At 34.5% G+C, this 72,089-nt stretch overlaps 4 protein-coding genes across 8 annotated transcripts; 2 read left to right on the plus strand and 2 right to left on the minus strand.

Moving 5' to 3' along the window:
• Window positions 1-6,782: 6,782 nt before the first annotated feature.
• On the plus strand, window positions 6,783-15,038 carry LOC100780637 (uncharacterized). Of its 2 annotated transcripts, none has more exons than XM_006578258.4 (4): window positions 6,783-8,134; window positions 11,690-11,837; window positions 11,925-13,597; window positions 14,641-15,038. In XM_006578258.4, the coding sequence occupies exons 1-3, from the start codon at window positions 7,209-7,211 to the stop codon at window positions 13,440-13,442; spliced, it is 2,592 nt and encodes an 863-aa protein (XP_006578321.1). In that variant the 5' UTR covers window positions 6,783-7,208; the 3' UTR covers window positions 13,443-13,597; window positions 14,641-15,038. The 2 variants fall into 2 exon arrangements, with proteins under 2 accessions (XP_006578321.1, XP_006578322.1); XM_006578259.4 differs by having other exon boundaries at window positions 14,669-15,038.
• Window positions 15,039-19,980: 4,942 nt separating this feature from the next.
• On the plus strand, window positions 19,981-23,453 carry LOC100815032 (5'-adenylylsulfate reductase-like 4). Its single transcript, XM_041015135.1, has 5 exons — window positions 19,981-20,601; window positions 20,842-21,029; window positions 21,123-21,247; window positions 22,710-23,148; window positions 23,248-23,453. The coding sequence occupies exons 1-5, from the start codon at window positions 20,383-20,385 to the stop codon at window positions 23,303-23,305; spliced, it is 1,029 nt and encodes a 342-aa protein (XP_040871069.1). The 5' UTR covers window positions 19,981-20,382; the 3' UTR covers window positions 23,306-23,453.
• Window positions 23,454-24,748: 1,295 nt separating this feature from the next.
• Window positions 24,749-28,357, minus strand: LOC100815565 (probable protein phosphatase 2C 10). 3 transcript variants are annotated; one of them, XM_003522748.5, is made up of 6 exons: window positions 28,086-28,357; window positions 27,807-27,972; window positions 26,883-27,122; window positions 26,493-26,769; window positions 25,468-25,622; window positions 24,749-25,374 (listed from the first exon to the last, which is right to left on the minus strand). In XM_003522748.5, the coding sequence occupies exons 2-6, from the start codon at window positions 27,843-27,845 to the stop codon at window positions 25,234-25,236; spliced, it is 852 nt and encodes a 283-aa protein (XP_003522796.1). In that variant the 5' UTR covers window positions 27,846-27,972; window positions 28,086-28,357; the 3' UTR covers window positions 24,749-25,233. The 3 variants fall into 3 exon arrangements, with proteins under 3 accessions (XP_003522796.1, XP_040871070.1, XP_025983998.1); XM_041015136.1 differs by having other exon boundaries at window positions 26,883-27,972; window positions 28,086-28,346; XM_026128213.2 differs by lacking the exon at window positions 28,086-28,357 and having other exon boundaries at window positions 26,883-27,157; window positions 27,807-27,944.
• Window positions 28,358-35,983: 7,626 nt separating this feature from the next.
• CRY1a (cryptochrome 1) lies at window positions 35,984-40,140 on the minus strand. Of its 2 annotated transcripts, NM_001248276.1 has the most exons (5): window positions 39,301-39,639; window positions 38,629-38,847; window positions 37,474-38,180; window positions 36,254-37,056; window positions 35,984-36,054 (listed from the first exon to the last, which is right to left on the minus strand). In NM_001248276.1, exons 1-5 carry the CDS (start codon window positions 39,611-39,613, stop codon window positions 36,051-36,053), a joined length of 2,046 nt encoding a protein of 681 aa, NP_001235205.1. In that variant the 5' UTR covers window positions 39,614-39,639; the 3' UTR covers window positions 35,984-36,050. The 2 variants fall into 2 exon arrangements, with proteins under 2 accessions (NP_001235205.1, XP_025983854.1); XM_026128069.2 differs by lacking the exon at window positions 35,984-36,054 and having other exon boundaries at window positions 36,250-37,056; window positions 39,301-40,140.
• Window positions 40,141-72,089: the final 31,949 nt, after the last annotated feature.

Consider the following 72,089-nt stretch of genomic DNA (forward strand, 5'->3'; position numbering starts at 1 on the left):
ATAGTGACAACATTCGAACTTGTTAAATTTGTTATTCAATGCATTGCAGATAATACTATTCATGGCTTTGAAGGTTGCTTACAGTCAACTCTACCGCACTAGGATTGTTTGGTGTATGCCACCAGCCTTTGCGGTATACCATACTTTATATGGTTATTGAATACAATACAAAAGGGAATTAACCTTTTATAATTATTGTAATTCATTCCAAAAACTGTCATTTGAATATCATTACAGGTGGACGTCATTAATGGCACTCCAGTGGAAACTCTGATTCAACATTATGGAAAGGATTGGATGCCTCCATTTTCCAACTTGAACCTGGTAAGTAATGTTTGTAACGAATATCATGATTAACCTATACAAAATTTAAATAAATGGCTACAAATAGTTATAGGGTCAACATTTATTTAATTTCAATTTCTAATTTGATTTAATTTTTCAAATTTACATTCCGATTGTTCAAAATTCAGCTCATTGGTATCTCATGGTCATAAACATTAATGACAGAAAAATTTATCATCTAGATTGTGACCTCACAAGTGAAACCGCATATGAACGCAAAGATACCATTAAAATCATGGTTTATTTATATATTTTTAAATTTTTTTGTATCAGATCTGTCACATATTCTTATATAATCATTGAGTAACAATAATTATATAAACATATCAATGTCATGCTCAGTGTTCTAGAAATTGTGTTTCCAACACAAGAATTCGTTATTGGCTTTGATGGAATGGATTGTTGGGATATTGTGGAAGCCAGAGGAATCCCAAATTGTGGATCCAGGTGACTTTTAAATACATAACACAATGACTACAAATTAATGTTATTCTTGACAAATAATGAAACACAAAAAATGTTTATTCCTTAATTGTATTGAGAAATCATCATTATGGGTCCTTGAATGGATGCAAATAGAGGAGTCATTTGTCAGTCTCTTGTATGGAGTTGTAAGAATTACAAATGTTATTCGAATTTCTTAATTTTAATTTTATTTCATATGCGCTATGTCCATATTTCGGTTCATGTAGTCCATAATGTAAATGTCGGACTTTATGACATATAACTGCAGCTAGAAGAAAAGGTCGTCAGAATGAAGGTGGCAATGATCGTGCTGTTAGGGACACACAACCAGTGCAAGGGAGAGTTGATTAGAAATGCAGAGCGCAATTGGCATGATTGTATCCATGCCAAACGATGAGGATCCGTTCACTTTTGTTTTTTTTTCCATTATTTGTTCACCATGGGTATGTTTTTTTGACAATGATCATCACAAATGCTGGCTGCACCTGCGACCGTAACCATCGCGTCATACGAACAATTGCTTCTATTTTTTACTGCTGTTGCATAAATTAATTGCTTACACAGTCACCATACATATAATTTTTTTGGCGTCACGAGTGGTATATTTTGTTTACAATTTTTTCCTGCTGAACACCATGGCCAATCATTTTATATATGATACTTTAATATTGCATTGAAAGGCTTTTTTTGGATTGCTGCTATTTTCCCGTAATACTCATACAATACATCTTTTCAATTTGTTTACAATTATATGCCTCACTCCATATTAAATGTATAAAAATATATTTTATTTTTTACCAACCTCTACTTATTTCAAACACAACCCAAATAATATTTACAATTATTTAAAACATGTACATGAAAAAACAATTCATATTATAATTTATTAATTTTTTTACTGACGTACAAAAAAAAATGCATGGTCATTATTATTATTAGTAATATTACTTACGTATACTCTTGTCTTTACATTTTTTTCCTACTACTTATATATTAACGAAAAAAAAACACTTGCCCTGCCTGCAGCACCAGACGACGTCAATTCCCAGTTCTTTCGCATTCCCCGATTCATCATACAATACATCTTTGCACCAAATTCGTTATGACTCCCGCACTTCTCCTGACCATTCATCTTCTTTTACATCCACGTCCCATTCGTTACTCATTTCGTTACGGAAAAAAAAACTGAACCGTTAGGCGCCAGCCAACAACAGAAAACACTCGTCGTCCCACTCAACCGAGATTGAGACAACCATGAGTTCAGACTCACCGTCCCAATCAACCGACACAACCACCACTTCAGACTCATCATTTGCATCTGTTAAAAGCAAGGCAAGTGTAAAACGAATAACTGAGTTACCTTGTGGCTTTTGTTGGTACATGCTTACATTTTATTCATCTTCTATTAATCTGTTCTGTCTATGAATCACGAAAACTATGAGTGTCAACTATTTTCTTCGATTTCTTATCCTTTCACTACCACACACCACAATAAAACTATTGTTTCGGTGTTTGTTGTGTTCGTTGATATTAAAATCGCAATATTCCACTCATGCATGCTGATTAAATGTAAGGCAGTCCTGTTAGGTTCCCTATCATTAAATGTCCTCACATAGCATTCTGTTTTTTTATAATTTTTTGCTCACCCAGATTGAATGACTCATATAGCTTATATGTAAATTAACTAAACTTTATTTGAATATACACCAAATATGACTTTCATTTACCTGCACTTTTCTGTTCTTATTCTTCACTCTGAATTCCACTCGAATGTCATTATCGCAGTACCGTGTGTCCATTAAAATCTAAATTTCTTAACTGAACACATATTTGCTTTTACTCATTGCATGCTCATTAATTTTATTCTCTTATTTTCATTGTCCACATATTTTTGTGACATACTTCGTTTTAATTATTGCACTGTATGTCAGTGCAGATTTAATATCCAGTTAACCCACAACCCTTAATCTTGCAGTTCACAACACCATTCTACAATCATACGGTTATCTTATTTACCCATTTTTTTGGCTTCTTTTTTTCTTTCATTTTCATTGCCATATTCTGATTGTGTTTTTCTAACGATGGTTTTTGCAGGACACCATAGATGTGCCTTATTTTTACCACCAACAATGGCAAGTATACCCTCGCTTTGTCCGCTTGAGATATCTTGGAACAACATTTTATATCAGAGTTAGACAGCATCACAACAAAGTCTACTTTGCCGATGGACTAAACCACTTAAGAAAAGATTTGGCAATTTATGAATCTCTGACCATTACATTCCTGGCAATGGAAAACAAATACATTTTTGACATTTTTTTCACCCCCAATCTACAGCACCAGAGTAGGGGGAGACCACTCTTGTTCTCAAGAGAGTATGTTTGGACAATTCAAATTACACAGTCAATGCTTGGTGCACCGGGACCGCTGGTAACCATAACAACCTCTTCCAAGTTCCTTATACAAATTGCTGCTTATATATGACAGTGTTTTTTTTGCCATGCAGGGACTTCCAAATTGTGCCATGCCACATGTAAATGCCTGCGGTCAACACATGACCATCCTCAGAAAAGTTGGACCTCCATTACAGTGGAATGCTGAGGTCCTTCATGGAATGAACAAATATGTTATACAACCATGGTATCAATTCCTCAGGGATACTGATTTGTCACACAGTGATGAGCTCTCTTTCTATTGCAGGATCTACGACAAAATATGGGAAATTGTGATCCGCCGCAAAATCAATTGGGATCGTTAAATTCTTTTTATGTAATTTTAACTTGTCTATCTTTTTTAATTTTCTGAATGATTTCCATATTTGATGTTGAACACTACATATATTATGAATATTTGCTATTTGCAACTTCACTTTCTTTTGACGTATTGGGCCCATTGGCTTTCTTTGCATTCGTTGGGCCATAGTCAGCACTTTGCTATTTGCACTTTGCTATTTGCACATTGGGTTTCTTTTCATTCGTTGGGTCCATTGCCTTTCTTTGCATTCTTGGGCCCTACGCACCAGTTCAAATTTTGTTATATCAGCCATCTTATTAAACTTTTTTGAACTTCCCAATATTACCAACTTTCACAACTCTACAACACATAAATTTTTTTATGCTACCTCACTATCTAAATACCATATAAGCTTTTTATAATAATTATATACAAAAATGTCACAATTATAATGATTTCTTATTCATTATTGGTATAAGTAAACAATTTTACTATGTATAAAAATTCTAATTTAACAAAATATGTTTTTATTAAAAAATTCATTTCATTCATTACTATGTATAGATATTATGTATTATGCCAAATGGATAACTTCAGTTGTACATGCCTGAAGTGGTGTTCATAAAATGCTTAAGCTACAATTACACAATTCAACAATTTCACAATTACAGTGCACATTACAACAATTTGCATAATTCCACAACTTAAGCTACCAAAAACCATTTGTCTAATTACATTCCCCCCCCCTCCTACATTATCAAATTACACTCCTCTGCAACATAATAAACACAATAAGAAGCAAATACAGACCTAACAAACAACCAATACAATCCATAAACATTTTTCCTTCATCTTCATCTCACTAATCCTGGTTTGCAAACCCTTTTCCCTCAACTTCAATTCATCAACCTCCTTCATCAACCCTACAATGATTTTCTTTTGACGATTGTTGCCAACTGGATCATGCCACTGAAAAAAATTACACCTTTTCCTACCTGTATCCTACATGCCCAACATAACCAATAACAATCAACAATTAACACATAAATCAATCCCTACCGAATTCATTTTTTTTTCATATGCACCAAATTAATATTCCTTACCTTGTATAGACCACAACCATAAAAACGCCTCCCTGGATTTTCCTCAGTCCACGATGTCACTAGTGGAGCCTCTATGTTACACAGACAAAACACGTGACTTCGGGCCTCAGAGGTGTACGATGACGAACTCCTTCCATGGCACCACTACGCAGAGACACCGACAACTACACTAAATTGATAGATAACTCTTCATCCCATGAAAATATTCACATCTAACAACTTTATACAATTTTTCCTTCTATATTGTCCACAACAAATACTTGCATCTTCAAAACTACAACACATAATATAACAACAAAACTCAAAACGGTACAACATCCAGGCAACCCAAACTGCAAAAGAAACATGACTACAAAATAACAACCAAACAACAAAACGGACTACTCAACAGTTGTTTATCTAATATTTGCAGATATTTGTCTAATATTCACAGATCAATTTTTTGGCATCACAAACACAAAAACAAAATACCAAACTCATGTCTATCCCTATCTCCATGTTGCTCATTTTCCCAATTCATATTTTGGTTTTCTAAACTCTCAAGCCTCTCATAAATTCCCTCCGTATGCTTCCTCAAAACTTGGTTCATCCTTTGACTTAAGGCATCTAACAACATCCTATGATCTCTAGCAGGGGATGAAGGTCCCTTTCTCTCAACCATGAACATAATCTGAAATAAGAAAACCTCACCAAAGTGTTTCACTTAAGTGTTTCACACAATTAGGCTTTTCAGCAAATGTACTTTCTAGCCTTTTTCCACTCGTTCTATAACTTAAGGTTCTTACAACAATCAAAAATCTATGATCAACAATAACTTTCAAGAGTAACAATCACAAGGCTTGACACAAAATTTTGAACACCAACAAAAGGGAAGTAGCAAAGAACAATTTCACTACCTGTAAGAACAAATTATATGGAAAACAAGGATTAGAGAAGACACTTGACACTTAGGAATTTTATCAAATAAGTGGGGTGCAAGGAAATTTAATGACTACAGCTGCTGTACTCTGTGTTTTTTTTTCTACTGAATTTAATAAAGAACAGCCACAAGTTGTGCAATTTTTTTTTTGTTTTATAACACAAACTGCTTCTAATAATGAAATTTGTAACCTTGCAATCAAACTTTTAACTTGCAGCAACAGATTCACTAGATTACCATTCCCCACAACACAAGCTCATGTTTAACACTCAATAGAAATCAACACCAAGAACAAATATGCAGTAGAGTATGAAAACAACAACAAATTGAAGAAAGCAAACAACCTAATTGCACAACCCAAATTTTATCAAACACAAATTAGGGTTGTGTCAAAAGCAGAGTATGAACAAAATTGATTAATATAATGGAGAAAAAGGTAACTCAATTCCAACCCTAGAACTGAGCTCTGATACGAAATGATGAGAACCCAAGTGCTTTGGTTCAAAAATCAGATCTTCTAGGATGGAATTCGCACACCAAGAAGAGAAAACCAATTGTGGTTTTTCAAGAGGGGACTGTGGTTTTTCAATAGATTGTTTCCTTTGCTTTTGAAAAAACCTTTTGGGGAAAACAGAAAAGTAGTCGAGGGATGCTTTGCAACTTCAATCGCGTGTGGGGGGACAACAGACACAATTTGAGGCATCCATTTACTACCGGTAGCAAAGAAAAAATAAGGACCGTTAAATTAGCTTTTCACTAATCGAACGATTCGCATTGCTTACTTTTAAAAATGTAAAACTTTCGTATGGTGCGAAAGTAGTTTCACTTTTACACCCTAAACATCGTCCTTAAAGTAATACAAAGAGTCGTCAATGACCAACGGATACATATTATAATGAAATAATAATAATTGTAATACATAACTATGTTTTATAATGTGAGCACATCACAACCTATTATCTTAACTATTGCGTGTTTTATATACAAGCTAATGTAGTTATTTTAATAAAGGGTATATTTATAAAAAGTTCTTACGTATACAAGCATGAGAAACTTTAATTATCAGAAAATATATTATGACTACCAAATAATTTTAATTATTATCAATAATCATGATTCATGGGAATTAACTTTACCAAATCATGATTCTTGTTATGAAAAAACTTATCATCTATCAACACACATTCTAAGTATGTTAAACCACTTCCATGTAAATTTAGTTTTCAATAAAATTAGATTGGATTTGAAGTCATATTTAAAATACATTAATTAAAAAAAATGAATTTAAATGGATTAAAATTAACTTTCAAGTTCCAAAAAAAAAATAAAAAATTAACTCTCAAGACTTCGTTGTGGATCTTTATAGCTCCGAGCGATCTTGGGCCCTACAATTTCAATTTCCCCTGTCTCGGACATTCAGTCGATAAGCTCTGTGAAGGCTATTAATTATTCAAATCTCGAAGCATTGTAATTATCCGGAAAAAAAAAAAAAACAATGAAACCCTTATAAAGAAGAATAGTGAAAACGTACACAGACAGTTGAAAAATTGGAACTTGAAACAAAAGAGAGAGGCGTGCAAGATTTACACTAATTCCTTCGAATTCAGATTCACTCGCAACCACGGTGGCCATCGGCAACGCCCATGGCGACGCCGGAACCGCAACTGGAACCCACTTCTGACCACCGCGTCGACTCTCTTCCGCTCGTCGACCTCCGCCTCCTCTCTCAACCCGAACTCTACACCCTCTCCCTCTCCGGCGCCACTCACTGCCATCGCCGTAACAGCGACGACGACTCCGTGATTCCCAAAATCGACCGTTCCAATTTTAACGAATCCGCCGGCAGCCGCAAACAGACCTACTCCAAACTCCGCCTCAACAAGCGCAAACAAAATCCCGCGGTTCCCGCCTCCTCCTCCTTCCACATTCCGCTCCACATTTCGGAGCCCGAGGAGGAAGAAAACTCCCGAATTGTCGCTCTTCTGCAGCAACTCTTCGGCGTCGAGCCTCTCCGCAACGCCCCGCGCAACGATGCGGCGGAGCGCCGCCTCGTTCCCGTCCAGGTCGACTTCAAACAGCCGCCTCCGATGTTCGCGGCGTTCCAGAACGTTCCAATTGACGTAGTCGCAGACAGCAGTCAGAGGAAGCGGAAGCGCGGGCGGCCGCGGAAGGACGAGAATTCGGTGACGGTTTTCGTCGAGGAACCGAAGAAGGTTACCAAGGAGGAGAATTCTGTGACGGTTTTCGTTGAGGAACCGAAGAAGGTTAACGGTAACGGCGAGGTGAACGCGGCGGTGGCGACAACGACGACGACTGTTAACGAGACTGTTGGTTTGGATGAGGATCCGTTTGAGGTGGAGTTGAAGAGGAGGACACAAGGATTGGAGACGGAGCCACAAGTGGTGGAATTTTTGGAGACTTTGAATGGAGAATGGGCGAGTCAGAGGAAGAAGAGGAGGATTGTGCCGGCCAGTGAACTTGGTGACTTGTTGCCTGCGGGATGGAAGATCGTGATTATTACTATGAGGAGGGCAGGTCGTGCTTCCGCTGTTTGTCGCCGTTACGTAAGGTTTTTTCTGTTCCTTTTTCATACAGTCTCTAATTGCATGCAATAAGGCTTTCATTGGTGCTTCAATTCAATGACTCCATACTTTAATGTTTGAACTGTGATGCTTTCGTTTTCTGTCCCTGTCTGGCTTCTTTGTTTTTGTGTATGTTTGAAAACTGGTGAGGGTTGTGTAGTGCTTCCATGCAAGGTTTTAAATTACAATTGCTTGCGGTTGTGGTTTCATTGTTGTTTTCTTTGATATGTCGGGAAATTGAAGACAAATGCAGCTGATGCGGTCACAATGGCAGTCATGGAACCCTGAAAACCTTGACGACGTTGCGGTAGTCTAAATCACGGTTGTGGACTGTTTTTTCAAACCTTGCTACGTATTTTAAGGATGGGGATGAAGTAATGAGTTTCTGTACTTCATCTTTAACTTCATAAAATCTGTCGATTGATGCCTGCATCTGAGTTCAGGTGTTCCTACTAACTGAATTGTTTGCAGTTTTCCACTCAAATACCTTTAAATTTGGTTAGGTTTGCGAATGAAAGGGCGTGCAAATATCGGAAAATCTGAAGGCCTATTTCCTAAACCATTCCCAAATCGCGAATAACGTTTATGATCAATAATTAGAATACCATATAAAGGTATTGTAACATAAAAAACATTAAGATACATATTGGCCGCATTTTAAAGTCAAATAGTTCATTCCTCTTGTGTCAATTCAGTTGGTTAAGCTACAGACATGAATTATAAATGCACGACGGGTTTGATTCCTCGCAATGTGTTCTGCCCCTTTCCGTTACTTTATCCTTTCTCTACCTTCCACCTTTTGACACTTCCTTAGACCAAAAAAAAGTCAAATAGCATTATAGCTAATAGAGTGAAATATAAACTTTAATATAGACCAAGATTCAAGTCATAATGGTAGTGACAAAAATAAAAGAGTGAATGCACAAGTTATTTCTATAGTCCCTAAAAATGCAGCAAGTCGCTCGATGATCAATATGGATGGTTCAAGGTGCAATTTTGTGATTCAGACAATTCAAGGTGTGTATCAGCACAAAAAACTATTCTGGATGCATAGAAGTCAATAGCTTTGGTGTGGAGTGGAGTAGGCACCCCACCTCTCCTAGATGTTGCGCCATGGTGGCCGCGCTGCATTTTCAGTTGTTCCAAAAATCGTGAATGTTTCGTGAGTACAATTTGCAGTCGCGATTTGCATTGTAGGGTTGGGGGAAAGAGACAACCCAAACATTGTCATTTGTGGCCTTTTAGAGGTTTTTTAATGAAGGATAAAATTGTAAAAAGGGGTCTTACCATTTAACTCGCATTTTCACCCCTCCCCCTCATTCGTTTTGATCTTGCGTGAGCCCAACCCAAAACCCATTCGTGCTTGCGCAAACCCCAATCTCGTGAACCCTAACCCCATGCCTGTTCCTTGGCACTTCTAGCAGCGCTTCTGGCGATGCCTGCACCCCTGTTTCTTCCCTGTTCAGCTTTGTTTTTATTTTTCTGATTATCGTTTGCTGTTTTGGGCATAGTGCTTAGCTGTTATTTTTCTGTTTTTGACATACAATCAGGCTGTTATTTTGTGGTTTTGGACATAGAGATTTGATGTTACTTGCTGTTTTGGATTGGACCTATGTTGGTTATGAAGGTTAATCAGAATAAATTTTTAAATTTAGGTGTTTTAAATTTTTCAGCACACACACACACGTCATGTAATATAAATCTACTTAAGGATAAAAATAGCGGTCATCCCGCTATAACGATGCTGCTATAGTATTTTTTGGATGGCAGCCATTCCGCGCTGCTATCCACCATTGACTACTATGTGTGGATGTGGTGATATGTTGAATTACTGTATCTTAGAATCGAATTGCATGAGTCTTATCACCATTCATACTGATAGCAATATCTATGAATTTTTATGTAAAGCACTTTTCTTTGCACATATGCCACGAAAGCAGGAAAAAAATGGCAATAGGATAAAAATTCTTGTGAATTTTATGTAAAGCACTTTTCTTTGCACATATGCCATGAAAGTAGGAAAAAAATGGCAATAAGATAAAAATTCTTTCTGTTTCCTTTTTCTAGGTTACAAATAGATGCATGAACATGAGTCTAATTGATAAGAGGAATAGGTGGTTTCCAAAAGGATAGATTAATTTAAATCCCGTTGCCCTATCTCTTTGGACATTATTTGAGTTTATGACTGAATGCAAACTACTCATCTCCTTGTCACTAGTCCACCCTACTAATAGAGTTTCAAGATGTTAAATTAAATTCTAACTAAAAAGTGAAAAAAATTGAATATTGGATAAGAGGGCCTTTTTTCAAATCAATTGAAATTTGAAAAGTAAATCCACTGTGTTTGTTAAGTTTTTAAGTGGATTAGTACATTTGGACTGATCATCAGCTTGGGCTGGGGCATTGGATCATTGGTTCAACTAGTAAGCCACTTGCCGAACTGCATAAAATAAAATGAATATATAAATATTTAATTTAAATAAAGAATACATAACAGAATAAGACATTTCACTATTATTCTACCATGGTGGCACCATTTAACAACATTATTTCCAATTAGCTTTAATTCCGTCACAAATAAATACTCTATATGCCCACATGACCATGGTTATTTTCTGAATGTGCTGGTATGGATATGGAAATATTTCCTACCACTTAAATGCTCTATATGAACTTCATTGAGTAGCATTAATAACAAGTTCTCTGAACCTGAGCAACAATTGAAGGCATGATAGAAGATATAGAGATTAATTGTCATTTTTATTCCATGGTTCTCATTTAGAATACCATCTTAAAATCATCCATATTTAATATGAAGTTTGTATGTTTTGTGTGGTCTTTGTACTATTTCTCATCATATTATTGTACCTTTCAATTTTATATTTTCACTGTATTCAAGTTATGATGCGGATTTTTATACTTTTGGATCTCAGCCTGCTTATGATCTCTGAATTATATGGACTGCAGTGCTGTGGCATTTCAGTTTTCTATTCCTGCAGATATTGCAATGTATCTTAAAATACTTGTATTCTCCTATTTCTTAGTGATATTTAGAATAATGTCCATTTTTTATGTGTAACACACATCCTTTATCAATTTTGCCCCTTGGGAAATAATTTTATTTATTTATTCGCTCAAACACAAACATCAAATCCCCAGCAATCCAGTCATTGATCCTCCTCGTTTCACTGTAATTCTGTTAACAGAAAAAACTCATATGATACCATTTCTCCTCAAAATGCAGCATTTTTTTTGTTGTTAAAATGTTATAATGAAATGGATGGAGAGATGAAAAGTGAAAAACATTGGGGATTTGAAGTTTGACATTAAATTGATAAAATTAATCATTAAGAAATGAAATTTTAATTGTCTACTCTTTTACGTATTACTTGTGAAGGATGAGGATATTTACTTTGTTGCAGCTGTAACCTAAATTCTATTGGTTCTAATTGTAATACATATATTGACTATTGCTTTCTTGTGGTTATAACTGTTATTTACATTGGATTCTTATGCAATTTCCCTAATTTGATTCCATCCAGTCCTGATGGACACCAGTTTGAGTCGTGCAAAGAAGCTTCTGCATACTTGCTTTCTGTTTTTGGTGTTCAAGATAGAAGCCATTTAAAATCTAGTTATTCTGATGGTGCTCAGCAATTGTCCAGTAGTATGAACAGGGCATCTGAAAGTGTAAGCTAATATTTGTAATGTTGTATTTCTTTTTTTCTATTCCAATAACAAAAAGAACATGCTTAATTTTTTTAAATACATGTGCAGAGTGTTGGTCATGTCCCTACTGGAGACATGAAGACTGATGCCAGTGCAAGTTATTTGCCCTCAGCTGGTGCACCTATACACTCTAGTCATGAGAAACAGCCCCCCATATCATCATCAATTGGGAGTGAAAATTTCAATAGTGATCTGGCTTTGGGATGTAAATTAGGAGATGCTACTGGTGGAGCCTTTAGAGACTTTGACTTTCAAACTGAAGATAAAAAACTATCGAAGGCTGATAAGGATGATGGAAATTCAGTTCAGGAATGTTTTGTGGAGGATAGAGTTTGTAATGTACAGAGTGAGAAGTTGGTTGGTGCTGTCGAGTCTAGTGATGCTGCATGCAATCTTTATATTCCTTTGGTTTTCTCTACTCCTTTCTCCAATAATAATAGTGACAATGGTCAATTTTTAGATGAAATAAATGCTTCCAGATGCATGAAGGGTGGCATTAGTAATTTTGCTAGTCACGATATAGATACTGGATGCTGTGAAACTGTTTCTTGTGGAAATGAGCAAGCACATGTTGACAACAATGGACTTGGGCTTTCTGTGAAATTAGTGGAAGAGAACATTCAGAAACTAAGTTTTGAAAGCAGCATGCTGGCTCCAAATTCTGAGGGGAAAATACATGCTGGTAAAAATTTAGAGGATGGACATCTTATCAGTTCACTGGAAGATATGGAGATTAGAGATGGAAAGGCCATTATGAATGACAAACAACAAATTATTTGTAGCAGAGACCAGACTGAAATTAAAGATGTTTCTACTGATGTTAAACTGCATAGTAGTTCTGAGGGTTGTTCACTCGTCTCATCTCATCATGAACTTAATACATCTACAAGTAATATGGACAGGACACAGACTTCCGAGCTGAAGGACTCTGCTGAGGAAAATATTTTTGATAGTGATTTATTTAGCTCATCTATTGATGAAAGAACACGTGTTCACAGTGGCTACATTAGTAATGTTTCTTTTAGCTCTTGCACACAGGATGCATCCGAGTATGGTGGATTTGATTTTGCTTCTGATCTTAAATTAGATAAGGATGTTAGTGATAATCATATTCTTTCAAATGAGGAGGCTGTGACAAGGAGTTTACGGGAAAGGAGTTCCTTGAATGACCAAAATAGCATGATGGACAATCTGTTGCACAGAAGTTCTGAAAGTAACTTATTTGCTCTAACTGGTAATCAGCACTCTTGTGCGTTTCATGATAATGTAAATATCTCTGATGGAACCTTTGATGCACTCAAAGTTGTTGATGCTGGTTGCATGGAGCCTCAGTTGGGCATTGTTTCTTGCAGCAATATTGCTGTTGATGCATATACTACTGCTAGCATTATGCAGGGAAAACCACAAGGATGTGTATCTGTTCCTCTTGGTGGAAGTATATTAAACTTTGAGAAGCCAAGTGATGATGGTGTTAATAAAGCAAATAAATCCTGCTTACCAGAGACCGCTCAGAATGAAGTTGAAATGTTCCAAACTGACTCTATGGGTCTGCCCAAATTTCGGTAGCAGTTAGGTTCAGATGCAGATGTGGTGACCCATGCAGTGCAGGAAGCAATTTCTTAATAAAACTTGTATGATAGTTCTGCTGAGTGTGCTGGTAACCACAAGGCTCTGGTTGTATATTCTCAATTTCCTATTGAAGATGATAAGCTAAAAAAAAGGTAATGATTATATTTACAGTATGATAAATTTTTTTATGCTGAAGAACTGATTTGTTTTTAAGGATCCATTTATTCCTCTCTGGCCAGATTTTGAAATTCATGATGAAATTAAACTATGATAGTTATTTTTCTTTTAATCTAAATACTTGGAAAATTAATCTAAAAGTAGCTTAAGTCAACACCGAACATATTGTTGCCATTTACATGACTGACTCTTTAAAATGTTCCCATAAAATAGTAGGAATAAATATTTTAGACATGGATGAATTTTGTATATTTAAAAAGAAAAGATTGATTAAGTTTGTTTCCTTAGTTAATATCCTTGTGCTTATGAGTTATTGCCCTAGTCTTAATCCAAAATAATGAGGTTGAGTAAATGGTGTTCATATGCAGTTATATTTTTTTTTAAAAAAAGTTCTAGTTATTTTATTTATGCCTAACAAGTAACAAGAACTTTTCTTTTTAGAAGCTGTAGGATGTGTAATCTGTTAGAAATTTAGAATGCCATTTCTGTCTAGAAATACTTTTAGAATTTAACACTAGATTAGCAGCTAATCAATGGCAGAGGTTTGGTGACCTCTGCATTGAGAACATGGAAAGGCCATGCTCTAGCCAATTGCAAGAATAATCATAAATAATTTGTATTATGGCCACCTTTTGTTGCTTTTAGGTTTAGGTTTAATTATGTGTAATTTTGATCAGTTTCTTGCCTCTTTTATCCTGAGAATAGTGAAAACTGTTAATCCAAAGATTGAATTTTACTATCACCAGTTTCAATGTAAATGGGAGTAACATGTTAAAAGATCTTGAGTTGAAAATGGCTGTGCAAAAGTCATAATTATTTTGTATAGAGAAGTGCTAGGAACACACTCCTTCAAATAAACTTTCTATTTGGCTAAAATTTATTGAAAACTACAAAATCAGGTGAGAGAATAATTAAATATGATGTATAGATTTTTTCTTGTTCTCTGGTTACATGCTTTACCTATGCCGCTGATGACTTTCTAGGGTTTCTAATTTTCTTTTATTTTGGGACAAAACAGATAATTGCAAGCATTGTTTTGTTGATAGATTCAGCAGGTCGTGCTGGTGGCTTCTCCGTTCCAGAGGTTATTTAGCGGTTCTGGTGTGATGCTTTTGCTTGCTTCTTGCCAGAGCTCAGATACCATTTTTATTTTGCAAGGAACAAATTTTCCTTAGGTCCATTTTAGCTCAAAACATTTTTTTAAACATCTGGTAGACTGGTATACTGAAATCGAATTTTAGGTAGGCCCTCCTTCAAATGAAGGAACTAGATTTTCCCCTATTTTTTGGAAGAGAAATTACCAACATTGTCTGGTGATTTTCGTCTTTCACATGTGGATCGCTCTTTGCTTAACCATTATTGATACTGTTATGGGCTCCCTATCTAATGGATACTGCCCACTTTATTTTTCCTTTTCATTCCGTCTCGTGTGTGTTTTCTAGAATTTCCGTCCTATTACACCCTGCTCAATATAACCTTGCACTTAGAAGGAGGGTATTCTATTAGATTCTTGACATGACTAACCGGGAGTTCTTGTATTTGAACTTCATTTATAAAATGAGGCTTGCTAAACTATTTTATGGAAGCAATAACATGGTCCATGATGAACAGGTGAGCTTATATCCGTTAGATATATATTAGAAAATGTATGGGTGCTGAATGACGTTCTAACTGAATGATTGGTGATATTAGAGCATCTCCAATGGGGGTTTCTTAAATGAAGGAATTGTTTTTTACAGTTTTTTTTTTCATTTGAGCAAATCTAGGTGGCAGGTACAGTTTCTTGAAAATAAAAATTGTATCTTCTGCAAGAAATTGTTTCTTACCAATAAAAAGTAATATTTATCTAACAAAAACGGTACCAAATTGCAACAAACAAGAGGGAAAAAAAACCAAAATGAACATTGTGGGAAAGAAGATGAACAACATTACAACATTGTGGGAAGATAAAAAAAAAGCAGAACTGCAACACCTCCATGTTGCCATCGTAGCTCTGAAACTACCACGGTGCCACCATCACTTTGCCTTGTCGTCACGATTGTGACTCAGATCTGTACAGATCTTGGTTGAGTCGAAATCCATGCCACCTTTATTCCACCACAATACCTCTATGTCGTCGTCGTAGCCGTTGAAACCACCATGGTGCCACCACTACTCTGCCTTGCCGTGGTGGGTGGGCTGCAGATCTGAGTCGCGACGAAGTTCCCTCTCCTTGTGCCGTCGCGTCTCCTGCTTGGATCCGCAAAACTTGACCACTGTGGGCGTCAAAGGAGGAAATGCAGAGGCGGGGAAGGGAGCAAAGAGAGGCAGAGAGGAAGACAAAGAGATGCGGAGATAGAAGAGATGCTTGAGGAAGAAGACGCTTGAGTCGTTGCACACTGCACAATTAATATTATGATCGTTAATTATTTCTTTTATTGTGACATCATTTTTTGATCATTACCTTAAACTTAATATAAATATGGGTTCAATTGATATCATTTTACACACAATTTGTTCAACTTCTACTGTCTCTTGTTCTTATTAAGCCCTAATTTTCTTGTCTCTTGTTCTTATTAAGCCCTAATTTTCTTTATTATCTTTAAAATGAATTCCAATATCAATATTACTACAATATGTTGCAAAATCAACCACCCCTACTGGTGACAATTCTCAAAATTCTCAACATTATATGTATCCACCATTTTCAACAAATCCAAACATGTGTTATAGGCCTACTTCATTCAATGTGGAACCCCTTAACAGTGAGCCCGAATCACCAATCGGTCTAGACAGTATTCAACAAGTGAGTATCTCAAAAGGCTGTTACAAAACTAGTCATTGTAAAATTAGCTGTTATAAAATTAGTCGTAGTAAAATTAGTCGTTATAAAACTAGCCATTGTGAATGATGGTATATAATTTTGTAATCCTTTCTCATTCTTGCTTCTTCTCATAAAATTACACAATCTTCTTATCTAATTTTCAACTCGTAAGTTAGCCACATAATGGATTTGAACATTGATTTTGATACACTTTGAGATCTAATCATAAATGAAGAACTTGAAGACAACACCAACGAAGAAGTCATAAGATTGATACTTCAGAGCCAACAACAAGTTAACAACACTACTCGACGTAGACAAAGAAGAAAAATGGTGAATCAGAATCGTGAGGAAGGACATGATTGATTGTTCAATGACTATTTCTCATCAAATTCTGTATACATAGATACTCAATTATGAAGAAGGTTTCACATGCAAAGGCATGTGTTTCTTCAAGTTGTGGAGGCCCTCAACAATCATGACAAGTATTTTCAATGAGGGTAGATGTAATGTGTAGAAACGACTTATCATCATTGCAGAAGTGCATTACTGCTCTTCGTATATTGGCTAATGGCTCACTCGCTGATAGCGTGGACGAGTATATTTGAATTGTTGAAACCATTGCAGTGAAATGCTTATAGAGATTTGTATCAAGCATTTGTGCAATATTTAGGGATGAGTATCTACGAAGGCCAAATGACAAAGACACTAGAAGACTAGTACAAATGGGAGCGGCATGTGATTTTTCATGTATGTTAGGTTCCATTGATTGTATGCACTAGGAATTGAAAAATTATCCAATTGCGTGGAAAGGTCAATTTTGTTGTGGTGATCATGGTAATCCAACAATTATTCTTGGAGTCGTGGCATCACAAAACTTGTGGATTTGGAATGCATTTTTGGCACTTTGGGTTCAAATAATAACATTAGTGTGTTAAATGCATCTAATGTGTTTGATGAAGTTTTGTCAAGATGCGCGCCTGTGGTGTAATACATAGTGAATGGAACCCAGTATGACATGGGGTACTATCTAGCAGATGACATTTATCCAAAATTTGCTACATTTGTGAAGCCATCTCAATGCCACAAGGACAATAGAGAAAATTATTTGCAAAATGACAAGAATCAACAAGAAAGGATGTAGAACATGCGTTTGGAGTGCTTCAATCTCGATTTGCAATTATATGTGATCTCATACAATGAAGAATATAATTTATATATGTATCATATTGCATAACATGATCGTCGAGGACAAACGACACACGTATCAAATCAACATACCTCTAAAGGAGAACAAATGTTCATCATAGAGAAAAACACCATCAACTTCAAGTAGATTTGGTTGTACATATTGGAAACGTTTTAGAAAATAGAATAATGAAAATTAATTTTATGTAATGTTATATATTTTTCATCGTTATGTTTTTCTTTAATGCCATTGTGTTTAATTATTTAATAACTCAAAATTTGAATTAATTATTTTATTTCAACCATAATTAAGTGAAAAATAAAGAAAATATAAAAGTGTAAGTTTAATTATTTAATAATTCAAAATTTGAGTTAATCATTTTATTTCAACCATAATTAAGTGAAAATAAAGAAAATATAAAAGTGTAAGTTTAATTATTTAATAATTCAAAAAAAATACTTTGAGAAGCACAAAACATAACTTAAGAAATTCACAAATTGCCATTAAAGATGCTTTTAGTAATTACTAATTGTAAAACCTAAATAAATACGCAAATTTGGATGAGTTTGCTGGCATAATTGGAATTCAGAGACTCAACTGTCAGAGAAATCCTGACCCTGCTTACCAGTCTTTTGGTACAATCCTCATCAATGACAACGTCGCTGTCCTTGACTGTTTAAAGGCCATGACTTCATTACCTTTCATTGTGGATGCGCCCTCTTCACGCTTAAGGACCTATGCTAGCGCATCGATGGATGTGTTGCTCAACTTATCGTGTCCAAGATCGAGTCTTCCTTCAACATCGTATACATTTCCCAGCACAAAATAATGTGCCTCTGGTGAATAAGTTTTTCAGAAAGAATACGACCATTTTGTTTATTTGAAGGTTCCAGTTTGGAAAATGATGACCGGACACTCAATGTTGTTTGACACCTAAGATAAAAAGACAGAAGACAAAAATATAGTCATATAAGTATGATATGTGATATGATAGAAAGAGATATAAATAAAAAGATACATGTTAAAGTGTAGGTCATAACAAAGAGGTGTTCAAATATCAATATTCTTTCAGTTTATTGGCATAATATAGTGGCTCCTTATAATAATCTGTTAATTCTAGAGTGTACCTACACAAACATCTTTGGTTAAAGCTTAGACATATTCACAATAGCGTGATGAGATTTAAACAGGAAATGGAAACGACTTTTTTCCTAGAGTTACAGTGAGCTCCCCTCTCCCTTTTTCAAATCATAAACATTGTCCCTTACTAATCAAGCGATTTTAGGTATGAAACTTTCTCACATTTCCTCCTAATATCTTGGAACAACTTTCTTGAGTGGAATAATATCCACTTAATGCTCAGGAAAAGCTAAAGATATTTTAAAATTGTATTCTAATGAATAAATACTCATTTGTGGACTCAATAGGATATCTAAGAAATTTGCTAATGGTTCTAATAAATTTTTTCCAGAATTTTACATTTCTTTGTAGGAAGAATGTGAGAAAATCCTCTAAAGAGAGGAATTATTGTAGTTCCAAAAGTCAAGTGCAAGTGGCTTAAGCAAAGGGCCATAAATACAAAGTTTTTTTATGGAGTAACTATTGTTAAAAGATGAAATACTTAATGATGCTTTCCAAAATGAAAATGAATAGTGGGTAAATTCTCCTCGAGACCTTGATATCAAGAGAATTACTGGATAATGAGTAGTGAGCGCTATAGATATGACGCACAAGCTTAGTGAATTGCTGAAAACTTAATGATCTTTATCTTCTCCCACACTCTAGCTCTAATGGTGTATAAACCTTGTGTTTTTTGTAAAAATCTTTGGTATATACAGGAAGGCTTCAAAAGTGTTCGTTGTGACTCATGTTCAACTTTTTTGTTTGATTTCTTTATTGAGAGAAAACGATCGCTGAAGACATTAAATACAATATTAAATATCTTTTACCATTTTGACGTGATAAAACTTTAAGGGTCTTTAGGTTGATAAGTTTGTGCAACATATCTTGAAAAGTATTTTTTTAGTATGAATGAATTCAAGGCTCCAGGGTAAATGATATGTTAGCCACCTTCTACCCATGTTACAAGGAAATGTGAACCTTTTTATGCAAGTTAGCATGAAATTTATTTTAGGAAGCCTTTTACAATCATAATGCTCATCCTTAAAATGTAACTTGTTTACCAAAGAATTAATGTGAAAAAATTCAAATAAGTAATTAATATATCATTAAAGTCAAGAGAGTCTAGTTACTTCAGTTGAATAAACAAAATCAATATATCACACTATAAGATTAGAAAAGAAAAAACAGAAAAAGAAGTTTAACGTAGAAGTAGATAAAAATTAATGAGTTAATTTGGAGAGAATAAAAAAAAAAAGGGGGAAGTCAAAGACTGAAAACCAACCATAGTACTGTTAAACGCAAAGGCGATGAAACAACAGAAAGAAGAGGTAAGGTTGTATCGTATCATCATTCATTCATCCATCCATCTGTGTTCTGTGTGCCATTTCCATTGCCACCACCGATCACTCTCTCACCCACCAACTGATACCAGTAACTTCTTCACCTTCCTTTCCTTCCCCAATTAAAATTAAACAAAAAAAAAAACGAATAAACAAAAAAAACTGTCCACTAAGGTTGAGGCACGTGACCCATCCCGCCCTTCCTCTCGCTCATCTCAAATCCATGCTTCTGAATTAGGGTTTCCATTTGGATTTCGCAGTTCTGGTGCCCCCAATTGAGCGACGGAAAAGGAAAAGGGAAAAGGGATGAGGATGAGGGTTTGGGGATCCGAGATCGTGTTCGCCCTATTGCTATGTGGGACCCTCTCATGCACTGCTCAAGCTATTCATAATAGGGTTTCTCTCTCCACCACCACCACCACCACCACCATCTGTCCTGCTCGTTCCCTCCTCGATTTCATCTTAGGGTTTCCAGATTCCACCTGCCCTCTTCCCAATTCTCTTGGATCCATTGCCGTCACCGAGGTAACCCCTTTCTTTTTCTTCTCTCTCTATTATATAATTCTAATTTTCCCATTACAAATTTCAAATATTGTCACTTTGGATTAGAAGCCTCAAGAATTTGAAGTTGACTATGTTTGTCTCCGCATTTTGTAGCTCTTGTGGAGCTGAAGCGGTGTTTGTGCCAAATTTAGATTGTGTGATGTGGGATTGTGATAACTGTAATATGCTTTTTTATTGAAGCTGTGCATTGGTGATGTGCAGGGAGATGAGGTTTCTTTGCAGAAGGCGCTGAATATGGTTCACAAGAATAATCATGAATATGTGGCTGTGCTCTTCTATGCGTCCTGGTGCCCTTTCTCTCGGGTGTTTAGATCAGTTTTCTCTGTTCTCTCTGCGCTACACCCTTCCATTCCTCATTTTGCCATTGAAGAATCATTGGTTAGGCCAAGGTTTGTGTAATTTGTTTTCAGTTCTAAGTTATTTATTTATTTTGTTCTTTCTTTATGGATTCTTTTAAGTGAACGCCAATGTGATTCTTGCAGCATACTGTCCAAATATGGTGTCCATGGTTTCCCTACACTGTTCATTTTGAATTCTACGATGCGGGTTCGGTATCATGGGTCCCGGACCCTTGGCTCACTCATTGGTTTCTACAATGATGTTACTGGTAAGGCGTGCTTTTCTTTTTCCACTAATTATCCTTCCATTGGGATTTTGTGTTGTAATCTTGATTTTTTCTTCATGTAAATCAATTGTAGCTGCAACTTTTACTTCAGATTCTCGCAAGTAATTCATTCAGTTCATGATGGAGTTTAGATTTGAATCATAGTGCTCAATCAATTTGTAAAGCTTTCAAAACATAAACACAACAAATATGATTGATTACATTAAAATCTGATTACCAAACATGATCCCATGGAAGAAATGGATGGATTTATCTGACACAAAAGAGGATATGTTGTATTCATTTCAATTAGTTGATTCATCTAAATAGATTGATTTGGTTATTAATTAAGCTTAAGTTTTTATATTTGATTGTTGACATACTTTGGCTAGGCCTTATTTGTCCTGTACTTCAATCAAGTCATTACTCATTGCTACTGTGTCTTTCTCATTAAAAAGGGGAAACCGTTGTGGCTTGTGAGTGTGGGGGCATTAAACGTAAACATGCCATAAAAGAATGCATGAGCATGTTAAATGCAAGGGAATTTTAAATCCTACGTGGTTAAACCCACGGACCACAGTAAAAGTTTATCGTTGACAGACGTTGGTCATGCCTTATTTGTCCTGTAGTACGATCAAGTGATTACCATGTATTTCACATGAAAAGGGGAAACTGTTGTGACTTGGGAGTGTGGGGGAATAAAAAGTCCTGTAAGTACTGAATGGAGTATTTCAAAATTTAAGAGAATTTTTAATGCAAGCAAATTTTATATCCTATGTGGTTAAACCCACAAGTCACAGTATAGTCCCTGATTTATCTTCCTAATTTCAAAACCCTGCAAAATCCTCATTTTTGCACCTACATAATTTACTAAATTAGCCTGGGATACCATCATGCTACACCACCCATTTCCCCGCGACAGAACTTGGATTTTCTTGCTCAAAGAAGAATAAGATAAAAAAGAACAAGCACCGAAACAAAACATTATGATGGCACTCTTAACCCTGGTGATTCTGAAACTGAACCAACCTACAGAGGTCCTAAACTCATGGTGGTTGTGGAGGTTGGATAAGGTGTTGCTTGTATTCAGCAAGGAAGATGATATTTTGTGAAAATGTGCTGAGATACAACGCTAGAGTCTTAGTGAGAAGAAAGAGCATTATTTTTGAATTTGGAAGTCGGAAATGTATCATTAAGTTTGCTCTTTGGGAAGGGGGGGTGGGGGGTTGAATTTCAGATTCTCTGTTTTTGGCGAAAAATGAGCCCATGAAATTTCCTAGGATGTTCTAAATTCTTTTGTTTAATATCCAAGTGAAGCATAAATGATTTTAGTTGTCTCAATAAATACATGACCTCTTTTAAATTGTTTGACCAAACAAACTGAGAATTTTGTAATCTTGTTATGCAGTAGCACATGTTTTCCTTTTTTTCTTGTATTTAGTTCATTATTTGGCTGTCATTGTAGGGATTATGATTGATTCACTTGATCAGCTATCACTTGAGAAAATTGGTCGTTCATCTGCCGATGAGAGTCATGGTAACACCGAGCCAGAAAGTTGTCCATTTTCATGGGCTAGATCTCCAGAAAACTTACTACGTCAGGAAACTTATTTGGCTCTGGCCACTACATTTGTGGTTTTGAGATTACTATACTTGTTTTTCCCTACGCTGCTTATATGTATTCAATATACTTGGAGAAGGGTCATCCAAAATATTAGAATATGGAGCTTGCTTGAACATCCTTTGGTTTATTTGAAGCGCCTAACACAGTCATTTAACTGTTTGAAAGAGCCATGCAAGAGACGTAATCTGCAGGAAGGAGCAATGAATGCTAGAGCATGGGCTTCCAAGTCCCTTGCCACCGTTTCAATTGGAGAGGAAAGCAGCAGCCGTGGGATGCATCTGTGAGTTGACTGTACTGTGCAATTTTTCTTGAAATTGGAGATTAGAATATAACCTATAAAAGGCTTGGCTGCAAGTTATGCCATGTACTTTTGTTTCAGGATCATCTTCACACCCTCTGGCCTCGTGCTTAGTGGGGTCAATTATGTTACTGAATGATGTAAACGTCCCTTATATGTTCATATGATCAAGAAATACTTCATTCAGCGTTCTAGAAGATTGAGACTTCAATGTGTATAGTTTAAATGTAGCAAACTCGAGCTGAAATCTGCAATTCTTTGACTTGTACGTTTTCTTGAAGGTCAAATCATTTGATCGTCAGTTCTTAAATTTATTTTTGTTGGGAATGAAATGATTGTAAATCTCAAAAAAGTGATTGGATGCATTGTTGATGTACTCGGTGCGTGGTTATTTGTGGTTCAAAAATAATAAGATGGTGATAATCTGATCAAAATGATATAAGTAATTTATATCAAAATCTTTAGTAATCTGTTTTAATCTTTCTTCAGGAGATATTGTTGATCTTGAAAAACCCCGGTTTGTTACGGTGAATCCCTTTGCTAACCTCTAATAGTGAATTGGCTCCGTGTGCTGATATGAGAATTTGATCCTTCTAAACGTGCTTTAGAGACTAGGAATGCAGCATTAAATTAATCAGATGTATTGACAGCACATGGTTGACATTTTTGCATTTGCAATCTGATGAAATTAAACTAGCTTGCAATTATGATTATTTTTATACTGTATTGCATTTATTCTGATCATTTCTCGTCCGCAAGCAGAAAATATGGGTGAAAGTTTGGTTTCGTGCAATTTTAATTTTATGTATATTGATTGCTCTTCATAATATAAATGGGATTAAAGGGAAATCCTGATGAAATAAAATTTATCATGTTAAAATAAGTTTCTTTAATTTGATGTAAGAATTTGTCATTTTAATGCATGTGTTGCTTCTTTAAGATAAGTTTGTCTATCAATATTAGCTAGAAAACTAGCTCGAAGCTAAAAAGATAATTAACAGAAAGTAAAAATTATTTTATTAAATCATATTTGTCATTCATTAGAATTTACTGTATAATAATTTTTACATATTTTCATATAATGCTAACTATCTTAAAAGTCAGCCGAGATTATTTTTGATTAATTAATATAAATTCTTTTACATTCACATTGCACAACAATTAAACTCATTTTTTTAACCATTTTCCCTATCAAAACATTTTTATGGAAAGGGTAAGAATAAAATATTCCGACGAAGGTAGGTAAGTTTTAGGCTTACGAAATATTGTGCAACATTTCCAAAAAAAATTTAGGCATATCAAACACATGTGGAACACTTCTATTTCACGCTTACAGAAATATTAATGATTCTTAAGAAATATAATTTTCGGGAAAGATAAAAGATTATGCATACCAAACGTCATGAGTAAATAATCTCAGTTTTGGTGTTCAAGAATTGTGACAATAGAATGTCCTCATGTTTGGTAAAAAAACAAACAAGAAATTGTGCAACATATTTTAGTTTTATTGTGAACTAAGAATCAAAGAGGCTGTTGTTCATTTAATGAAATTATGTGAAAAATACATGTAACACTAATATACTTATGGTATCAAAAGCTTGTGTCACATGGAACCTCCTCTCATTTGGAAAATGGAACAAAGGAAAAGAGGGTCCACTTCTATCAAAGAATGTGGTATACAACCATGGATAGGACCTATCATCCTAGCACTCACTATACCCCAATCAATAACTACAAGCATATTCGTCTTTTACACAGCCGCTAGGTCTTTTATGAACAATAAAAAGACAATATACAACAGATTCTGAGTAGTCACACTTTTGCAGAAATAAATCAAACATTCTCAAACCACAAAATCTATTAAAAAAAACACGATTTAGTGCTTCACAAACCCTTCCTTTTTCTTTGGCAAATTACCTATTCAGAAAAATTCAGTCAGGACTAACCCAAACAAGTATGTAATATAAGTTGTTTGGTCCAGACCATAAGTTGACATGCTCCATAGACATGCACCTTTATTATTGTTATAAACTGCACCCCGGCACGCACATGGTTTGAAAGATACCATCATCTGAATTTAACCACAACACAAGATATATCATCTTTACTATCTCTTTTTAATGCTTCAGCTGTTAGTTGTTTAGCTGCTTTCTGCGGGTCTCTCGTTGTTCTTCTAGCGATATCCACTGCCTCTTGATTAGTCATTACCTGGTTTATCACATGCAGACGTTTTTTTTACTTCTTTTTATATTGACCTTTAAAAGCAAGGGCAATGAAAACAACAATACACTTCTATTTCACCTTCCAAATTCCATCACTTGCAAGGATTAGAATCTCAGTATCAACATCTACATCAGTATTCTGTACATCAGGGTCTGATCGCAAATGGGACTTGAGACTCTTGTCTCCAAATGCACGAGAAACAGCAAGTTTTCCATTTACTCTAGGCACATCACCTTGCATCATCAACATCATTAATGTTACTTAAAGTATGTATGTTATGGTGACTTTTTGCTGTCATAAATGTATCTATGTTGTTGTGATTTCACACTCAGGATTGTTGTTGCAATTCTTTGATATTAGCATATGAATACAGTTAAGTACTGTTAGAAAAAATCTGATGATTTTTGGAAATAGGGTTAGAGTATAATGAAGAAAACGAAATTTTCTAAGGAACCTTTCATGGATTGCTGACAAATTGTAATAAACACCTTTACTTGGATACTTTAGGAATTACTCCCATTACCCTCCCCACAGTCCCCTAAAAGGAAATAGTAGGTGAGATACATGGTACAAACTACAAAATTTCATGTTAAAAGAAAAAAAAACTCACCACTCATGATGTGCATAAGCAAAATTCTTTTTCCAAGAAAAACAGTCACAAAGCAGTATGTAATGTACTAAACAACATAAAAAAAATTCTACACTTGAATTTACTCATGAATCATAAAACAGAGTACATGAATTCATATAATTTCAAATTCATTCAATTACTGGATCTCAGAAAGAGAATCACAACTAAGGAGAGTATTTGTCCTGCAAGGTATAGTTGTATGAATGCATCATTACTTTGCTTTGTCTTATTTGGCATCAAAAGATATGAAGGCATCATTATGTTGCTTTGTCTTATTTGACATCAAAAGACAAATTCGAGCTGCTTCTCTAGAGAATTATAACAGTGCGATTCACTTAAACAAAATGAAAATATTCTCTTTCTACCAAATGGTAACTACAAATTAAACAAAAAGAGATCAATACAAGAAACAAGAATCAAAGGCACACAGACTACATAATTTTAAAATAGTGGAATGGAAGCTTAAGTGTACCTGGCAAGTTAGACACAAAACCACCTCTAGTCTCAATGCTGCCTCGTTCTGTGTTAGGCTCATGGTCTGTAGTCATTTGTACAGCTTGACCTTTTCTTGAAAGAACAGCTCGTGAGTCTCCAACATTAGCTATCCATAACCTTCGCCCATTGATCAATATAGCAGTTACTGCCGTTGATCCACCACGCCCAAGATCAGAACTATGTGATAGAATTTCCTGATCTGTGCTCTCATATGCTTTCGAGATAGAAAGAGTGGGGTCCTCCCAAAATTCCTCCTAGGATATTAAAAGAAGAAGAAGAATGTAGCATTTCCAATCTGAATTTTGATCACAATAGCATAGAAAATATATGATATGATTATTTTTCACAACACTCAGTTTCATCCTACCTCCCTCAAAATGTTGGTAAACAAATGTTTCTGTAAGTAGGCAGGCACACGGTCACCCACGTGACCATCATAAATTGCAAATAAACCCAATTCATTATCCTGTATCTGCGCAAACTTGGCAACATGATAATCCTCCATTGGGTGATTAGCTTTCCCTTTTACAAGGCTGAAACCATACTTTATTGAGCCTTCATGATTTTTCCCCTTACCAGTGCTGGACGAAGAACGTGCTGCTACAAGCTGTAAAGCAACCAACACAGAGAAATAGAATAGTCCTGCCAGTTTAGGTGGCATACATAGAAATGAGTATTTGATTGCACAACAAAGCCACATTCATTACATTAACAACCCCCTATCAAAATAGTAGACCCTTTCAGAGTTCTAGGAGCCATCTAATCTAATAGATGGTCAAGAATGCCTAAAAACAAAAAAGTTTTATTTAATGTATCTAAACCTAAAGTTAGGCTGCTAAAATGCAAACTTCTAGGTTAATTGTCTTATAGTAATTACTGAAGCAGTTTATTTCCCGGTCACCCCAAGAGACATATTTCTAATCCCAATAAAAATGAGGATGCAGACAAAACAAGTATTCTATAACAAATTAAAATCAAAATTAAAGTGTGATACACTAAAATTCAAGACTTAGACAGGGTAACGTGGCAGTAAAGAGTGAACCATGCCCCCTTCCAAAGATAACAATAATGGATTCGAAGATAATTATAAGGTACAATAATGAAGATTTCATAACAGTCAAATTGGTAATATATAGGAATATAAATCCCAGAAATGGAATTCAAGTTTTTCCCTAGAGTGGCCAACAAAAAGTGAAAACATGGGCATATAATTTCTATCAAACTCAATAAGCAACAGCTAATGTTTCATGCATATGCATGAGGCAACTAAGAGCACAAGTTACATTCTTACCTGAGAGTATGAATCCTTAAAACAGCATAACTTGTCCATGAATGAAAGGAAAAAAGTTTGAGCAGCTTCTTCAATATTTTCAACCAATTCTCAGCACAAACCACTAGGTTGACACCTTGAATTCAAATTTGAAAAGAAACCCACTTTCTGTGTCCAGAATCACAACCTGTGTGATAAAAAACACAAACACAATTGTCAAAAACAACCCCAAAACCCCAGAAAAGCCATTAAGTGACACAAGAAAATGCAAAAGTGAGGTATGAACGAATCTAAGCTCACCAGTCCAATCAAAATTGATAAAGGATTCAACTTGTACTTGGACTCGGATAGTCCATGCTGTTTCCCTTCGAAGTTCGCAAAAGCTAAAATTACAGAAGCGAGCTTGTGTTGTGTGTGAGACAGAAAGGAGTCGTAGGATGCCTATGTTTCTGTGTTATGGTATAATTATGTAACCGTTTCGGGAACCATAAGCTTTGCAAAGACAGGGGAAAAGAAAATTATAGTATTTCTCTGATGCCAAGGAAAAAGGGTACCCACAACAAAACATAGCAATGACTTCTTTCTTTTCTGTTGACTTTTCTAGTTTTCTACTGTATAAAATATCAAATAATAATATTTATTTCTTATTTAAAAAAGGTATTTATTTGCCTCTTGAGAAACGATCATGTTTGATTTAAAAATGAGTCAGATCCTAGAATGAATATTAGTATTTTACTATGGTAAAACATGTAATCCGAGTCTAACTATTTTTTCATATTTTTATAAATAAAAATAATAATAAAAGTTAGTGAATGATTTATAAAAATAACTATTATACAAATAAAATAATAATTTATGAATATAATTATAATCTTATAAAAATAAAATAATTATAAAAAAATATACACTAAAACATCATATTCTATCTATACAGAGTTATAGATAATAATCTTTACTCATCTAGTGATTTTATTAGCACTAAAGCGAGACTTACGCGGTTTTACACACTTTGTAATGTGTATTTATCATGCTCGTGTTAAATACACTTCTGTGTCACACACTTCTTGAACTCTTATATTGCATTTTATATTTATTTTTTAATGTTTAGACTTTAATATCAATAGTTAGAAATATTATAATGATAGAAAAATATTTTATGATATTTACAATGATTGTATTTCATATTTTTAACGCTAACTTCCCTTTTCTTATTTTAGCTTTATGTTTTACATTAATTTTTTATATTATAATATTACACTGGTGTAATGGTGTTGTGTGTCATAATTTTGTATTTGTTTATTTGTATCATTTCATATTCGTATCTCGCGTAGTATTCTCACTTTTGGCGTTTATATTATAATAAATTATAACCATTTTGTATTATTTCTATAGATAAGTGATAATTTTAACTTTTTTTAAAAAATATTTCCATAACTTTTTCCCAATTTAAAAAAAGTCAAATTCCCACTTCTCTGTGGAAATAATTTTATGGAAAAAAAAGGAAAAAATTGTGAAAAACAGTGATTACGAAAAATATTATTTCTTTCTGTTAAAAAAATATTACTATTTTTTAAATAATAAAGCGAACATAAGAATGATTTCTACTTTTCTACTGAACGTTCCCTAGGGGGTGATTTGTATTCTATAAGTTTGTATAAAATATTAAACTTCATTTACTTTGTTGAGTACTTGTCATTAGAGTCCAAAATATTTTACGAAGGTAAAGAATACAATATAACGCAATACAATACAATAATATTATATAAAGCCAATATTATTCCTGCAACTGCAAGTCATTTACGACGTGTTTGTTCCTTACTTGCAGTGAACGTTGGCAGTAAAGGCCAAGGACCTTCCATTTTTTAATTTTTTTTATGAAAGCCAAGGACCTTCTATTATTGCTGACTAATTATAATAAGCATTAAAGTTAATTTAATTGAAAATGAACCAATTTTCTTAGTGCCTTCATCAAGTAGTTGAAAGTTTTCATTGGTTGCAGTCATCAAAATTATAGGATCATTGACCAACGAATTGAATTGGTTCAAAATTTGACTACATGATTATATACTAACTTTTTACTCAAGAAAACGTAGTGAGTAGGATGTATCATGAATCAACTATTGAAGCAGATAAAATTATACTATAAGATTTAAAAGCTATCTGTCTAAATATTAAAAATATCACACACTTATTAAAGTTGAATATAATGTTATATATTTTATCCTATAAATACTTTCTATGTTATTTTAGACAATAAATTTCATCTATAATTTTTTTACTGTAAATTTAATCTATAATTGAATTCTTAAATTAATAGAATTTTATATTCAGCAAAGAAATAGAAAATACTTTGTGTCATAGTCGTTAATTTTCTGTACACACCTTTAATAAGCTTACATTTAAAAAAGTCATTTTCACAGTGGTCTGTGAATTTAGTAAAGCTTCCTTTTATTTTTATTTTTTAGAATAAGTAGTATATGCCCTAGTAATCTAAATGATTTTTAGATTGCTCTCTAATTAAAATTATTATATATAATATTTATACATTTTTATAATAATTATTTTAAATGTGATGTGTGTTTTCTTATTTGTGTATCTTACTTTAATAACATAACCAGTCCAAGCTCCAATAAAAGAAGAGGGGTTGTATTAGACCTTTGACGGTCAATGTAAAACTTGCTGAGATTACACATGGATCACTTACAATCATTTCTGGTAATTAAACTTTTTTTTTTTTTACTTTCAGTGTAAAAATTTGTTTTAAAATAATGCATCTTGTATTGGTTGTCCAAGAGGCTTATAGTTCCTTTTAATACATACATTTCATTAAAAAAACAAAATAATACATCAACCAAAAAATTAACACTAATATATCCAAATAATGTAATATAAGATAAAAAAAATATTGATTGATAGATCTCATTTTTATTTTATATATAAAGATATACTTTAAATAGTGGTTATATCATGCTGAGCATGTATTTATATGGATTTTATACGGATGCTTTCAACATTTCTACTAGCATTTTATAGTATATTTCTTTTATTTTTAAATTCTTATACTAATATAAATTAGAATACCACCATATAAATTAGATTAATTTTAGCATTTTAATGATTAACAAGAGTTATACATGCTTATTTTTTAACACATGATTTCCCCCCCTCAATTCAAAGTATTTTCATAATTAAAAGTTGAGTCTCAAAACATAAAGATCATCCAAATAAGTCTTTTAGAAAATTATGAATTATTTCTTGTACTTTAATTTTCTATTATATACCAACTTTAAATGTTATAATTGTAATCATGTTGTATCCTATAATTTAAAATTTATTATATCTATATCTTTATGTTTGTGTTATATTGTACCAATGTCACCACTAAGTGCAAAGTATCAAATGATGCAAGGTTGTTCTAATCAATTATGATCACATGCATATTTGTTTCTTTAGCAAAAAAATAAAGAAAAAACTTGTATTTTCTATTGGGAGCAATTGTTCAAGTAAGATGTAACACCCCAAACTAATTAGCTAAAATAAGAGGGATCCAGAGATTATGCAAGTATGAAATGGTACAGTTGAGAATAACTTAAAAGGAATAATTGATATTGCATATACCAACAAACTGCATTTACTTTTTGGTAACCATCACATAGAGCTCCACAATTAAGCGTGTTTGGCTTAAAACAATTATAATTATGAGATGAGTGATATCCTGAAAAATTTTCTAAAAAGCGTGTGAGTGAGAATAAAACATGCTAAAAAGTCTTGTGTTGATTTCCAGGATAAGTTAATGATCATAAAAAAAAATCGAACTGTGTCAGAATTGATTGCTGAGATCTTGAAAAGGGTTTCCTACAGAGGATTTTAACAAACAAAGATATTGAGTGAATTGTTTGTAAGAGCTCCTATGAAATCAACAATAAAAAATATTACATAAGATCACTATAAATAATAAAGCTTTTCCTTCAAATATTTAATATAATACATGTCCAACGTTTGAATTTAAGATTAGTGGTTAATTGAAACACCTCTACATCAATTTATTCAAGTGCTCAGTGATTATCTTTATTTTTGTATTGGTCACATCATATTTCTTATCATAATATATATATTCTCATTAGTGTGTTTGGATACGCGTTACAAATTCATGTAAGGCAAGATTTTCACGTAAAACATGAATAACAACCCAAAAGCTATCTATACGCAATAGTTTTGATTGAATGTGAAATTTATTTGTTTGAATGCTGATCCAAATATGTAATTTATCTTTTTAGGTGTCAAATAGCATGTCAATTCACTCATATTTTCCTTTTTTTATCCGGTCCTAATTATATATTAAATATAATTGAAAATATAAGATAAATTTGGTAATGAAAAAAGATAATAAAAGATGATAGAAATCGTAAATTTGAATCATCTACTAACCAAAACGAAAAACTAATAATTTTTTATAGAAAATTAAATATAATTGAAAAAATAGAGCCGTAGTCGGGAATAAGGCTATGCTTGTCCCCCTCCAACGTAAGTTGGTTCAAAAAAGATTTTTATGTGGTGCATTTTAATTTTTAGAGGACCACTTGAAGTATACTACCTGTCTGACAAATGGGCAAAAATCATGGAAATGAATCCTTTTCATTTTCTTTTTTCTCCATTTCTTTCATTTGTATAAGGTTTTAGAAAAATAAATCAAATATAGATGATGCGGGAAGTAACATTTATTTTCTCAAAAAACTTAATAAAAGCAATGGAGAGAAAAGAAATGAAGAGGATCCAAACCCAAAAACCATAGTCTTGTTCAAAAGATAACTGCTGGTTTTTTTACCTTTGGAAAGCTGGAATTGAAGAAGTCAAAGCAGGCCGTCTTTTGATTCTTTTATACCATTTTCTCTTTCTCTAATTTCATAGCGCCATTTTTGCAGGCTGCAAGTTTACTTTAATTTTATGGGGAGGTTTTCTTTCACATTCAAATTTCAAAGCCGTCCTTTTATTCCAAACATTTGCACTCCATTTGCTTAATTTTGATTGACATGGTCAAGTTGCTAATTTCATGTCACAAACACGCTCCATTCACCATACTATAATTAATGAGCTCTTTTTTTTATCAGCTGAAAAAATTATATTAGTGAGCTCTTTCAGTTAGTGCTGAAGTTTGCATCCAAAGCATCTTTGTGTATGATTTCTCTACCATTTTCAAAACGGTTAGTTGTGATTGTGAAGCACCTGATAACATTCATACTTTAATGTGAACTTCGCTTTCAGATTTCAAACCTTGATTTAATTAAGAAATTGCATAAATTCGCATATGTTCTTTTTGTTCTCATAATATACATTAAGATGAATTGAGGGACTCTAATTATGCAACCACTGTCTTAATGGTGGTTTAGTGGCAAGTAGAGGCTTTAACTAATTGGGGTTGACTTAATGTTACAGGACATGCATTACCCCTATAACACCTAAAGTGGAATACAATGCTTGGATTGGTAGGAAATTAAGAAGCGTAAAACAAAAGAGGAAATAATTCCTTCTAGGATTCTTAAAGAGACAAAGCACATTCCCAAAATAGTCCACTGGAGAGATATATAAACCAATGATTCATCATTCTTGAGTAGTGATAGGCTTTATGCCTGGATTTCTAGCTTCATTATCCCATGATTCTCATTCTCTTAAGGCACCAAGAATTAATAATTGTCCACTACACTCGTGGAGTATATGGGCACTTTTTGTGCTTCTAAAATCATTAAATATAGAAAGGGATTCAAGAAATGAAGAAACTAATGTCACGTTTATGAAGTCAAATAGCCAATAATAGCGGTGCATTACTATGATGCCCAAGTTAATTTTGACACTGATACAAATGCGTCCTTTCACGATTAATAAACTTCTAAGAAATAATTTGTAGTGTTTATACAAGAAAATGTCAACACCTCGCAAGTTGATGACTTTCTTTGTCTGCCTTTTTAGTTGCTTGGAAGGCCTTGCCGAATGGAATCAAACTTGTTTTTAGGACGAACCACGCCTATCAAGCACCCGTTACAATAGAAAACTCTTGTACCTCATCTCACGGAGCTTGCAAAAACTCTTTGAACTATAAAAATTGAAATAAAAATGTAACGTTAGGTTGCCATCCAACATATATTTTAAATAATATGGAATCCAATAAGATTGAAATAAAAATTAGAAGAAGAAAAATAATTTTAAGCTCTATTATTATAAGCTAACACTATGTTTGGAAGAGGTAAACAGGAGGAAGGAAGAGGCTAGGAAAAACACAAGAAAAAGATGAAAAATATGCTTCTTACTCTTGTTTGATTTCTCAATAAGATGGAAGAAAATAATAAAATCTATGTGGGATCCATGTTTTTTTCTCTCGCCAATTTTAGAGTGCTTTCACTTAAGGCAGATATATTTTAATTATGATCCGAGCTTTATTTACATTTGATGTGCTCTACATCTCTGTTGATCACTATAAAGTGCACCTCATCTTGTTGCTCTCATTTCTGAATTTCCTGCAGCATTCTACACTGCTAAAAGACTTCATCTTGTATTTTTTTTCCCAGCTATGATAACTGCTGTTACAGAATGTGGACTACTAGACTTCATAACTGCTAATTTTTAGAAACATTCATCTAATGATTTTTTCAAACAGAATTGTTAATTAAAATTTTAACTGTTGCTAAAAGAGCCCCCTCCTCCTTCCCTGGTGATGCTTTGAAGCACGGTCAGATTACTTATGTTTAGGTTTAGTAGAGATCCTAAAAGAGATTAATGGACGTTTTATCTTTTGATGGGTCACTAAGGTAAATCATAGAGCAGTCTCCAGCTTTATCTGTTTTGAGTACTTAAGTTTGTGAATTTGGCTCCTCTAAATTGCATACAAAGTGCAAATATAATGATCAATTACAAAAGTCAACTGAGATTGCCATAAAATATATGCACACTATAAATTGTGGGGTAAACTCCTTACAAGGTACGTGGAATGATTAAGAGCTTGCGACTGCGAAGCAGTGAGATTTGTTAAGGAAAATTATTTGCATTCTTAAATTGCACCTTGATATAAGCTTAGTTCTTTCCATTTGCTGTGTGGTAAGTGCTATGATGAAAATCATGATAAGATGACCGTGGAGTGGAGGGCACTTTATTTAACGAGCTATGATGACTTGAAATCGAACAAAAAAGTTCATTGCAGCTACAGTGAGGTCTTTGCCTTATATTTTTTCTATTAGTGAGGCTACTACCATTATAGTTCCCTTTTCACACAAAAAAGCATAAGGAAAAATGTCTAGGGGGTGGAATGCTTTCCCAAGTACAATTTGGAGAATAATGAGACTTTTTACTTTTCTCTACATCTTCAATATCTTTTTTTTTTCTTCCTGGATATATTTCACTCCTTACCTCCATATATAATAAAAAAAAAATTCCCTGTCAAACATTTTAAACTACTCTTTTTTTTAATCTGTATGGTTGATTTTTTTAATCCTTTATCTCTTTTAGTAGTTTTTTAAAAGAAATTCTTAATAGTTAAAAGTAACATTAGATTATAATTTCTCTTAAAAACATTATATTATAATTTAAATCATTCATTAAAATTTCAAAATATAAAATATGTTAAAATTATTATAAATTTTAATTATATAAAAACAAACATTTATCTTATAAATATGCTACTGGTGTGTATTTAACTTATTGCTCCGAAAGGCTTAATGTTATTTAATCGAGCTTAATCAGTCATTATCTTGCTTGGTATGCTTTAGGAAGGGAAGTAAAAAGAAAGTGAAGAAAGAATGAAGCAGGAAAGAAAAAGAATAGAAACTGAAATGATTATTTAGGTTGTTTAGTAAGAAAGAGAGTTATATTTTTACTTCCTTTTGTTTGGTTATATAGAAAGTGAAAGAAAAGAAAATGAATATAAATAAAATTATATAAATATACTTTGATAAAAATAAATAGTATTTTTTAGATGTAACATTTTAAATCTGAGTTTATTAGTAGACCAAAGATCCTATGGTGGCTCTTTCTCCCTCACTACACAAACTATACTATACAGCAAGTTGCAAATATTGTACAAGAAAGCAGAAGGGACTGCAGATGAACTGCCGTATGAATTGAAATTTCCATACACATTGGAGGTCAGGTGGTGGTAAAGGAGAAGGAAATTAACACATGTATGTTCAATGGGGCTTCAACACCTCACTTTCTCTCAACAGAAAAGTGGTAGTGTAATTTCCACCTCCTTGCTTCTAGTCTAATTGCTTTAGATATGAATTACCTGTGATCAAAATTTAACACTGATAAGATAACAAGGAGTCAACAAAAATTAAAAGGGATCACAATCTTTAAATTAAATATAGAACATAAACTTCAAGCAGAACTTTGACAATTGGTTTGATGTTCCTCAAATGTTCAGAACAGGCAGTATATATAAGACATCAATGCTTTCATAATTTCATTGGTTTGGGAAATCTTACCCAGTCTGAGGTAGCTGCCTCCAATTCAGCATTTGGTGAGACTGAGGATGCCTTTGCAAGAAAGATGAACTGTTTGTTATACCATTTTCCTCTCCTACAAATTGTTCTGAGTAACTAGAAGCTGGGGGAGACCATACTGGAACTACACCTCCATCCCTTTCTCTCCTGGTACCACTTGAAGATTCTACTGCTGAATCTTCAGCTACATTTCTCAGCTCCATTGTAGTATTGTATTGTGTTTGTGCATTCCTATTAGTGGTCTGCAGCATCCGTTCATTCAATGTAACTCCTACATTTTGTTGTGCATTTGCAGTTACTGGCACTTCAGCTCTGCTGCTCTCTTCTGCCGAGTGTCGAAGATCAGAAGAAGTTTCTTCCTCTTCCACTCTCAACAAGGAAGAAGTGATGCTTGGAACCATCTGATCCTGGTAGCGCCGAGCAACAGGAAGGGGATTGTTCCTAACAGGCTCATGAGTTTCCTCCATTTGCATGTCTTGAGGAAAAGCAGCAGGAACGGATTCAGAAGAGTCTCCAAGTCCTTCCTCAGTTCCATTCTCCATTGCAGCTCTTGAAGCTGCCTCTTGTTGCCACATTTCTGATAGCGCTTCTAGTAATCTGGTTTTTGCTGCATCTATTCCCACAATTGGAAGAGGATAGTTCGATCCTAACTCAATTCCAGCAGCTTGTAGCACTGACTCTGGTGCATTCCAAGGATGATGTATCCACTCGGTTGGTAATCTTGCAAGTTCTGGAAGCCAGCGTCGCACATATTCTCCATTAGGGTCGAATTTGTATCCCTCAAACTACAAAACCCAACAATTTAAATGAGTGTATCTATTACTAGAAAGTCTATCAGTTTTCAGCATTCAAATTGCTGATAGTAGGACATAACTCAACCTCAAAACCAATGTCAATAACCACAAACTCAAAATTCAATCCTATTGACTCTATAGTTGGAGGAACACAGACACGGGCAGGTAGTAATCTAAACAAAATTAAATTAAGAAGAAAAACTTGATAAATTTTGTATTAGTTATGATAGATCATATATCAGACCAAATTCACAAGTAAAAAGAGGGAATGAATATTTCAAGAGGAAGAAGTTGAGAGAAAAAACAAAAGAAGAGAGAGTGCATGCACATGCAATCAAATGATCATAAATCCAAAAGGTCAGCACAAAGATGAAATATGTAGCTTTTACACATAATAAGTAACAGCACCTGTGGATTATCTATTCGGTCAATTTCACGACCATCAGGGAGACTACCAGATATGTACTGCCAACCAAGAGCATCACTCTCAAGATCTGCATCCAAAAGGGTGTCCCAGAAATATTTCATTCCCCATCTCCATGGAAGCTGCAGAACCTTCACAAAGAAACTGGAAACTACAACACGTATTCGATCATGCAGCCAACCAGTGGCCCACAACTCCCTCATCCCAGCATCCACTAAAGGGTACCCAGTCCTGCCTTGTCTCCATGCCTTAAAATAGCCTTCGTTTACAACCCAAGGAAAGAACTTAAGGTGGCCTAGAAGAGGCCTTTCATGACTGTAGGGGTGGTTGAAACTAATGTACCTTGAATATTCTCTAAGACCTATAGATTTGAGGAACAAGTTCACGCTCTCTTCGCCGGCTTTGTTTCCTTCGTTGGCCCACAAAACTTGTTTGATGCGGACAAGATGGAAGACCTTCTTAACACTCAACTCACCAAAGTGCAAATGGGGGGACAGAAGTGAGGTAGTTGCACTGTCTGCTTTCCTGCGGTTTTTTGAGTACTCAATCAGTGGACCATTTATGAAGGTTGTCAATGCCTTGTTAGCATTGCTCCACCCAGGTGACCATGCTCGAGCAAGAAGTGCATTGCTTGCCTTCTCTAATTCATCTTCAAACAGCAATGTATCACTAGGACACCTGGATGCATCACCTGAAATAGGACAAGAGTTGTCAACAAGGGCAAATTGCAGTAAAGCCTGATTAGGACAAGGAAAATGAACAATGCCTCAGATGTTGCAGACTAGGGGAATTTTTTATATCAGAAGCAAAATTTGAACACTTCAAATGAGTTCTTGAATATGTATATCTGAACGCCTATTGGTAAATTATGCACATGTAACTATAAATTTGTTCATCTAAAATGAACTCCATATTGTTAAATATTATGCCTATAGTTTTCACCTTTCTGTTATGTTAAATAGCAACTTAGCAAGTGGCATTCAAAGAGTACATAGTTTTGTTTTTTCTCCAATTTAGATCATTGTTCAGTAACGAATAGGAAAGAACAAATTGAACATTATGTAATTGGCAACTAGTCTATATCAGGAATGAAATTAAGAGATAACTGAGGCAAAGGAAAGAAGTGAACAAAAATAGACCTGGAATTATCCTTTTAGGTGGGAGAAGAGGTGACTCAGGGTCATAAGGCATGCTAAGGCATCTTTCCCAAAAAGCAGCAAAAGTTGTGAATGGTCGGCCATGTGCATCATTCACTTCCCATGGTTCATATAATAAATCCGCATTGAAGGAACGTACTGTTATGCCCTGAGCAGTCAGAACCTCCTTTGCTCGGTGATCCCTGACAAGTGACAGGGGATCTGCAACATAGAAAATCACAAGTAACTTTCACAAACAAGAACTGAAACAAACGAAAATATCATGAAGTAGAACATGACCTTTTAACATTATTTTTAGATTGTCATGAAGCAAACTACAAAAGATGAATATAAATGGCAAAGTGAATTTGACGGAGGATCAATCAAAGACAACCATGTAAGTGGGGCCAAACAAATCAAGCTAAAAAAATGCTTGTGTCTTGATCCGTACAATGTCACCCCATAAAGAAATAATCCCAACTGATATAATATATAGAATCCTACAATCCAAAATGATGTTTACAGAATACAACTAAGCAATAAACTTCTCAAAATCAGGGCATCCAATTTGCAGCGTTGAAATTTTTTTTTGAAAAAAAGTAGAATTTTTTATCATAGGAAACAAAAAGTGGCAAATAAAATATTGAAAGTAGTAGTAGGGAAGAGAAAACTTACCATACAAATGATTAAAAAAAAGTTGAGTGGCTCCAGTGGACTTAACAACCTCAAGAAGAGAAGAAAGAGTGTCAGTGGATCGCTTAGTGATGAGAGGAGTGCCAAGATTCCTCAGAGAGGAATGAAGATGAGCCAAACTGTTCTTGAGCCACCATCTAGAGACCCTGCCAGGGTAGTATTGACCTTCTTCTTCAGGTGCCCATACGAAAACTGCAACCACAGCACCAGCTCTCACTCCTGCTGTCAGTGCTGGATTGTCTTCTATCCTCAGATCTCTTCTGAACCACACTATGCTGCCTCCACCACCTGACATCTCTATCTACAAAGCTAAAAAACTTCTTCAACCACCCCCACAACCTTAAACTACTTTCACACACATACACAAACTCTTTTAACAAGTTTTAACCATCTGATGTAACTTGTCTCTTTACTTCGTGTCTCCTGCGTGTTGAAGAAAACCAAACCAAAAAAACGTTAATTAGTCTTATCTTTTCTTTTCTTTTTTCAGTTCTCTCTCTCTCTCTTTCTGCTTCTCTCCCTTTTTTTCTTTTCTTGTCTTGGCTTTTCTTTCTAACTTGTTTAAAGGGAGATTTTAAGCCATAAATAGGTGTAAGCACAGTGTGATTATTGGGTTGATGACTTTTTAAGTTTTGGCACTTATTACGTTTTGCTTGTATTTTTTATCATAACATTTGTGCTTTTGGTGGAAATTATTAGTAGTATTTTCAACAAAAATTCGTATATTGTTGCTTTCACTACCTAGTTGTACGAAAAAGCCCAAAGGCTTTGACAGAATGGACACAGTGAGAAGGATAGATGGGAAGGGAGAGAGGAAGAGGAAGTGAATAGGATTAGTTAACTGAGTGGGGAAGATACAATGAATTGATAGGCAAATTGCAGCCACAACTTTTTTGTTCTCTAGATTTTTAGGTTTTTTCTCTTATCCTAAATGCACTATGCGATAAATAAAACAAATCCATCTTCCACGTCTCTCCTTTCTTTGCATTGCATTTCTACACAAGTTGTGTTGTGACTCACACGTGGGATAATCGGAAAAATCACACAACTCCCTAACCTTTAAGCTCTCTTGAATTTAATTTTCATGCGTTCTCCATTTCACAACACAGGACTCAGAAAGTCAGAACCTGTCAAACTCACGGTGATTCAGTAGGGATTAGGGAGCTATTTGCTTAAATTAAAGAGGCAGTATATTTAATTCGAAAGCTATTGCAATTGATTGCAAATATCATGACATTAAGCTACATATATTCAATTGTTGTATTTTGTTATATCTACCACAGAGAGTTCAAGACTAATAAAAAATCTATTTAAAAATTTGATTTTTTCTGATATTTTTTTGCGCATACATAAATATTCTAATCAATTTTTTTTTATCATGTAAACTTTTTCACACATCAATATGCAAATCCAATTTTTTTATCATGTAGTTAATGAACATGATCTTTCTTTGAACATGAAATAAAAAAAAACAATATAATTATGCGCTTAGTTTCCTTTTTTTTTTTCATATAAGATGAAGACACCTATTTTTTCCTTTTATGTCCCTAAAACAATAAAACGCACTGGCTAGTAGCTAGCTGTCCTCTTATGTAGTAGGGTGGACTCAAATCTACATGACTCGATGACTCAATCAATTTGAATCAAAGTAAAGAAAAAAAAATTGAGTGGATTTGAATCATCAATATAGTTCACATTTTAAAATTAAAAATTTGATGAAATTAATTTAAGTATCAGATTTGAACCAGTACAATCTAATATAATCAAAATCAATCTGAACCCATAATATTTTGAAAAAAAATATATTTTTAATGTTGTTTAATTCTATAATTTTATGAAATGATATGGGATAAGTTTTTATTGATTTATTTTAAAAAATAACTTTTCTGACTTTGACTACATCAAAATTCAGTCTTTTTTTGTTGTTGTATATAGTGAATGATGATTATTCCATTTGTGTGTACCATATTTGTGATTTAGCGTGATTATGATGATACCATTTGATATTATAATTAAAATATAACACATACACTCATACTTTCCCTTCTTGTTGGACTTGCGTCTTAAACTCGGATGTCATCTTCATCAACTCTTGAAGCACATTTTATGGGACTTTAGACTAAGAAGGCTTGGGTAGATCAGTTTGTATGTTGGAAATTTCGTGTAATATATTGTTTTTATTGATTGATTTTTAGTTGAAGATAATTTATATTTGTTTAATTGGTTTAGTTTATAAAGATTTTGATTAAAATGAGAATTTTAGGGAAATAATAGTGAAAGGACTTAATTTTATCAATTAAAAAACTTAAAAGCAAAATTCAAATAAAACATTATTAAAAATAAAAAATATTAACTATAATATAACAATTAAAAAAACAGATAAGCCTAAAATATTATTCTTCCAAACATTGGAAGGGTGTCAAGGATGAAGAAAACATGATAAGTGAAAATTACTTTTTATCATTTATAAAAAATATCGCTTATTATGACACGCCATATAATAATCCAAACCTAATAAAATACTAATTATAATCGTAAAAATATTTATAAAAATAATAGTATAAAAAATCCTTTTATATAATAAGTTTTCTGAATTTTAGACATAAATAATACAGAAAAATAAAATATTTATGTAAATAATACAAACAAAAAAAATATTTACGTAAATAATACAAATTATTATTTACGTCAAGAAATGGATTCTCCAGAACCGATTTCATAACGTGGTTTTTTTTTATTAGTTGTTTTTTAATTTATTTGTTTTTGTAAATTATTTTATTTTTTTCCTTTTTAATTAATTATATTTATATTTAAATTGTTTAAACTGAAAATAATTTTTAGTTTGAGAACACTCTTTATTATTTTTGTTATTTTTTAATTTTATTTGTTGTTTAAAATGAAATAAAGTTTATTTAAGAGAAAGTGTTCTTAAAAAAAATCTAAGATGATTCATTTATTATATTATTTTATTGTTTATTCCCATGTATTTTCATCTTTATCATATTTTGAGTAATGATAACTTTGATTTTTATAGGTTATAGTTTGTTTAACATAGATTTTTTTTCAATTATTTATGAGTCTATCGTCTAATATATAAAAAATTAAACTAATATAAAAAATTTAATATAAAATAGATTTATAAATAGATTAATAGACCAAATTAAACTTTTAAATAGATTAAATGAAACTTAAAAATAAAATCTATGACTGTTAATAAAACTTTTTAAAGTAATTTTTTGAATATTCATAATTTTAATGTACGCCTATCTCTTTTAAATCACATGTTTGTTTTTATTTTCATCTTTAAATTTATATAAAAAATTTAAGGTAGACATGGCCGAAGTGGGCTCTAGGATTTCACACATCAGTTTTGAGGGTGACCTTTATTGAAAGTACAGGAGGGGGGGATCTCCAAAACAAAGGACTTCGACGCTCAAGTAAAAATATGAGTTAGGAAATAAAGCAAGTATATGCTTAAATAAGGCTCGAGTGAGTGAGAGAGAGAGACACATGCTTGTTACTCATGTGTTGAAGTGTGTGAAGGATGTGCAGAGGGTTCGATGGAACCTAGTATCTATAAGAGTTAAGCGTAGCCGTGGGTTCTTATTTGTAGGGGTTGTTATAGCTTTTGTAGATAATTCTTGGCTTATAAATAATAGTCGAAAGCTTGTATATAATATTAGAAATAAATTTTAGCTCATAGATAAAAGCTAGAAGATAAATGTACCTTGTAGATAATGTGTGGCTTTATAGATAACTAACTACCTACCAATAGATAAATATATTCAAATATATTTGAATATTAATAGGTTATAGATAACCTGTTAGTTGGGGAGTCGACAACTAAGGGCCGAGTGTCTGTGCTCCTGTTGCAGGGCTGACGTGGAGGGTTGACATGTGTTTCAAAGTGCCATGTAGGATGCCACGTGTATTTTAGGACTCCTGGACAGTACATAAGCCCCCCAAGCTCTGAACCAACTTACGGGCAAAAGAAGTTATCCAATGTTGAAGGAGATTGTCCCGTGTCGAGAGAGTTTGTCTGATGTCTGAGGTAGAAGTCTTGACATGTAGAGGGTGACAAGTTTGTCGAGCCCCCAAGTGCGGACAAGTGTTGTCTATTGTCGGGTGTGGTAACCTCAACAAGTTGTGAGAGAATTGCAGGTCGATGTGGCTTGTTAAGCCCCCGAGCCTGGACAAGTGTTGTCCGGGATGCTTTTGTCAAGTTGTCTGTGATGGACATGTTAGGTAAGGTAAGTCCTCAGATTTGAAAACTCTGTCCTTTTCTGACCACTGGAGAATGCGTTGAAGACAAATATTATGTTCTGTCTGTTGCTACAGGCGTGTGCGGCGCATGCACAGTACTCTTACATATTTGTCACTCACGGAGTGGGCACATACTGAAGTCTCGGTTCGTGCGTGAGTGGGGGCACGTCATGGTGCAAAATTTTAAGGCACCACTTTAGCTCCCGCCAGTTACCAAAGAGTCTGTCTCCCTTTTAAATGGAGTAGACGTTTGATTTGAGGTCACTGTTCTTTGCTTTCTTGCTTCCATGCTTTCTTGGTTACGGTTTCCCTTTCTTCAACTTTTCAAGGTACTTCTGTCCTCCATAATGTCTTCATTCTTGTCTGATTCTTCAACATGGGTGGCAGTGATTCTGGGGGCTCGATTGAGCAACCCATAATGGACTAAGAGGTCATTTCCATTGGCAGTTCCTCGTCGGAGGGTACTCGCCGTGATGCTTCTAACAGCGAGTCCTCCTTTTCAGAGAGGGTGAGGGCCTTGCACCGTGTTGGTAGGGGCACTTCTCACTCTCACGGGAGGGCACAACTTTTCGTTGCTGTCGGGGAGCTTGTCATGGTTACTGTGATCCTCCCCCCTTATGCTTTTAGGGGTGTGAGGAGAGGTAGTGGTGGTGGAGATGTCAAGGCGTCTCCCCGCATGCGACGTAGCCATAGTGCTCGGTCGCTGTCGTCCACCCCTGCCGTCATTGGATATGAGGGGTGTGGGATGACATTCTGAAATACAAGTCCTCTCACCTTTGCGACGAGTGTCGCTGCGCTTCAGCGCCAGATGAAGTTGACGAGTCTTGAGGACTCCTGCAAGTTGGCCATTCAGGCTTGCGGGAGTGATGACTTCTCGTTCTTGAGGACGATGCCTAATTGAGCATTTGTAGTTTAATATTTTTCTTAGCCAATTGACCTCAAGGTTATCAAACTCGAGAGTTTAGTAGACTCGTGAGAGTTTCATAAACTTGACTCGTGGACTCAACTTGTAAACTCGTAAGACTCCATTTCATATTAAAATAATAACAAAATATATATACATAACATACCAATTAAAAATTTCAACGATATAATAAAGCAAAATAGTAAATCATAAATTTCATAATACTTAAATAACCAAGTCTAGTTATGCATCACTTTTAAATAATAACTTGTCGATGTTATAGTAGTGGTAGCGTATTCTTATCGAGGGTTTGATGTTATTAGAGGTGAGAATTTTTCAATTTGGGAACAATACACTAAATGAAGGTATGTTGAATACTAAACATACAAAAAACAACCCAAAATGACTTATGTTTTGGTTTAATTTTTTTAACTTGCTAACTCGTTGACTTAGTGGTAAACTCGAGAATCTATTGAGTTTACTTAGAGTTTATTGAGTCTACCCAGGGTTTACTAAAAAGAGAGTTTACACACGAGCCAACTCATAGAAAATAAGTGAACTCATAAACTCGTAAAATTTAGCGAGTTAATTTAAGAGTTTGATAACCATGATTGACATCCCTTTGACCCTTATTTTTTCACCTTAACTCAGTTTTGGTTTTAGGCAAATGATTGAGCTTAATTGAGAATTGTAGTTAATTTTCAGATTTTGTGCGTACTTGACCTATTTTCCTTGTACAGGGACTAGAGGACACTAAATAACTCCAAATGGAACGTGTGAGTAGTCCCTGGAAAGCTAAGAAAAGGTTCTTCAATGTTGTTAGAAATACGCTTTGTCCAATTCTGTCATCTCGAGGGTTAAATTGAGCTTGGAAGTCAGAACCTCTGCACTTGAAGAATTGGGCTTTTGTTTTGTGTAATTAATTTAGTTAGTTAGTTACTAGCACTCTACATATTAGTGTTAGATAGTTAGTTAAGAAGTGAACTTCATTTTGGTGAAAGAACTGTGAATGTATGGATACATGATTTTGATGATGCCAAAGAAGAATCAAGTAAGGTTGCTTTGAAGGATTAGTATAGCTTCAAGATTAACACAAGGTTGCTTCAACAAAACAAAGCATTTCTTCAAGATTAACTCAAGATCAAGCCTTTCCTCAAAACAAAGTTTTTACAAGACATCCAAGGCTTTGGAAATCGATTACCAGGCAATGTAATCGATAACCAGAAGATAGTTTTGAAAAAAGGCTTTTAAAAAAGGTTTTGAATTTGAATTTTGAACTTGTAATCGATTACCAGATGTTTGTAATCAATTACCAGCAATGGAAATCTTGAAATTCAAATTCAAAAGTCATGATCCTTCAAAATATAATTGTGTAATCGATTACCAGAAACCTGTAATCGATTACCAGTGAAAAAATTCTGAAAAAACTTTTTGAAAATACACATCTCTTCAAACCATTTTGAAAAGGCACAAAGGGCCTAGATATTTGTGTGTCTGATTTCAAAAAGCAAAAGAGAGATATTCCAATAGAACTTCATTGTCAAATGCTCTCTCAACAACTCTTGGGCAAACACTTACAAATTTATTGAGAGTTCATCCAGGAACTTCAAATTGTATTATCCACTCTAAAGGAGAGAAATCTTTCTGTTCTTTTCAGAAAGTCAATTGTAATCAAGAGACTGGTTGTCTCTTGAATTGTGAGTTCCCTAAACACAAGGGAAAGGAATTCCTTGGGTGTTCAGAAGTTGTAAAAAGGATTTTTTACAAAGTTAGTGAAAATCTCAAGTGGGTTGCTTGAGGACTGGACGTAGGCACGAGAAGTGGCCGAACCAGTATAAATCAAGTTTTCATTTCTCTCTTTCCTTATCTCATTTATTTTATTGCAATTAATTTTGTCTTGCATGTTTAAATAACATCGATTAAATTGATTGTTGTTTCTTCTTCTGCATTTTGAGCCTATCATTTAGAAGGGGGTTAAAAATTTGTTAGTGGGAATTTAGAAACTTAATTCACCCTCTCTCTTAAGTTATTGGGGCCACTTGTCCAACAAGAACTTCACTAGTTACTTCATTTTGTACAAAACTTGTTGTGCATGCTTTCTCTTTTCTCTCTTCTTTTCTCTTTTTCTATCAATTGTTCTTCATTCTTCTTCATCTTTTCACTTCTATTCCATCATTTTCTTACATAGATTTCGTGGTTTCTCTATTCGTGATGATCATGGAAGGATAAACAATTAATCAATCCAAGGATCTACTCCAAGCAAAGTTGAATTTGAGTCCTGGTTTGGTTTTTCTACTCTTTGTGAATGTTCTTCTTTCTCTTCAATCCTATTTTCGTTTTTCATGATTGTGATTATATTTAGGATTGAAAATGGATTAGGTTATGGATTCATTTCCTAATTTTGAAATTTAATCACGTATTTTTTGGATGATTGTCCACTCTAATTTGTGATTTCAAACAATTTAGAGATTGATTCAATTAAACTTTCTCTAATGCATTTGAGTGAACTTTCACGTTGAACATCCTTTGTAGTAAATATGATAATTCTATTTGCATTGTTTGGTGAATTGAATCGATGCTTTTCATCTTGAATTGTATTTTGTTCTTGTTCTGTTTTGTTCTTTCTTCAATTCTGTTTTGTGTGTTTTCATATTCTTTTAGAGTTGTTTACAAACTGTTTGACAAAAATCCCCCTTTCTGTTTGTAAGTGAATGAATGTAGGATCCATATTGATTCATACTTCTGAGTTCGACCTAGGTTAATCATGTGGTATAGAATTTCCTAGTTTTTTTTTTGTTTTCTAACGATTCAACAGTTGTTATCAAAATCAGCGTCGTTGCTGGGGAAATGACTCATTGTGTGCCAACCTTGATTCACTCATAACTGACATTAGCATAGTAGTATAGGTTTGCATTTGCAGCTATATATTGGAAAAAGAAAAAATAATACACATTGGTGCATGTTCTGTTCTACATGTTCTGCATTCAATAGCAAGGTTCTGATCACTTTGTGCACTTTTCATTCAATAACTGTTTGACATATTACATTGGTTTTGTTAGTGTTGTTATATAAAATAGGTGTAGTAGCATAGTATAGCAGCAAAAAACAGAGGAGTAGTGTAGAGAAAACAAAGGACTAGTGTAGAGAGCATTGTGTGCATTGTGTAGTGTATTTTGTGTCGCAAAAGTGACTGTTCTGTGGAGTTTGTTTGCACAACTTATAGTTCAAAGTTTATATCCCACCACCACACAAACCAAAACCACCTCCACACTCTACCCTCACTCATTTGCTCCACCCTCTTAGGTTAATGACCCAAACAAGCCCAACAAGCCCAACCCGCAAGCCCATGAAGCCCAATCGAGCCCTTATTCTTCATTCTCCAACATCGGCATGAAACTCATCGTCCCTCTCCAGGGCGTGGTGCAGGGCCACAGATAAGGTAGCAATATAAGTAATAGTCAATTATGAGGCAATGTGAAAATTATTATTAAACATGCCTACTAACCGCAACAAACAACAAATAATAAATTTTTCAGAAAATGAATGAATCTATAAGCCAATTAAATTGGAGCATATCTCCATGGATAAAGGAGAAGGCTCAAGTAGAAAGGTTTTTCACTTGCTATCCGCACAGATAAAATCCTGGGAATTGATTTTGTAAGGGTTCCCAAGAGGAACTTTGTGAATTTTTAAAGAATGTGTTCAAGTAATCAATTTCATTTCTTGAATTAAGGAAATGGGACAATTTATCGCAAGGCCGCAGAGGGCTTCTCCTCGGGACCCTCATCCCCTGCATGCTTTTCTACTTCCTCCAACTCTACCTCAAAACGACGTCATTCCAACTTCTCCCCTCCTTCCCCTTCTTCTTCTGAATCCACCCTCATCCCCTGCACGCTCTTCTACTTCCTCCAAGTCTTCATTTTTTTAACCTACATTCAGCTACATTAAAACGGTGTTGTTTTTTTTTTTTATATATATATAAAAAACAACATGTATAAACAATAACACCAAAGGTTACACGTGACACGATACATCACACTCTTACGTATCCAGTTAACGATTATAGACTAATGGCAAGGACCTAAGGATTTTTTTTGAAATATTAGGGACCCAAGCCGAAAGAAAAATTTATCAGAGACCAAACACAAAAAATGTGTATTTATAAGGGACCAAAACCATATTTAAGCCTAAAAAATACAGATTTTACAACTGTTGTTTTCTAATGTTTTGTTGAATTTAGGCACTTTCTCATGTTTTTCATAGGATTTCTAACTTGTATAAATTGTGATAGACGTATCATTTTTAGTTGAGAAGTTTCATGCTTGATTTGAACCATAGTTGCAATTGTGAAAGTGATAAGAAGGCTTGAAAATTTTGAGGTGGATCATGTGTGACAAAATTATGCCTTGTGAGTTTTGGGATTTTGTAGATTGATTGCATTATTCCATTCATGCTCTTTCATGTGTGATTTCACCCTTGTGCTAGATTACTCTAGGTTTTGTCTTGCTTCTCTTGTCATTCCTTGTTTCACATGCATTGATTGAGATGATTTAGGCCTTCTTTCTTTTAGTCACTAGCCAAATAAGCCTACCTTGCATTGATATCCATTGTCACCCTCTTTGAGCCTTTAACCCCTTTTTTCATTTTGTAGCTCATTACAAGCCAAAAAGTGGAAAACCATGTTGTCCTAAACTTTAGGGAGAAAAGGGGCCTTGGAATTTTTTTGGGAGTGGGTTTCAAACAAGTGTGGGGATCTTGTATTTTGTTTTATTAAAGTTCCTTTCATCATTTCATTTTCTTGCGACTTGTTAAAAAAAGAAAAAAAAAGAATACAAAAAGAAAAAAAGGAAAAATTGGAAACAATAAAAGAGAAAAATGGGTGTATAAAAAGCAAAAGTTCACAAAGAAAAAAATGGTACAAATAAAAAGAAGAAGAAAAACATGTGTTGTGGTTCATTTTCATTCTTGTAAGTTCTTGTTACTTTAATTTTGTTGTTCTTCACTTTGTTTCTTTGTTTCTAACTCTCTTTGTACTTGTTGACTTACTCCCCAGTGTCCCTTTTTTTTTTTTTTTTTAGTTTTAGCCTAAATATCCTTCTCATATCTACCCTTACCTAAGCCATACATTACAAGCTAATAAAAGTCCTTTTGATCTTTTGGTGCATGCCTATTTGAAGTTGAATGGATTAGAATCTTGTCAAAATTTGGATGTGCTAGTTACATGTGGTGTTTGAGTGTAAACACAAACCCATACACATTTGGTAAGGTTGAGTGTTGTTCATTGAGTGAGTTCTATCACCATGATACATTCTTAATTTTGACTTGACTACTTGTTCACTTTGCATTTTGTGATCATATGTTCATGGATTGCTTGTTACCTTGAGACAATTCTTCCATTTTCCATCTCTTTCATTTTTGTGAATTGTTAGGATCCATTCAAAGATATGCGTGCCTTTTTCATACCTTTCTTCTAGTGTGGTTATTTTCTTAGTTTGATTCCTTTTTCTTAATCTTTCTTTTAGTTTTGTAGGAGTGTGTACCAAGCGCAGACCTTGGGTTTTGGAGGAGTGTGCACCAAGGGCAAACCTTGGGTTTTTGATAGACTTGTATTCCTGCACAGATAAAAATTAGGATAGAAAAGATTATCAAGGGCAGACCTTGCGTACCTTGAGTTCTTGTGGAGATGGAACTTAGTAACAGAAAAGGCTCACTAAGGGTTTGTCAAGCCTTGGACCGGGGATGTGTTTGCCCTAGGTTTCGTCAAGCCTGCGGAGTTGTGTCAAGGCATACCAAGGACAAGATTTGGATTTTGTGAACCTGTGAGGATTATTAAGCAAGAAGCTTGGGTTTGTTGAGTCTTATGTGCAACATAAGTGTTATGCTCTTGCATATATGACACTCACCGTGGGTGGCATGTATTGGAGATGTAATGGCGTACTTTTGCATACGTGCCTCTTACAAAGTGGAAAGCACTGGAGACATGGTGGTGTGGATCAATAGGACTCACCTTGGGTTTTGCGAGCCCTTTGGAGGATTGACCAGTGAATTGTCTGACTTGGGTTTTGGGCACTGTGATTTTGCATACATGCCACTTTTCATGGGTGGCATGCATTGGAGACATGATAGTGTTGGACAAGTGGCCTCAGATATCTTAAGAAGGGGGGGTTGAATTAAGATATCACAACTTATTTCCCCAATTAAAAATTCTATTTATCTTTCTATTCCAGTTATAAATTCCCTTAATAATGAATTTCTTAAATATTGATTCAAATAGAACAGATTGAATATGAATATAAAACAATAATAAATAAAGGAGTTTAAGGGAAGAGAAAATGCAAACTCAGATTTATACTGGTTCGGCCACACCTTTGTGCCTACGTCCAGTCCCCAAGCAACCCGCTTGAGAGTTCCACTATCTTGTAAATTCCTTTTACAAGTTCTAAACACACAAGGACAACCCTTCCTTTGTGTTTAGAATTCTTTCACAACAAGAGACCCTCGGTCTCTTAATCCCTTTTCAGAATGAAGAAGAAGAAAAGAAGAAATCTCTCTTGAAAGAGATAGATTTAACAATTTGAGCACTCAAATAATTCCTTATTGAATCACAAGTAATTTGGCCAAGGAATTTTTAAGAGGATAAAACGATTTTGCTTTTTAAGAGGATAAGACCTTTTTGTTCTGGAAAACTCTTAGCAAATTCGTGTCTCAAGTCACATATATATAGGCCTATGATAGCCATTCAAGAACCACACAAAAAGATGTGACTGTTGAGAATGTTTTCTGAAAAACTCCTCTGGTAATCGATTACAGTATGTGTGTAATCGATTACAAGCTTTAAAATTTGAATTAAAACGTTCAGAAACTGCTGGTAATCGATTACCATATATGTGTAATCGATTACATAGTGCAAATTTTGAATTCAAATTTTAATAGCTGTTGTAAATCGTTTTTGGCCACTGGTAATCGATTACATCCTCTGGTAATCGATTACCAGAGAGTAAATCTGTTGAAAAAACCTTTTTAACTTAGATTTCTTGGCCAAACCTTTTGCGACTTCAATTGGAATTCCCTTCCTATTTAATATACCCTTCCTAAGACTCTAGAGACTGTCTTGATCATTTATCTTGAATATCTTTGTCTTGAATAAATCTTTGAGAAGCATGTGATTCATGTAATCCTTTGGCATCATCAAAACATTCAGCTTGATCCTTTGTCTACAGATAGTATACTCTTGCGTACATGTCACTCGTTGTGGGTGGCATATACTGGAGTCATAATGACGTGCTCTTGCAGTTGTGCCTCTTACAAAGTGGCACGTACTAGAGACATAGTGATATGCTCTTGTATATATATCACTCGTTGTGGGTGACATATACTGGAGTCATGGTGGTATCCTCTTGCATACATGCCTCTTACAAAGTGACACGTATTGGAGACATGGTAGTATGCTCGTGCGCACATGTCACTCGCTGTGGGTGGCATGTACTGGAGACTTAGTAGGGTGCTCGTGCGCACATGTCTCTCGTCATGGGTGACACATACTGGAGGCTTAGTAGGATGCTCGTGAACACATGTCACTCACTGTGGGTGACATGTATTGGAGGCTTAGTTGCATGCTCGTGCGCACATGTCACTCATTGTGGGTGACATGTAGTGGAGACGTAGTAGTATGCTCGTGCACATATGTCACTCGCTGTGGGTGACATGTACTGGAGACGTAGTGGTATGCTCGTGCGCATATGTCACTCATCGTGGGTTAAATGTACTGAAGACATAGTGGCGTAATCTACAAAGTGGCACGTATTGTAGACTTAATGCTAGAACAAGGGCGGACCTTGGGTTTTAAGAGCCTCAAAGCTACGACTATGGATGCTCTTGTCTTGATAAGAGGAATATGAAAAGGAAGGGATGTAGAATTTTTATTGAATGTATTTGAGTACAAATTCCCTTTGTTATCCCATATGTGCCTTGTGAAAACCCCCCAAGCCAAAACCTTTGTATTGTATCTCCTCATTGCGTGGAGTTTGGCAGCTTTTCCCCTAATCCTTGCCATTTCTTGGACTTCTTAGGTGGTTTCAAGTTCCACCCTCATATTTTCTTCATTTTGTTGTTGCTGGAACAGTAGTCTCCTTGTCAATGGTTCCCCAACTTCAATAAGGATCATGACATTTGTGTCATATGTGATTCGGTAAGGAGTTTCATTGGTTGTTGTCTGGGGTGCACAGTGGTACGCCCAGAGGATTCTAGAGAACTCCTCTTTCCATAGACCCTTATACTTGTTGAGTCTAGTACGTAGGGCCTTGAGGATGACTCTGTTAGCTACCTCTGCCTGATCGTTGGTCTAAGGATGTTTGACAGAGGCGACTAGGTGCTTGATGCCTAGCCTTGTCAGGAAGTCTTCATAAGTCTGAGCTTTGAATTGAGTGTCATTGTCTATGAAAATGGCGTATGAGAGGTCGTACCTGCACATGAGGTGTGAATTTCTCCACCTCATTGGTTGTAATTTCCCACAGTGGTCTTGCTTCTATCCACTTAGTGAGGTAGTCGATGGCAACCAATATGTATTTGACTATTCCTGGGGCCTTTGGCAGTGGTCCCAATATGTCCATTCCCCACATGGCGAAGGGCCAAGGGGAGCTCAGACTGTGAAGATTGCCAGGAGTGTGTGGCACGTCTGCAAACTCTTGGCATCGTTTCACCTCCTGGTAAAGTTGAGGGTGTCTTCCCTAAGTGTTGGCCATTAGTAGCTGGCTCACACCACTTTGGTGGCTAGGGAGCATCCTCCGGTGTGGAGACCGCAAATCCCTCTTTGAAGTTCTCTCATGACGTAGTTTGCTTGTTGGCTGTTTAGGCATTTGAGTAAGGATGTTGTCAACCCTCTTTTGAATAGCTTGCCATTAAGGATGACATAGTAGTTGGCCTTCCATTTGAGGCGTCGGGCTTCGTCCTCGTTTGGTGGTAGTTCCCCTTGAATTAGGAAGTTCTTGTAGGGGGTCATCTAGTTTGGTTCCTCCTTTTCTTCGACCATAATTTCCTTAACATCTATGGTGGGAGTTTGGAGCATCTCCTGGATGATAGTCTTGAAGTGCCCAACCTTCTTAGTGTTGGCCAGCTTGGAGAGTAGATCTACTCTGGTATTGTTTTCCCTGTGGATGTAGTACATTTTGAAACATTTGAAATTGTCAATGAGAGTCTTCGCAATGTGATAGTACTTGAGAAACACCATTTTCTTGGTCTGGTATGTGTGGGCAACCTGTCCTTGGACAAGCTGCGAGTTTGTGTAGCATCGCAACTTCTTAGCTCCAACTTCTCTTGCTAGCTTCAGACCTGCAATGAACGCCTCGTACTATGCCTGGTTGTTTGAGGCTCTGAATTTGAACTTGAGGGCTTGCTCTAGGGTGATATTGTTAGGGCCTTCAAGGATGATCCCTATCTTTTTTCCTTTTACGTTGGATGCACTGTCAATGTAAAGGGTCCACCAATCTGGGGTGGTTGTGTCATTTCTGGTCAATTCTGCTAGAAAGTCAACCATGAATTGTGTCTTCATGGAGCCGCGAGGTTCGTACTGAATGTCGAACTCTAAGAGTTCTACAGACCAGACCACCATCCTTCTTGCGAGTTCAAGCTTTCTCAGAACCTGCTTGATAGGGTAGTTCATCTTGACTACCACTTTATGACTCTGGAAGTAGGGGCTAAGTCGCCAGGCCGAGGTGATATGTACTAGCGCCACCTTTTCGATCATTTGGTAGTGCTTCTTGGTGTCATATAGTATGCGGCTAGTGAAGTAGATAGGAAGTCGGTGCTTCCCTTCCTCTTGTATGAGGGTTGAGTTAACGGCTTCGTCAACTACTGAGAGATATAGGGGTAAGGGTGTCAACTCAAAACTGGCAGTGTGACAATGGTTTTCTTTAAAGCTAGGAAAGCTTGTTCACAAGTCTCGTCCCATAGGAAGGGCTTAATTTTCTTGAGCAGTTTGTAAAATGGCTTTGCCTTTTTGGCAAGCTTCGGGAGGAACCTGGACAAGGATGCTAGCCTATCATTCAGCTTCTAAACTTCTTGGACGTTGGTGGGGATGTGCATCTCTAGTATGAAAGTGCATTTGTCGGGGTTTGCTTCAATCCTCTGGTGAGTAATCATGAAGCTGAGGAACTTGCCTCAGCCTACCCCGAAAGTGCATTTTTCGGGGTTGCGGCGCATGTCATATTTACGGAGTTCCCCAAAGACTTCTTCCAGGCCCGTCACATGTCGGGCTATGCTTTGAGACTTGACAACTATGTCGTCCACATATACCTCAATGTTTTGTCTAATTTGATGTTTAAAGACTCGTTGCATTAGTCGTTGGTATGTAGCGCCTGTGTTTTTTAGGTCGAATGACATGACCCTACAACAAAAGTTGGCATCTTTACTGATAAATGTCATTTTCTCCTCGTATGAAGGATGCATCCTGATCTAGTTGTATCCAGAGTATATGACCAGGAAACTTAGCACCTGGAACCCGGACACTCCATCAACTAGCCTGCTAATGCTAAGCCGAGGGTATGCGTCTTTGGGGCACACCCTGTTCAGATCAATGTAGTTGATGCACATTTTCCATTTGCCGTTGGCCTTTTTGACCATGACAACATTGGCGAGCCAGGTAGAAAACCTGACTTCTCTGATGAAGTTTGCATTCAGGAGTTTGTCGACTTCTTCTTTGACGGCTTTACGTTGTTCTTCTCCTATCTTCCTTTTCCTCTGTGATATTGGTTTGGCCTTGGGACATATAGCTAGCTTGTGGTAGATTATGCTGGGATGGATTCCCGACATGTCATACAGCTGCCAAGAAAATAAATATATGTTTCTGTGTAGCACGTTGGCGATGTGCCGGTGCTCATAACTGGTGAGGTCCCTACTGAGCCACGTGCATTGTCCGGGTTTAGGTCTGAGTTGCAGCTTGACAAGCCCTTCGATGGGTTTCGGGCCTCTTTTGGAAGTGTCATCTCACGGATCTATGTCAAATCCATCGCCCAGGCTTGCTTGGTAGACGGTCAGGGCTTGGATTTGAGACCCTTCGTCCATGCTTATGACTTGAGTGCCTTTAGCCGTTGTGGGGTGAGGCATGGTAGGCTCCTTGGTTGGAGAATATGGTGCTACCGTCAGGCTTTCTATGTAGCATTGTCGTGCTAGCTTTTGGTCAGCCTTGACGATTACGATTTCCCTTATCAAGGTAGGGAATTTCATTTTCAAATGGGGTGTGTTGACTATGGCTCCAAGCTCGTTAAGTGTCTGTATGTCGATTAAAGCAAAGTACAATGTGTCTACGTCAACTAGTAGATATCTTATGGTGAAGCTCCTGGAGAGCTTGCCTTAACTGAAGGTGGTCATCAAGTCCACAAGCCTCTGGTCTCTACTTTCTCCCCTGCAAAGTCGAGGAGTGGACTGGCGTGAGGATGAACAATGTCAGGGGAGACCTCAAGTCTCTGGAAATTTTTCCAATACAGGATATCAATGGAACTGTCTTGGTCGATAAGGACCCTGAACACCATGAAGTTTGCAATAATGATGGAGACGACCACGAGGCCGTCTTGGTTGACGGGGTTGATGCCCTTGAAGTCCCTATCCGTAAAGGTGATAAGAGGGAGACTTAGTTGTAGTGGTCTGTTGAAAACATTAATGTCGATGTCTTGGATGGCGTAGAGATGACATCTTCAAGACTGGTTGGACTGTCCTCCATAGGAAAATCCGCCCGCAATGGTGTTGATTACACCTTTAATGTGCTGGGCGGGTTCATGTTCTTATGGAGGTTGTCACTCGGACTGTTGTTACTGGTGTCTTTGTCTACCTTGGTCTTCCGCTCTTCTTTTGTCTGCTCCGTGGTTCCTATGTTTCTCCTCTTGGTGTCCTCCAGGTTTTGTTCCTGCTTGGTGGTTGTCTGGTCTCTTAACAAACTGAGCTAAGTACCCAGCCTGTATAAGTTCTTCTATCTTGTCTTTTAAGGCCCAACAGTCTTCTATGTTATGACCAATACTGCGATGATACCTACAATATTTGGTTGTGTTTGATCCTGGCCTGGGAGGTTTCGTTGGGGGTAGCGAGATGGGTACCTCTAGATTGAAAGCTTCATCTAGAATTGTAGTGTGATTGACCGTTAGGGGTGTGTAACGCTCGTACCTGACCCTTTTTGGGAGAGGCTGGTGCTTGTTTGGCTTGTGCCTCTTATGTGACTTGTGTAAGTTGGTCTTGGTGCTTCCTTTGCGCTTGTCGTGCTTCTATCCAGCTTATTAGACTTCATTCCTGAATCTAGACATTTCTTTCATCTAGATGTTGTCCTTGGCTCGTTCGCGCAACTCGTCCATGCTACCGAGGGGTTTTTTGCACAGACTATCCGCGAACTTGTTGGGGATTAAGGCGAGGAGCATGGAATGCAATGCTACCTTGGGGTTAAGATTTCAGATTTGGACGGCAGTGCGCCCAAATCTATCCATGAATTTTTTGAGGAACCCGTTGTCTACTTGTGGCAGACTGGCCAAGGTGGCCGAGGTCATATAGTGAGACCTGCTGGTGGCGTATTACGGACTAAATCATTCGATGAGGGTGTCAAAGCTATCTATGGTCCTAGGTGGGAGTTCAACGTACCAGGTCAATGTCTCCCCCTTGAGAGACATTGGAAATACACAAAATAGAATTGTGTCGTTATTAGTGTAGAGGGTCACCCAAGTCAGGAAGGCGTCCAGATGCTCGTCTAGATTTGTTGTCCCATTTGTACCACTCGAGGTTGAGTGGTTTCCACCCCAAGGGTATGTCTGTCTTCGTAATTAGTCCGCCCTGTTGGACGGTGCATGTAGGGAGACTTAAGTCATCTGCATTGTTGACTTTGCGTCGGGGGGTGTGATTCCCCTTAGGTGCGCTCAAGCAATGTGTGAGCGGAGTGCTCGTCACCCTAGGGACGTCTAACACTATAGAAGCATACTTAATATGAAGTTTTGATGATGCCATAAGACAAGCACTTCTCAAGTTTCATCTAAGTCAAGGACTCAAAAATTCAAGATAAATGATGAAGTTAGTCCTTAGAGTCTTAGATAACATTCTTTACTTGATGATGCAAAAGGTTTGGCCAAAGGAAATTTTCCAAAAAGTTTTATGAAATTTCAAAAATATAGTATTTACTCTCTGATAATCGATTACTAGTGGCAAAAGTAGTTTCTGAAATGCTCTTAAAATTTTGAATTTGATTTTAAAAGCCTGTAATTGATTACACAAGGCTTGTAATCGATTACCAGAAGTTTTAAACGTTTAATAAAAGTCTTTAGAAATTTGAATTTAAATTCAAAGCCTATAATTGATTACAGCTTGTGTGTAATCGATTACCAGAACTTAAAATTCAAATTTCATGTCTGAAGAGTCACAACTCTTCAGAAAAATAACTGTGTAATCAATTATGTCATTTTGGTAATTGATTACCAGTAAGGAATTTTCAAAAAATAACTCCCAACAGTCACATCTATTCAAATGTTTTTGAATGGCCATCAAAGGCCTATATATAGGTGACTAGGGACACGAAATTTCTTAGAGATTTTGCTACACAAAAAGTCTCATCCTCTCAAAAAGTAAATTGTCTTATCCTCTAAAATATTCCTTGGCCAAGCACTTGTAAATTCAATAAGGAATCTTGAGTGATCTTCAATTGTTATATTTTTCTCTTAAAAGAGAGAATTCTTCTTCTTCCTCTTCTTATTCGAAGAGATTCATTAAGGGACCAAGAGTCTCTTAAATTATAAGGAATTCTGAACATAGGGGAAGGGTTGTCCCTGTGTGGTTCAGACTTTGTAAAAGACATTTTACAAGATGATGGAAATCTCAAGTGGGTTGCTTGGGGACTGGACGTAGGCACAGGGCGTGGCCGAACCAGTATAAAAACTGAGTTTGCATTCTCTCTTCCCTTAAACTTCTTTTATTTATTGTCATTTATCTTTTGCTTTAAAGAAGTTTACTTTGAATTATCTTTTGAGTAATTCATATTAAGGGTAAATTATTAATTCAAGTAGAGAGTTAAAATTTTAATTAGGGAATAGTCTTTGATATCTTAATTCAACCTCCCCTTCTTAAAGATATTTGAGGTCACTTGTCTAACAAACATGAGCCTCCAGCTGATCATGGTCAGCCTTTAGCTTTCTTAGTTCTTCCTTATGGCGTCGCTCCATCTCCACAATGCGGGTTTGGAGTTATTGTAGAGTATTTGTGTCTGTCATAGCTGCTGGATGAAAATATGAGTCTTCAAGAGGGATCTTACGTTTGAGGCGAGACCGAGTGCTAACCACGGATGAAAAAGAGAGAGTTGATGAGAAACCACGGGGTATGTTTTACTACAGCCCCGCAGTGGGCACCAAATATACTTACCAAAATCCGAAGCTAGGGCACGTCAGGGTGGATGTGGCCAAAGTAGGCTCTAGGACTTTACATGTCGGCTTTGAGGATGGCCTTTGTTGAGCGGACAAGAGGAGGGACTTGCAAAACAAAGGACTCTGACGCTCAAGTAAGAATATTAGTTAGGAGATAAAGTAAGTATATGCTTAAATAAGGCTCGAGTGAGCGAGAAAGAGAGAGAGAGGCACATGCTTGTTGCTCGTGTGTTGAAGTGTGTAAAAGATGTGTACAGGGTTTGATGGAACCTGGTATCTATAGGAGTGGAGCGTAGCTGCGGATCCTTAATTGTAGGTGCTATTATAGCCTTTGCAGATAATTCCTAGCTTATAGATAATAGTCAGGAGCTTGTAGATAATGTTAGAGATAAATTGTAGCTTATAGATAAAAGTTAGAAGATAAATGTACCTTGTAGATAATGTGTGGCTTTGTAGATAATTAACTACCTACCAATAAATAAACATATTCAAATATATTTTGATTATTAATAGGTTAGAGATAACATGTTAGTTGGGGAGCCCAGCTGCTAAAAGCCGAGTGTCTGCACTCCTGTTGTAGGGCTGGCGTGGAGGGTTGACATGTGCCTTAAAGTGCCATGTAGGACGCCATGTGTATTTTGTGGGTTCTAGACATTACAATTATAAAATAAAAATATAATTTATATATTTAAATATAAGTTGAAGTGAATTTTTCCAAAAGTTTTTTGGCTCAGTTTACCCGGGAATCCCTTGGTTTGCAAAGGCTGGGAGGTATGTTCAATCAATGTAGGGGACACTAACAGGTTCACTAATACAAGTTTGCACGCACATGCTAGCATGTGTGATGGGAGTGGACAGGTGGAGCGTTTCTAGATTTTATTATTCTCATAAGTCCATAGGCATTAGCTAGTTTCATTGGAATTGAAGGTTGGTAATAGTAGGTTGGCCTTTTTCCTCCATAAAGCACGTAGCAATAACTCTACAACTAAACTACAAGTCAAATAAGGATTACGGGAGAATTTCTCCCTCAACACAACACACTGAACACAAGAGTGTTTTTATTCCCTTGTATTTTCATTTTATTTGATTATTAAAAAAAAATTTGAAATTAAAAAAAACATATGTAACCAATGACATACAAAATATTTTACAATTACCAACAACGGAACAAAATATATAAATTTGAATTAAGACCACAAAATTTTACAAATACAAACAATATGACATACATTCAACATTGTTGGCTTGAACCTACACAGTGAAGATAATTTTTCTTTGAATGACCTACTATGTGACATATAAATTTGAATATCCATTTTGGTGTGGATATGAGTGGAGACAAGACTACGCTTAATACTTCTTTTCTTTCATGGGTTGGGGGAGATCATTGGCTCGTGACACGATGACCAATAGGTTTCGCTGCGTAATTCTCCAAACAATGTTTTGTATATGTTGCAGACACTTTCCAACCTATACATAGGATGTATGTAGTTATTGTGCCCATGATGAGTATGCTTACAAGTAGCAACAACATGAGAACAAGGCATGTGCAACTTCTGAAATTTGTCACAGTCACACCACCTTTCATCCAACTTGACCTTGAAATCTCCAGTGAGCCGAACCTCTCTAAGGTTTGTTGTCTCTTGGACCAAGAATCGTGTGTTGTGTAAATCAAACTCAATAAAATTGTGAGTGTTTTCCTTTCTAAGTGCGTCTTCGATGATCTTGTTTTGTACTTCCTTATAAACTTGGCCAGATGCAAGGATTGTTGTGACTTCTCGCCCTTTTTTGTTAAACAATGCATTACACCTTACAAATGTAGGTTTTACCAGTGCACCTATTAGCATATTTCTTGATTTCTTGAGTACCAAATTAATTGACTCAATAAGATTGGTGGTCATGTGCCCCTACCATCGGTCACCATCCCATGCAAGAGTCTATTTTTCTCGTAAAATCTCACTAAGCCATTAGTTGCTCGATCAACATTTGCGTCCATCTTTGCATATGCTGAGTAGTTATCAACATACTATTTCATTATTGTGAATAATACAAAATGAAGTGATATTTACTATGAAGAGAAAGAAGTTTGGCACTCACCCATATTGATAATTAATTTTTGGTGGGTTGCTCTTGTACCTTCTCATGTAATTTTGTGCAATGTGTCGAACACAGAACATATGCACAGGATTCTTTGTCGTCCATCCACTATCACATTTTGAGTATACACTTTTGATTGACTTATGCTTGTCTGAAATCAAACACAGACCATGTTATGGGGTGATATGCCTTTTTAGATTTCGGAGGAAGAACAATCATGTTCCCGCTTATTCACTCTCAACAACAGCAAAGGCTATCAAAAAGATTTTGTTGTTGTCATCTTGTGCAACTGCCACAAGGAGGGTCCCCTTGTACTTACTGTACAACAATATTGAAATCCACCGATACATGGTCTGAAACTCCAAAAAAGATGATGGAACATGACGAAACCCTTTACTGGTTGACCTCTTTGTGGTGGCATTGCAGTGTTTCCCTTCTTCACCACCATACCAAGAAGAAATTGATGCATAACTTGCAGCAATCTCGGTAGATCGTGGTACGATCTTTCTCAATTGTTGTAGATATCTTTAATAGCCTTTTTCTTTGCCAACCATGCTTTGCGGTACGTGGTGGTGTATCCTTCAGTGCTTTTGATGTGTGCTATCAAGGTTGGCACTAAAGTTGATGGATTGTTTTCGATCAAGCTATGGATGCTTTTACTAATCAGCAAATATGATAGCTTTGCATGATCTTGTGAAATTGAAGGACTTGAACATGTGTGGGGTTCATGGAGCTTTCTTATTTCCCACTACTTGGAGGCAAGGATGTATGATGCTCTACACCTCCAAGCCTAACTATTGTCATTACAAATGACAATTACCTTTTTTGGGTTTGATAGTTGTGTCTTGTAGTTAGTCCATTTGCTCACATGATACTGCAACAAAGCATTTTGTACATCTTGTTTTTTCAGGAAACACATCCTTTTGAAGAGAGTCCCCACTGGATGTTGGACTTCTTTACAATCCAAGCTATGCTCGTATTCAAAATCTTGAAAATAGGATTCTTCAAAATTTTGCATAAGGGGTGATATGTAGTATGGTGGTACGATTGTGATTGGTGAAACAGACTGAGCTTCTTCCTCATCATCTTTCTCTTGGGGTTGATTGTGAAGAACTTCATCTTCATCCTCACTAAAGGGACTGAGTTCTCCATTAGGTAAGTTTGGCTTTGTTGTGAAGTTAGGCTCGTTTGGTCGAGTTGATGAGGAAGACTCTAATGTAGGGGTACTGATGTTCAGGTGAAGATGATCTTCAGTAGCATCAAATGGTTGTGACTCAAAAAAATTGGTGGAAAATGGTGCAAAAAAAAAAAATCAGTAAAAGAAGATGTGGTTGGTTCAAATATGTTTTGTTTTGGTTGGGTTAAAGTAAAAGTGTCTGAGGTTGCATTAGATAATTGTGAATAATGGGACTAGGAATAATATTGTGGTTGATAAGGTACTGGTTCAAGGTTTGGGATAGGAACTATATTGCACTCAATGTTTGCATACAATTCATAGCATTGAAAAATCTAAGTTTGATGAATAACTGAAATCATACCTTTCATGTCTTTGTTGTCAACAAGTTGGGCTGATGTAAACTTTAGCATTCGGCGTCCCACTACTTGTGGGCATCAGAATGAAATATTGCATAATTGATCCAATGTTCGTTGTCAATTTTCCCTTATTGATTGAATGAATAGTAAACAACATCAATTGACCGAGCACTGTATTTTTTTTATATGAATTGTCTGAATATTTATTTCTTATTTCTTCGAGATGATTTGATCTCACGTTATTAGTATCGAGACAATGAGATTACACAATGCTTTGTAAACGATAATTTCACTACACACAAATTTTTTTGAATAACGCAAACCAAACATAATAAATTAAGATTTAATCTAAACCATTTATATAACTTTTTTTATGCATCTTCTTCAAACTAGATAAATTTAATTTCGTTTAAGAATTAATTATTTTAAAAAAAATACTATTTAAGTGATAATAGTTTTACATGAATTAATGCTTACTATTAAAATTGAACGGGTTCTATTTATTTAATTTGTTTAGGTAAAATAATTAAATCACTTAAATATATGTATTGTTAATAAATATTTAACTAAATTGTATTTATATTGAGTATTCAAATATATGCATTTTTCTATATAATAAAGTCATTTAAAAAAAAACATTGTGAAATAAAAAAAATTAACACAGGTGAGAAATTGATTTGGAAAAACCGATTTCTCACCTTGTATAATGACGTTGTGAAATAATTTTTTATCCTTCCTTTTATTTTGGCAAAACAATATAAATGATCATTCCACTTTTCACTAATTTCTTTTTCCCTTTGCATCTAATCTCTTTCTTATTGCTTTCCTCCATGACCATATATAATCCACAAACCATAAATAATTATCTTTCATTCCCTTCTACTGTAATTTATGCAATCCGAACCATAGAATTTGTTAAAATTGTATTTCATTAATTCCACATTCTATCAACCCAAACAAAAAAGAAAAAAAAACCATATTAATGGGTCCAACGCAGAATAGGGCCCCATCTCTAGGTACGAAAGCAAGTAAGCAACAAAGACGACATTGACAATTTATTAGTTTCATCAGAACTGAGAGTGGAAGAAGGTAAACCTTGCCTCTGTTGCATTAATACGTCTCCCACGATTTATTAGTCACCGATTTTGGTACAAAGTACAACATTTATTTAAAAGAAATTTGGACCTTATAGTAAAATTGAAACTTCACATCCTTTTAGATGTTTCTCTTTTTGGTGGACCTTACAGTAAAATTGAAACATGCAGATACAGGTTTTTGTACCTTGAAAGTTGAATCCCTCTGCTCAATTACTCTATTAGCAAAGAATGTTTTAACCTGTGGATTGAAATAGGATATAAGAAAATGAGTGAATGTAAAGTTGATAAGTACAGATACTTGGCTTCTTTTTTATTTGTGATAATTTATTTTGCAGAATCTTCAATCTTCAAACACTGAGGAAGAAAGCCTGAGAAGAGAGTTGTCACAGACCAAGGAAAAGAAAGAAGCTTCAGATCGAGATAAGACTTAGGATTTCGTTTTGATTTTTAACCAGTATCGTAATAGAGTTTAATAGCTATGGATTATGTAGTGAAAATTTAAAGTCATTTTACATTATTTAATCACATATTATCTTTAATACGATTTTCATGTGATAATTATAAAATTTAACAAATTTATTTAATCTTTTTTCTCATTTTTAATGAGGTAACTTTCATATTCTATTAATATTTTTAATAAAATTAGTATAAAGATTATGCATTTTAAAATTTATATAAAAATATTCAAAAGATAAGAAAATATTTTAATTTATTATTTATTTTTTTATTATAAATTAAAATAAAAAATTTACGTGAATAGTGTTATATAAGAAGAAATTTAAACTTGTGTTAAGAGTTGTTTTAATTATTATAATATTTTTTAATTAAATATTATATACATAACATTAGATGAGAATAACATTAAATTTTTGTATTGATAAGAGACTTTTTAATATATTAATATTTTTTCTATAATTTTATAATTTGAAATAAAATCACATAAAACTATAGAAGTAAAGAGAGTGGGAAAATAGTTAGTTCTAGTAATTCTATCTCAGTATAAATTATAATAATTATCTACGATAGTTTTTTGGACATTATTTTTCTATAAGAGTGTTTTTAAGTTATTTTTATATTTTTCAAACTATTATTTTTATATTTATTTTTAAATTAAATTTTAATATTTTAAAAATGAAAAATAATTAAAAATAACCTTGTATCATATATAATTTTTTAATCATACATCTAAAATATAATTTATATATTCAAAAAATGTATATTTATTTGTTTTAAATTTTAATTATGTTATGATTTATATATTAAAAGTATTTATTTATTATAAATTTTAATTTTTTAAAATAAAAATTTATCTTTTTATTTATTGGCTTTTTTTGTAGAGTTTTTTTATTGTATAGATTTTATAGGCTAAATACTGGTTATGAATGAAACCCCCATACTATAAAGAAAGAAAATAAAGAATGAACTAATTGAGTAAATCGGAAAAGTAAAAGTCTCGCTACTCTTTAACTGGAAGTTTTTTTTTTTAAGATTTTAATTATTTTTCTCATTAAATATTTTAATAACATTAATGTAGTATTTTTATTGCAGTAAAACTTTTTTTCTTGATTACAAAATGTTAGATATGTTCTCACCTCCTCGTGAGAACAATTTTGTGGTAAGTATTTATTTGAATGAGTTTTTAAATAATATTTCTTGAGAATGTTTTTTTTAAATAACAAACCAAAGATAAAAAAAAAAGAAAAATTTCAAATTTCTAAGATTTTTTTTTTTTTTACCAAATGCCTCTTAGTTTGTCACCTATTAAAAATTTAAAATTATTATAAGTATAACTTTAAAATTAATTATTATATTATCTAAAAAAATTATTATAATTTTCTTAGTACATTAAAATTCAATAATTTTATCACATGTAATAATTTTAAGCATATAGTTTAGTATAAAAATTATAATAAATAAATATTTTAATATAATTAAAATTATAATAACTAACAATTTTAACATATAAAATATTTTAGATTTATAATAAATAACTTAAATTATAATATAAGTTTACTTTTAACTATTGATTTAAAAAAAATATTTAGATTTAAGTTATAAATAAAGATAAAAGAGGATAGATTGAAAGTGATAAGAAAAATAATAAGGTTAAGTATATAAACAAAAATAAAATAAAACAATATAAATTGATATGATTGGGATATTTTTTATGGTTGTAGTGTGTATCAAAGAAGAGAAGAGTGAGAATATTGAAAGAGTGAAAATAATAAGAATCTTACTTTTCAAGTTGTGCATTTTAATTTATAATATATATATATATATATATATATATATATAAGATTTGTTAATTAATTTTTTTTAGAAGAAATACGTTAGTAGTCAATATCTTAGTATTTTAATAAAATCAAAGTTATAATTTTTAAAGTACTTATTTTAAAGTGGTGTATGTCAACAAATTATACAAACATTTGTTGATATATACTCACTTGTTTTTAGAAGAAATAAGTAAGTAAGCTACAATTAATCATTGGATGCATTTTAAAATAATTATAGCTATATCTCGCTAATGTATTCTTTTTTTTTTAAAAAAAAAAAGTGGATCTATCATACTAAATTCACACTTAATAAGATAAACATGAAACCTAATTAAGTAACATATTTTAGGATATAGTAAATGTAATATTTTTAGGATAGTAATTCTCACACTTTTCTGTTATGTAAGCTAAATAATTTCCATGTTTATTTTTATTAAAAGGTAGTTTTCAATTTAGAATTGTCAGCAAAAAATTGAAGAGGATTTGTGAAATTTGAAAGACACCAAATACAGAGTTTGGTAGTGACATATTTGTGTGTGTGTGCGTGTGAATGGAATCTGAGTTAAGAGGAATAAAGGGCCACCAGAAAGGAGTAAAAGCCTAAACCGAGTAGTCGGCGCTTATCCACATCTGATAAGTGATATCTCTGAGGCTTGTCGACTTGTTCTGTTGTTCCTTCCAAACACCCTTGGCCCTAGCTAGCTAGCTTTATATTCAACTATCAACTTGAGCTATAAATGAAAAACTCCACCATTCATTAAAATGGAAGTGAAAATTAAGAAAAAGACCTCAACTAGAAAAATGGAAAATGACCTTAGAATCAGATACGACTAATGATTGATAATGATCAAAACATATATTTAATGATATCTAACCGGAAACATGAATCAACGCGCTGGACTGTCAAACTATGGCTTAATTTCATCCAGGAAAGTTGTCTTAATGGTGGGATTACACTAGTATGTACGAGATTATAGTTGTTTTTTTTTTTTTTTTTTTTTTTAATAAAATGTAAGTTTTTTTTTTATGAAAGACAATCTTATTCGAACTAAATAATAATTTAAATTAAAATAATTTTATATCAAATTATACATGTGCTCCATTATTAAGATTGTAGATTTTATCCTTATTATCATTATTATAAAAAAAAATACTGGTTAAATTTGTGGTGCAGTAGTGATTGAATCAAACCATATACAAATTAAAAATATAATTGATTAGTTCGATTTGTCGATTTTTTTAAAAACAATATTTCTTCAACGTGAAAGATACTTCAATTTGATATAACATGAAGATTTAATCAAACATGGAAAACAAATTTAAAATTAAATCTAAATTGAAGTTGAAATTAAGCAATAGTATTAAAAAGATTTTATTTTTTAAATAGGCAAAGAAAGCTTGATTAATGAAAACTAGCCTAAAAAACACAAGCTGATTTCCAATTATTTTTTTTTATCATTTTGGATATTTTTTGACAAACAATTATAAAAAATGAGTTGATAAACAAATTATTTATCTATCATGATTTTTGTCACGTAGGATCAAAGAGGCGTTAGTCAAAGTGATACCTCCTTATCAATGTTTGTCCTTATCGAAGATGCCCTATTTTGTAGTGTGACACCGGTGTGGTGTCAGAATAAGAAGCGCTAGTGAGACCTACTTCTCCCTTTTATCATTTTTGCGGCTCATTTTACACGGATTTTAATAGTAATTGAGGACGCGTGAATGATAACAGTAGATAGACCAATATGAATACTAATTGCATAAACATCATTTCATATACTCATAACGCATTTAAGTGACTAAAATTGAGGTTAAGGTTTTTTTTTTTTTGCCCCCCTAAAAGCGAATCTATTATTTTCAAATTTGTCAAATCCATCGACGTATATTATGTACTAGATACTACTGCTACGAGTGCTGTGTATGGCCATTAATATAGAAGCTATCATGCATATATGATTTGTCTACAAATAAGCTGATCCTCCATATTATGCAACGTGTCTGTAAGAAAAAGCCATGATGGAGGGGGCCTCTTGCCCTCTAGCGTGGTTGTAAAAGGATTTTTTTTTTTTGGATAAAATTATACAAGGAAAATTCATTTCGAAAGAAACGAATAGTAAAATACTACTACATTAATGTTATAAAAGGAAATTTTGAATTCACATCTTGTTGGAGTAAGTAAATAGACATAAGAAAGATGGAAATAAAAGATAGAAGAAAAGAAAAAAATATAGTTATATATAGATATAATATCTAAAATAAATAATTTTCAAAAATAATATCTATTATAAATAATGTGATAAGAAATAAGGAGAAATAAAAAAAATGAAGTAAAAGTAGATTAACAAATAACCATTGTAAAATATATACGGTTGATTGAAGACGTAGGGAAGTACGTACAAATGTGAGACGGCATCTTCTCTCCGTAACACATGACATGCAGAGAAGAAATGAATATATAAGTATTGCAATCAATAATGAGATGATGACTGCTGACTGGTTTTGTATATGTGATTTGATTCAATACCAGAGAGAGCGACAACGACGCGGCAGGCGAAGTATTTGTTATCTAGGAAGGAAACCATAGTTTCAACAACATTAACATTTAGCTTGAAGTTGTTCCTGTACTCTATCCAATATGATATACTACTAATATTACACACTATGAGAAGTCAAGTCCAAATCCCTCAAATATAAATCACCTAGCTAGCTTTATTTAGCGTTTTTTTTTTATTTTTTTTTAAAAAGGCCAACAAAGATGTACTTAAGTGTGTTTGTTTTTTCATTGAAGACCTGTCAACGAATGTTTATGGAGAAATAATAATTGGTTGCTTTTCAAAAAAGGATGCATCGGAATTAATTCATGCCCACGGAATGATAAAACAAACACATTGTTAGTAGTTCAGTGGGGATTAACCCCCTCTCCCATATGTAGGCCTGCCTATATCAAATGCTATGAAATTTCAACAAGACGACATGTTTTATTAGTCTAGCAAAATGCTCGCCCTAGGCTCCTAGCTAGTATATGCGTAGCTTTAGCTAGTTAGAAAGATAGTTCCTAGCTATCTATAACCATGACTAATTAACCTTAGCATATTAGCTTTCCTTGTGTATTTTAATTAATCAAGTTTTATTCCTGCTTTGAAGCCTATCAGGTGGGGTTAATGGAAAAGTTTAGGCCACTGTAACAGTTGCTCCATAGTCCATATTCGTTCTTAGGCAATTCGGAGATGCACACTTTTAGATTAATTAATCAACTAGTATAATTAAAGAAAGGACCAATAATGAACCATTAAATTTTCCTAGCTAATAACTCTAAGATAGTAATTAAGATGTATAGAAAGCTATGTCGAGGCTTTACTCAAAATTATTGATATAATAACGATCGCGCGCTTAGAGTTTTCTTTAATTCGATCCCATGAGCAACATAGGTTTCAAGTGTGAAAGTGTAACCATAATAAATTAAATATCCTGCAACATTGCAGACAGCGCGCAATCCTTTATAATTAATAGTGCCATGGCGGATGAACATCTCGGTTGATTTGCTACTTGACGCATACTCAAGGGTAACGAACCTTTAAGAGGGGGAAAAACCAATTCTAATAATACAGTTTTTAACACAAGATCTATTAATCTTAATAAAAACATGACAACAGAAGTTTGTATAGATATTAACGAATACCCACATGAAAGTTATGGCCATGAATAAAATATAGAATATAAAAGAGATAAACTGAGCTACCTCAAAGCCATAATTCTTGATAAGTGTGTAAAACATTTCATGCGCCTTTAGAAAATAAAAACGATCACAATCCATGCTCCGTAGTAGACTTGTGTTTTCTGGATGTAGGTCATTATTTGGTTGTTTTCTCTTTAAACAGGGGAAGGAAATGATTTATGAGAACAACTTGCCCATTTGTGAGATTGAAGTTTCTACCATGGTTAGATAGCCTATTTTTGGATTGTTTTTTATTAAGATAAAAGTTGATTTTGCCTTACAAATTAAAATTATTAGTACATTTTTTTCCCAAGCAACTTCCTAATGATATCAAGATCACCTTGATGAGAAAAGTATAACTCAAAATATGATCTCGTCTTTTTCATGCATCCTAACATAAAAAAATGAAGCCATTAACCTATTAATTTGAAAATTTTAAAATTGCTTTATTTTATAAAAAAAAAGTTGGGACACAAACCTTTAAGGAAGAAAATAAAAATCATATTTTTGGGTTCAGTTTTAAATTGAAGTAAAGTAAATGATACATTTTATTCATTAGACACGTTTAAATTTGCATAAGTTTAACTAATTTAATAATTTCACGACTACGATGAAGAATATCAAGATAAGGCTATGATAAATTTTATTAATTAAAAATTTAATTAAATGACTAGTTTCAGTATAATAAATTAGTAATTTTTTCTTTAAAAATTGTGATAATGATAGTTTATTTCATTTCTTATTTGTATTATTTACTATGAAATGCGTATTATATATTGTACACCCCCAAAAATTATATGCATATTCTAATCATATCAACTATCTTAACCAGTTTTCATACTCGATTTTACTCAGAGGAAATGGAAAGATAGAGAAATTATTTTTTATAATAAGTTTGTACAAACTTTTTTGTAAACATGACAATAGAAAATGAAAAAAAAAGGAAATATAAGATAAAATAAGTAACGTGAGAGATAGATAAAAAAAAAGTTATAAATAATATTTGATACAAATTTATTGTATGAATAACATAATTCAAATAAATAAAATATAAAAAATATTACATTAGCAATATATCTAAATAAAAATAAATATATAGTAAGTGCATGTGTCAGTGTACTATAAGATAACACTCACAAACATAGTGAGAGGAGGATGATTGATAAAAAAAAAGTGGTCTATAAACCTAGAGAGAGATGAGTATCTTTCGTGAAAGATCTTGAACTCAAGATTTAGTTTTGTCAAGATTTTTCACTAAAGAGAGACTTGAGATCTCCAACATGAAGGATGTGGTCTTCCAGAAGACCTCTTAAGGTTCTCACCATTTCTCTTCCTATCAGATTGTGGAGGGAAGTAACAGAAATGAAAAAGGAAGAGGGGAAGAAGATGAAGAGGAGAATGAACTCAAAAATCCAGATCAAACAATAAACAACACCAACAACAAATTGCAGTTGAAAAATAAGAAAATAAACAAATCCAATGACAAATTAATAAATACAAGAACAAATAAAAAATAAAAATGAAATCTTGTGGACGTTGAGGTTTGTGGAGGGGCATGGTTGTGCGCTGCAGAGGGGGAGTGTGGTGGCATCGCGCACCGCAGAGGGGGGTGGGGGTGGTGCCGCCCGTCGTGGAAGGGGAGGTTGGTGGTGTCGTACGCCTCGCCAAGGTAGAGGTTGGTGCACTGCGCAAAGGTGGAGGGTGAGGGAGGGGTGGAGGGGAAAGGGAAGAGGATTGTGTGGTTGAGAGTGAAGAGAAAAGTGAGGAGAGGGTGAAAGTAAGTGTTGGTTGTTGAGTTGAGAGAAAAAATAATTAAAAACATAAAAAAATGAAAAAAAAAAATGAACATGGCAAGTAACTCAAATTTAAACGTTGTCTTTCAATCACAACAAAAATTACCATTGCCTTTCAATCAGTAGGCAACCAGTATTGTTGTTAATTTTTCAGTCTATCTACAATAGATTGTGTATTTATTATTTTTAAAATTCAAATATTTTAAAATAAAGTTTGCACTCCAATTGAATCCTATAAATTGAGCACATAGATGATCATATTTTGCACACCAATTCTCCTTACCATTCTTTATTTCTCAATCTCTTATTTGCAATCTTAATCTCTTCCTTTAGTATGGATCCAAATTAGTATAATTGACAAGTTTATTATAATTTTTTTTTGCAAAATTATCAAATTCCTCATTCGAACAAAATTTTTCAAAATCCTCCTCCATTTTTTCCCTATTTACCACCACCCCCATCAATGAATTTTATGAAAAATAATCAATCTCTTTCTATAAAAAATTCTCAAAATCCTCCTCAACTTTTTCCCTACTTGCCACCACCACCATCAATGAATTTTATGCAAAATAATCAATATTTTTCACTAAAAATTCTCAAAGTTCTCAAACTTTTCCTTCAATGCCACAAAACAATTCTCCCATATTTTGTAAGCCTCCCAATTGTTCTAGTGGTCCACAAACTCCTTCCAATGATGACGTTGAAACATAATTTT

Source organism: Glycine max, chromosome 4 (assembly GCF_000004515.6).
Source record: "Glycine max cultivar Williams 82 chromosome 4, Glycine_max_v4.0, whole genome shotgun sequence".
NCBI classification, from domain to species: domain Eukaryota; kingdom Viridiplantae; phylum Streptophyta; class Magnoliopsida; order Fabales; family Fabaceae; genus Glycine; species Glycine max.

What these genes read in the sequence shown, in the direction of transcription:
- CRY1a (NM_001248276.1), bottom strand. Translation starts at nt 39,613, where the DNA reads ATGTCAGGTGGTGGAGGCAGCATAGTGTGGTTCAGAAGAGATCTGAGG. An exon ending in TTTTTTTAATCATTTGTATG is followed by an intron (nt 38,848 to 39,300) that starts GTAAGTTTTCTC and finishes TCTATGTTGCAG; the next exon opens with ATCCCCTGTCACTTGTCAGG. An exon ending in ACCTAAAAGGATAATTCCAG is followed by an intron (nt 38,181 to 38,628) that starts GTCTATTTTTGT and finishes GTCCTATTTCAG; the next exon opens with GTGATGCATCCAGGTGTCCT.
- LOC100780637 (XM_006578258.4), top strand. Translation starts at nt 7,209, where the DNA reads ATGGCGACGCCGGAACCGCAACTGGAACCCACTTCTGACCACCGCGTC. An exon ending in GTTTGTCGCCGTTACGTAAG is followed by an intron (nt 8,135 to 11,689) that starts GTTTTTTCTGTT and finishes GATTCCATCCAG; the next exon opens with TCCTGATGGACACCAGTTTG. An exon ending in TGAACAGGGCATCTGAAAGT is followed by an intron (nt 11,838 to 11,924) that starts GTAAGCTAATAT and finishes ATACATGTGCAG; the next exon opens with AGTGTTGGTCATGTCCCTAC.
- LOC100815032 (XM_041015135.1), top strand. Translation starts at nt 20,383, where the DNA reads ATGAGGATGAGGGTTTGGGGATCCGAGATCGTGTTCGCCCTATTGCTA. An exon ending in GATCCATTGCCGTCACCGAG is followed by an intron (nt 20,602 to 20,841) that starts GTAACCCCTTTC and finishes GGTGATGTGCAG; the next exon opens with GGAGATGAGGTTTCTTTGCA. An exon ending in AGCAGCCGTGGGATGCATCT is followed by an intron (nt 23,149 to 23,247) that starts GTGAGTTGACTG and finishes CTTTTGTTTCAG; the next exon opens with GATCATCTTCACACCCTCTG.
- LOC100815565 (XM_041015136.1), bottom strand. Translation starts at nt 27,215, where the DNA reads ATGTGGCTTTGTTGTGCAATCAAATACTCATTTCTATGTATGCCACCT. An exon ending in TTACCAACATTTTGAGGGAG is followed by an intron (nt 26,770 to 26,882) that starts GTAGGATGAAAC and finishes TTAATATCCTAG; the next exon opens with GAGGAATTTTGGGAGGACCC. An exon ending in CAAGTGATGGAATTTGGAAG is followed by an intron (nt 25,375 to 25,467) that starts GTGAAATAGAAG and finishes GTGATAAACCAG; the next exon opens with GTAATGACTAATCAAGAGGC.